Source organism: Physcomitrium patens, chromosome 14, assembly GCF_059467195.1.
Source record: "Physcomitrium patens ecotype Gransden chromosome 14, ASM5946719v1, whole genome shotgun sequence".
NCBI classification, from domain to species: Eukaryota; Viridiplantae; Streptophyta; class Bryopsida; order Funariales; family Funariaceae; genus Physcomitrium; species Physcomitrium patens.
Genome location: NC_143423.1, coordinates 11,368,533 through 11,438,565, shown reverse-complemented (window position 1 = coordinate 11,438,565; position 70,033 = coordinate 11,368,533). Strand labels below are relative to the sequence as shown.

General features: G+C 36.5%; 8 protein-coding genes across 21 annotated transcripts; 4 read left to right on the top strand and 4 right to left on the bottom strand.

The window, feature by feature from the left end:
- The first annotated feature begins 12,135 nt into the window (after positions 1-12,135).
- LOC112290933 (uncharacterized) lies at positions 12,136-13,625 on the top strand. The gene is made up of 3 exons (XM_073538655.2): positions 12,136-12,333; positions 12,634-12,877; positions 13,017-13,625. The coding sequence occupies exons 1-3, from the start codon at positions 12,272-12,274 to the stop codon at positions 13,479-13,481; spliced, it is 771 nt and encodes a 256-aa protein (XP_073394756.1). The 5' UTR covers positions 12,136-12,271; the 3' UTR covers positions 13,482-13,625.
- A 421-nt stretch (positions 13,626-14,046) lies between these two features.
- Positions 14,047-18,184, bottom strand: LOC112290932 (uncharacterized). The gene is made up of 8 exons (XM_024537776.3): positions 17,768-18,184; positions 16,882-16,966; positions 16,659-16,727; positions 16,390-16,502; positions 16,007-16,118; positions 15,740-15,883; positions 15,315-15,489; positions 14,047-15,166 (listed from the first exon to the last, which is right to left on the bottom strand). The coding sequence occupies exons 1-8, from the start codon at positions 17,814-17,816 to the stop codon at positions 15,041-15,043; spliced, it is 873 nt and encodes a 290-aa protein (XP_024393544.1). The 5' UTR covers positions 17,817-18,184; the 3' UTR covers positions 14,047-15,040.
- Positions 18,185-19,226: 1,042 nt separating this feature from the next.
- On the bottom strand, positions 19,227-21,697 carry LOC112290934 (uncharacterized). 2 transcript variants are annotated; one of them, XM_073538656.2, is made up of 8 exons: positions 21,484-21,697; positions 20,972-21,084; positions 20,570-20,641; positions 20,242-20,277; positions 20,013-20,058; positions 19,790-19,877; positions 19,603-19,660; positions 19,227-19,385 (listed from the first exon to the last, which is right to left on the bottom strand). In XM_073538656.2, the coding sequence occupies exons 1-8, from the start codon at positions 21,521-21,523 to the stop codon at positions 19,335-19,337; spliced, it is 504 nt and encodes a 167-aa protein (XP_073394757.1). In that variant the 5' UTR covers positions 21,524-21,697; the 3' UTR covers positions 19,227-19,334. The 2 variants fall into 2 exon arrangements, with proteins under 2 accessions (XP_073394757.1, XP_024393547.1); XM_024537779.3 differs by having other exon boundaries at positions 21,555-21,697.
- A 1,484-nt stretch (positions 21,698-23,181) lies between these two features.
- Positions 23,182-25,830, top strand: LOC112291692 (uncharacterized). Of its 4 annotated transcripts, none has more exons than XM_073538921.2 (4): positions 23,182-24,323; positions 24,728-25,045; positions 25,322-25,462; positions 25,585-25,830. In XM_073538921.2, the coding sequence occupies exons 2-3, from the start codon at positions 24,761-24,763 to the stop codon at positions 25,427-25,429; spliced, it is 393 nt and encodes a 130-aa protein (XP_073395022.1). In that variant the 5' UTR covers positions 23,182-24,323; positions 24,728-24,760; the 3' UTR covers positions 25,430-25,462; positions 25,585-25,830. The 4 variants fall into 4 exon arrangements, with proteins under 4 accessions (XP_073395022.1, XP_073395021.1, XP_073395023.1 ...); XM_073538920.2 differs by having other exon boundaries at positions 23,332-23,629; XM_073538923.2 differs by having other exon boundaries at positions 23,500-23,629; positions 24,835-25,045.
- A 109-nt stretch (positions 25,831-25,939) lies between these two features.
- Positions 25,940-30,299, bottom strand: LOC112291691 (putative arabinosyltransferase ARAD1). Of its 2 annotated transcripts, XM_090255884.1 has the most exons (4): positions 29,902-30,146; positions 29,675-29,708; positions 27,303-29,091; positions 25,940-26,924 (listed from the first exon to the last, which is right to left on the bottom strand). In XM_090255884.1, exons 3-4 carry the CDS (start codon positions 28,419-28,421, stop codon positions 26,415-26,417), a joined length of 1,629 nt encoding a protein of 542 aa, XP_090112010.1. In that variant the 5' UTR covers positions 28,422-29,091; positions 29,675-29,708; positions 29,902-30,146; the 3' UTR covers positions 25,940-26,414. The 2 variants fall into 2 exon arrangements, with proteins under 2 accessions (XP_090112010.1, XP_024395256.1); XM_024539488.3 differs by lacking the exon at positions 29,675-29,708 and having other exon boundaries at positions 29,902-30,299.
- Positions 30,300-54,372: 24,073 nt separating this feature from the next.
- LOC141044433 (protein FLOWERING LOCUS D-like) lies at positions 54,373-60,434 on the top strand. Of its 9 annotated transcripts, none has more exons than XR_016506376.1 (5): positions 54,428-55,006; positions 55,807-58,230; positions 58,446-58,777; positions 59,816-59,906; positions 60,296-60,434. XR_016506376.1 is itself a non-coding variant. In XM_024538708.3 (4 exons), the coding sequence occupies exons 3-4, from the start codon at positions 56,088-56,090 to the stop codon at positions 59,144-59,146; spliced, it is 2,844 nt and encodes a 947-aa protein (XP_024394476.3). In that variant the 5' UTR covers positions 54,417-54,689; positions 54,927-55,006; positions 55,920-56,087; the 3' UTR covers positions 59,147-59,532. The 9 variants fall into 9 exon arrangements, 5 of the variants coding, with proteins under 5 accessions (XP_090112008.1, XP_090112009.1, XP_024394476.3 ...); XR_016506375.1 differs by having other exon boundaries at positions 59,813-59,906; XR_016506374.1 differs by having other exon boundaries at positions 58,446-58,840.
- Positions 60,435-63,073: 2,639 nt separating this feature from the next.
- Positions 63,074-66,123, top strand: LOC112291382 (hydroxyproline O-arabinosyltransferase NOD3). Its single transcript, XM_024538711.3, has 8 exons — positions 63,074-63,751; positions 64,109-64,176; positions 64,490-64,691; positions 64,825-64,922; positions 65,043-65,112; positions 65,290-65,361; positions 65,465-65,578; positions 65,717-66,123. The coding sequence occupies exons 1-8, from the start codon at positions 63,344-63,346 to the stop codon at positions 65,780-65,782; spliced, it is 1,098 nt and encodes a 365-aa protein (XP_024394479.1). The 5' UTR covers positions 63,074-63,343; the 3' UTR covers positions 65,783-66,123.
- A 263-nt stretch (positions 66,124-66,386) lies between these two features.
- On the bottom strand, positions 66,387-69,705 carry LOC112291381 (brassinosteroid LRR receptor kinase BRL1). The gene is made up of 2 exons (XM_024538710.3): positions 67,196-69,705; positions 66,387-67,107 (listed from the first exon to the last, which is right to left on the bottom strand). Exons 1-2 carry the CDS (start codon positions 69,124-69,126, stop codon positions 66,687-66,689), a joined length of 2,352 nt encoding a protein of 783 aa, XP_024394478.1. The 5' UTR covers positions 69,127-69,705; the 3' UTR covers positions 66,387-66,686.
- Positions 69,706-70,033: the final 328 nt, after the last annotated feature.

Here is a 70,033-nt window from a genome sequence, read left to right as displayed (position 1 = left end):
AGTTAACTCTTTACACCTCTACATCAAGTGAAGAAGAAAGACAATCTACAACCAAAGACTTATTTGTAGGAACGACCGTTATAAAGAAATAAATATAACATGAATAATTGATATATATACATATATATATATATATGGTAGGAAAGACATGGAAAGGAATAGAACAAGTAAATAAATTCATATGAGAATATCATGATGTCTTTCCAATTGACCTATCTAATAGCGTGTCTCTTGATCAAGGTGCCCTCTTCCAAATAAAATTATTGTCTGAAGCCAAACTAGCATGTCGACTAATTTATTGCCTAACACTAAAAGAACTTGAAGAGTTGCAGAAGACATTGGACAAACTCTTTGAGTAAGGCCTCATTTGAAAAGCACATCACTATGGAAAGCACTTGTACTCTTTGCACGCAAGAGAGATGGTAGACTTTATCTTTGTATTGACAATCGAGGCCTTAATTAGCAGATTATTAAAAATACATATCTACTTTTACATATAGATGATTTTCTTGACCAACTTTGAGGTGCGATAATCTTTAATAAATTAGACTTTTAGAGTGGCTATTAGCAAGCACCTATTGTAAGAAATGATGTAAAAAAGATCGCATTTTGTATGCGCTATAGACATTTTAAATGGCTTATTTTATCTCTTCACCTCACCAACGCTCTAGCCTCTTTCATGGATCACATAAATAGATTGTTTTAGAACCATTTTGACAAGTATGTAGTTTTTTTCATTAATGATATCCTTATATATAATAAAATTCTTAAAGAGCATGAATAATACCTATAAGAAGTGCTCTATCAACTACAAGATAGTTGCTTTTATTACAAGTAATCAGAATGCAAACTTTGGAAGTCAAAAGTTACCTTTTTGAAGCATGTGGTATCCTCTAAAGACGTGCATATGGAACAAGATAAGGTCAAAGCAATAGAAGATTGGCCAACCTTTAAAGATGCTTCTGAAGTTTGCTCATTTTTAGGCCTTGTTGGATATTATCATTGTTTTATTTGGCAATTTGCTCATATTGCTGTTTCATTGACAAATCTACTTGAGAAGGATGTCCTATTTGAATAGAAATTGGAATAGTAAAACGCCTTTATTAAGTTGAAAGAGACACTCATTATTGCTCCAATTTACAACCATATATTCCTAATCTTCCTTGTATACTTGACATTGATGCTTTTGCTATTGCTATTGGAGCGGTCCTTTAACAAGACTTTGGTAGGGGCCTTCAATTTGTGACATATGAATCATGCAAGCTAAGAAGGATGGAGTGCAATTACTTTGCAGGTGATTGAGAGCAATTAGCAATTGTATATGCTACAAAAATATGGTGACACTACCCATTGGAGAAGTCAGTAGTTGTTCAAACTAACCATTGATCATTGCCACAAAATTTACATTTGAAAAATATGAAATCATAACATTATTGTTGAAAAGAAAAATTGTAGCTTTTTGATATTCAGCTTAAGTATAAGCAAGGATGACAACATATTGTGTCAAACAACTTATTTTAAAGACCAAATTTGAAGGACGAATTAAGAGATAAGGCAAAAGTTGCTACAATTAGTAGTGTCATTTTAAATCTAACCAAAGAGGTAGAATGGAAGAAAGCTACGCATTGAGATACTTATTTTAAGATGGTTAGTAATTGACTAAAGATAGATGATATATAATATCAAGATTACATTTTTAAAAATAGCTTACTCTATTTTATGAAAAAAATTTATGTACTTGATAATGCTATACTTTAGATATGCATACTTTAAGAAGGACATGACATCCCAATATTTAGACATCTGAGATAAGAGAAGATTTCAAAATGGATCTAAAGGATATGATTTGGGATAAGTTTGGATCATGATGTTCGAGCCTTTATATACTCTTGCAAGTCATATTAACATAATAAAGTATATAATACAACATCTCATAGACTATTGCAACCAATTCTACTACCTACGACATATTGAGAGCAAGTGACTATGAATTTATTACATATTTATCACAGATGCTTCATAATCATACCACGATTGTCATCTTTGTAGATTGATTGTCAAAGAAACTCTACTTGGCAATAATGCGCTTAGATATTGATGCCCTAGTTCTTACATGAGTCTTCATTGATACTATCTTTTGTCACCATGGATTACCTCGTGTCATCGTTTTAGATCACGATCCACGCTTCATAGGAAGTTTTTGGCAAGCTTTGTTCAAGCTATTAGATATATGTCTTGCCATGTTTACAACCTTCTATTTCCAAACAAATAAGAAAATAAAGCCTACAAATTGGACCTTAGAAGATATGCTGGAGGTATTTGTAGTGGTTCATCATAATGATTGGGATGAATACTTAATGTCCTTGGAGTTTGCTTATGATGATAGTATTCAAGGAAGTACAAGTCATTTACCATATTTCTTTAATATTGATTAGCATCCAATTATGCCAACAATTCTCCATTGTTCCATCAATACCAACAACCCGATAATAGAAGAAATTATATAATGGCTTACAATGGCCTTACAAGAGTTACATCACTACCTTTTATTGTACAAAATTGATAGAAGCAGTGTGCAAATAACCATCAATAATACAAGACCTTTGAGGAAGGTGATTAGGTATTACTTTTCAATGCCAACTTCCCACTTACTATATCAATCCAAATCCGTAAACTGGTACCTGGATAGCTTAAAACTTTTTGCATTTTTGCACTGATTTTTAATGTTACATATTGTCTTGAGCTTTTGTCACATATTTGGGTCTATCTAGTCTTCTATGTTTTACAATTGAAGGAATTCCATACCGAGCCAAAGTACTTTCCGAATCAACACCAACCACCACCACTACCACTTATAATTAATGACCAACAAAAATATGAAGTAGACAACATTTTGGAGTATTGCTATCTTTGTTGTGGTAGTAGATGTCTACTACTTTAATACAAAGTTCTTTAGAAAGGTTATTCTATTCACGATACAATGTAGAAACCTACACAAAATCTCATCCATTGCCATGAGACAATTCGGAAATACCATTAGGAGCAAAAGAAGGACGTTCCGCATTAGTAGAAGAGGATTAACTATAATATGGTATAGATAAGATATTTATATAGGAATAAATAGTTAGAACTATAGAAGTTTTTAGAATTGGAGTTAAGTTAGTGGATCATATAGGACCCATTGTAGAATATTTTAAAAAGAATTTGGGGTGATTATTTAAGTGAAGTCCATTATAAAATCTTTTAAAAATAATTTAGGGTGATTATCTAGGTGGAACCTACCATAGAACCTTCTAGAAGGAATTTAAGGTCGTTATCTAATTGGGATCCATAACTTAAGAATATTTTAGAAAGTCCAAGGTGATAGAACAAAGTATAAATAAAATTGGCTAGGATCTTTTGGAACATGTAGTTAGGTATGACTTTGTACCTTTTCTCTTAATAAAAATGGATTTTATATCTTCTTATTTTGATCTATTTTTTCTTAATTCCAATCGCTCAATTTTATCTTCCCTGTCCCATTTTATTTAGTTTTGTTCATTATTGTTTTGGTCCAGTTTGTTCTATCTTGTGATGAAGTTTTATATTGCTATAGATTAGAAGGATCTTAGACACCTGAGATAGACTAGTCCTATTTGATTTAGTAATTTGTCAATTAGATTGAAGTAATTATTTTTGTATAAATACTAGACTTCTTTTGAAACATTTTAGGTGAAATTTAGGAGCAATTTAATAGTTCAAGAAAGAGATATTGGCATTGGAAGTTCACCATTTAGATTCGAGTAAGAAGTTACCTAACATCCAATTGGATTATCTTGTATTTTTTTCAATTAGTAAGTGTGATTGATTTCATCTATCTTATACTTATTTTTAACTAAAATATCAAGAAGTGTGTAAATTTTTAATTGATATCAATAATTTGATTATTAGTTCTTGAAGTTTCAATTTGCTATAGGATTTGGTTTAGAATTTGTCTATAGTTTGATTAGGGCTTAAGATTTGATTTAAGATTTGATTAATATTAGAATTTGCTTAGAATTTGGTTTAAAATTTGATTAAAATTTAATTAGAATTTATTTAGGATTTATCTAGGATATAAGATTTTATTTGGATTTCATTAAAATTTGACCTAAGATTTGATTAAGATTTAATCATGATTTCAATTAGGATTTGATATATAATTTGAATAAGATTTAATTAGGATTATAATTAAGATTATATTAAAATTTTTATTTTTATTATTTTTAAAAGATTATTGTTATTTCTTTAAATTTTTATTTTTATATTTGTTTAATATTTCTTGTTATTTTTCTTTGAGATTAGTTTGAAACTTCTTTGTATTTCTTTTCTAATTTCTTTTAAATTTATTTTTAATCGGTCAAATTTCAATGAAGATTATTAAGGTTTATTTAAGGTTATTTAAGGTTATTTAAGATTTTATTAGAATTGATAGGATTGTTCTTGTATTTCTACTTATCTTCTATAAATAGGCTTCTAATGCATTTTCAAGTAAGAATACATGTAATATAATAGCATTATTGGTTTGGTAGAGGATGAGCCTTATTAAGATGCATGTATATCAAATGCCAAGAAATTAAGAGATGGACCTTAAGTTGATTGTGAAAAATATTCTATTGACGTAGTGTTTGAATTTGGCTATGAAATGATACAAATTTGTAATAATTATTAGATAATTGACATATAAAGGTAAGATTTCAATATTGTAGTAATTATATCAATATTTTATGTTATAATTTATGATAGACTTGTGCTTGTATTGGCTACAAAAATATTAATCTATATAAGTGTAGCAAGCTCATAAACTTTATTTGAGCTCATAGAAGATTTGATGAAGGCAAAAAAACTTGTATTCTTAATTAAATAAAAAACAAATTCTTAGATTATTCAAAATAGATTTTTTTATTTAAAATTCTATTTTAAAAAGCTTTTTAGATATTTATTTGATGAATTTTCTACTTCTTGTATATTACAATGCTATTGATAATGCAAATTGATTTTACTTCAATCACAAGTGCAAAAAACTCATGATAATCTATATTGTATTTTTGCTAGAAGCTATATGCAATCAATTAACCCTTTTATTATATTGATTCACTATTTATTTCTGGTTTTAATTTTAATATCTAGTAGAAAGTGTTTAAAGTTTTTTATTGAGGTAGATTGACCAACATCTAAGTATAATTTTATTAAATAGAAAAATATTTTGATTCTAGTGCAATAAGCCAATATGATTTGTGAATAACTTCTTGAAATATCAAATTCTTACTACTTTTAATAAGAGCAACAAAGATTTTAGAAAAAATATTGTAATCAATGAAGTAAAGTAGAGATCATCAAATGATTGTAAGTAAGAAAATAGAGATAGAAGAAGTTGAGTTGAAGATATAATAAGTGGCATGAACAAGAAAAGATTAGATAATAAGTAAGCAAGGAGCAAGTTTGGTAACTTTGTCATACTGTAAATGCTTATAATATATAAAAATTAGTTAGAACATATAATATGTTCATAAGTCTTGGTGCATGTTAGAATCGTTAATAGATTAATTTAAAGAAAGTGGATTTAAGAAACTTAATTTTGAGTTTTGTCTTTTTAATTATAACATTTCAAAAAAATTATAGAACTTAAATGTTAGTATGAAACTTTGAGAGGAGATTAGAGCCTAAAGAAGAAATTCTTAAGTAATAGGAGGCTTATTGGGAGGGATGAAAGCAAGGCATGGTTGGATGAAGGCAAGGAATGGAGATCTTCATTCCTACTGGTCGAAAATCATACCCAACGGACTTCAAGGAGGCTATGCGAGGCCTTATTAGGAATTAGGGTTTTACTTTTGGAGGCATTTGAGCTTTGGAGGCTAGGATTAATAAATTTAAGATTTTGGATATAATTTGGATGAATAGTTTGTGTGATTTCGAATTTTTGTGAAGGAGATATAGGTGTTCAAAATTAAGGTGTCAAATTTGTACCTACTGACACTCTTTGAAGTATAACATATGCATACAGAGAAAAATGAAAGATCAGCAACTAGATTTAAAGAGAAAAATTTCTCGGCTATACTTTATATATATTATTTGATGAATTCCAAGTCTAGATCAAACAGTTATAAGGCATTGAAGACAACACATGTAATTCAAAGGTAGTAAGTGAGTCATTTTATTGATAGTAATGGTTGGAGCCATATCTTGAGTTTTTAGACGAATTTTTAGCTCAAAATTTCCATAAGTGTGAATTATTAATTTTAAAAGTTATAGATCAAAGTTTCATGGTATTTGAGTGTTTATTGTGTGAGATATAAAGAAATTAGCACATAGATGTATCTAAGCTAGGGTTTAAAGCTACTATTAGGGTTTTGGTGATATCTCAAGTTCTGTAATGAATTTGTAGTTGAATTTTTTTGTGATAGTATTTGAAAGTATATCAGTACTTTATGTAAAATTTAAGATTATTTGGGAAGTCCAATTGTGAGATATGAGCTGTTGAAGTTTAGATAACATTTCTCATAAGGATATATAAGGTTTAAAGATACTTTATCATACATTTGGCTGTTTTCTTGGTACTTGGCTTATGTTTTGATGTAATTGCCTTAAAAGAGAATATATTATATATATAAACTTGGTACTTTTATATCTTAGACTTGATTGAGCATTTAGTAGCAACCAGAAGCCTAGTGCTTTCTTGAACAAACTCTCTCTATCACGACACCATTGTCATATTACAGGGTTTTTTATGTAGAAATATACTAAATATCTAGCTGTAGAAAGTTTAGTTTTAATTTATTAGCTAAGCTCTAATAAGTTATTTAACCTTTAAAGTAGTAGATAAATAAATATTATAATATAAAAAAGATATTATACTAATAAAACCTTTTATATTTAAGAAGTTTTATATATAAGGCTTTCTAAAATATCTATAAATTTTTTAACATTCTTGATTATGTCAAATCATAACTAACCATTTGCTGATAAATTAGATTTTCGATAATTCCAAAGAAAATCCATAATCTCCTCTCAAAAGCTCATCTTTATATCAAAATTTCACCATAGCTCTATATATCCATCTTTAACATATATGTAAAGTCTTAACTTCCAAAAAAACCCCTTTACTTTGTATAAAATACTCAAATTATAATAAAATTCCTTCAAAATATATTTTTTCTACAAAGGATTTTTTCTTTCCAAACTTTAGAAATTTATATCTCTTGATCCAGCAGTTCAATTTTTATCAAATTTATAGATAATATAGAATTTATTTTTAAGCATTACTACAAAAAAAATTCAATTGTAAATGTGCTACCAATCATTTGGCATCTTAAAAACCCTAGAAGGTGCTTCAAACCCTAATTCACAAGCATCTAAGTACTATTTTTTTTATATCTCATAAATACAAAATATAAATGCCAAAAAAATTATGTATAAAATTTAGTAACATAATAATATACATTCTTAGAAATTAATAAATAAAGTATTGTCAAATTTCACAAGATATAACTCAAAATACAACTACTAGTAATTTGGGTCACTTACTACTCCTTAAATTGCAAGCGCTGACTTCAACTTCTAATATCTCCTTCATCCTAGCTTAAAATTCATAAAGAAATATAAGTAAAGTATAGCCAAAAAAGTACTTTCTCCAACCTTAGTTGCCGATTCTTAATTTCTTTATGTAAGCATGCGTTATATCCGAAAGAGTGATAGTAGGTACAAAACCAACACCTTGACTTTGAGCACCTATATCTCTTTCATAAAAACTCCAAATGATTCAAAATTTGTACCAAAACTATAGCTAAAAACGTGAACTTAGTAATCTTAGCCTCCAATGTTCAAATTCTTCCAAAAAACTAACCATAATCCCTAATATGGCCTCGAACAGCCTCTTTGAAGTTCATTGGTCATGATTTTTGACCAATAGAAATAGAGATTTATATCATCCATCTCCATTCATTCATATGAATATCCTAACTACCTTTTTTGCTACCAAAATCCTTCTTCAATTACTTTTCACTTAAGATTTACATATTATATGCCTTAAACACCAAATTAAAGAACGAAAATAAAACTTTAAGGGTCACCAATGTCTTACAAAGGTGACTCTAGATGTATAAAGTTACTACCAATAAAACCAACTTCAAAAGTCACTATCAAAAGAAAATAAAGTTATACAAATTCTAATAGTAATCCTTTTAAACAACTCCCTTTTAAAGTAGTAATTTAACCACACTCCACAACCAACTAAAATCCAATAACATGGCTCTTATCATGTTGCTAAGTAAATTATACATTAAATATATAAACACATTATTTTCATATGGTAGCCGAACCACAACACAACACTGTATGATCCCAACCTTCGATGTACACTTGACATTGATGCTTTTGACTTTGCTATTGGAGTGGTCTTTCAATAAGACTTTGGTAGGGACCTTCAATTTGTAGCATATGAATTACACAAGCTCAAAAGACTAAAGTACAATGACTTTATATGTGATCAAGAGTAGTTAGCAATTCTACATGCTACAAAAGTGTAGTGACACTATGTAGTGGAGAAGCCCATGATTGTTTGGACTAACCATCAATCCTTTCTATATAATTCATATTTAAAAAAAATAAAATCATGATATCATCTTTAGAAAGAATAATTATAATTTTTTGATATTTAGCTTAAGTACAAGCAAGAACAACAATATAGTGTGCTAGACAACTTATTACAAAGATCAGACTTAAAGATCAAATTAAGAAACAAAGCAAAAGTTGTTATCATTAGTAGTATCATCTCAAACCTAATCAAAGATAGAATAGAAGGAATCTTTGCATTAAAATGCTTATTTCAAGATAATTAGTAATTAACTGAAGATGGAAAATATATAGTATCAAGATTACAATCTTAGTGATGGCTTGTTCTATTTCAAGAAGCAAAATTATGTACTTGACAATGCTATTAATGAAATATACATACTTCAAGAGGAATATGACATTCCAATATCTGGACACCTAGGGCGAGAAAAGACTCCAGAACAGATTTCAAGGATATGATTTTGTATGGGTTTGGATTATGATATTTGAACTTTTGTGCACTCTTGCAAGTCATGCCAATATAATAAGGCATACAATGCATCATTTCTTACACTATTAAAACGAATTCCACTACCTATGATATGTATATAGAGCAGGTGACTATGGATCTTATTACATATTTATTATAAACGCCTCATAATTACACTACGGTTGCTATCTTTATAGATTGATTCTTAAAGTAACTTCACTTAATTACAGTGTGCTCTAATATTGATGTCTCAATACTTCCATGAGTCTTCTTCAACTCTGTCTTTTGTCACCATGGATTATCTCATATCATCATTTTAGATTGGAATCTACGCTTCATGGAGAATTTTTGGCAAGCCTTATTTAAGCTACTAGACATACAATTTGTTATATCTACAACCTTCTATCTTCAAATAGATAGACAAATGGAGTGTACAAATGAGACCCTAGAGGATATGTTATGAACATTTGTAGTAGTTCATCATAACAACTTGCATGAATATTTCACTATTCTTCCTTAATATCAATCAGCATCTGATTATGCCACCAATCTTTCATTGTCCCATCAACATCAACAATTTGATAATGAATGAATTTTTACAATGGCTTACAACGGCCTTGCAGAAAGCACAATATTATTTTCTTACTACATAAAATTAACAAAAGAAATATGTGGATAACGATTGAGAACACAAGACCTTCCAAGAAGGTGAAAAAGTATTACTCTCCAACACCAACTTTCTACTTGCTACATCAACTCAAGTCCATAAACTAGCACTTCAATGACTTCAATCTTTTTACATTTCTGTAGTAATTTTTGATGTTGCATACTGCCTTGAGCTTCTGCCATACATTTGGGTCTGTCTAAACTTCTATGTTTTGCAGTTCAAGGAGTTTTATATTGAACCAAGGTGCTTTGCAGACCAATACCAACCACCATTGCTACCACCGATTGAAATTGATGACCAATAAAAGTATGAAGTGGACAATATTTTGGAGCATCGCTACTTTCGTCGTGGCAATGGACATCCGCAATTTCAGTAGAAACTTCTCTTGAAAGGTTATTCCATCTACAATGCAATGTAGGAACATGTACAAAACTTCATTTATTGTTAAGAAACAATTTGGAAATACCATCGTGAATGAAACAAGGACGTTTTGCAATAGTAGAGAAAAATTAGGTGTAACAAGGCATGGATAGGATGGTTGTATTATTTACACATAAATTGTTTTGTTGAAGTTGGAGTTGTTTTGAGAAAGCTTCTATAATTGAGGTTAGAATAGTGGTTCATGTAGGATCCACCATAGAATCTTCTAAAAAAACTTAAGATAATTATCATGGTGGAGTCTATCTTTAGAAGGATGATTATCTTAGTACGACCCACTATTAGAAATATTCTAGAATGTTCTAAGATAATTAAACAAAGTATAAATAGGACTCACTAAAGCTATTTGAGAAATTTAGTTAGATATGGCTTCAAACTCTTTTTCTCAATAAAATTAAGTTTTCTTGTTCCATTTTGTTTGGTTCTATTTGCTTTTATTCTCTTCTACTTAGTCATATCTTTCAAATTCCATTCTGTTTACTTACTTTTAGTTTTATTTTAGTTCATTTGGTCTTATGTTGTGTTGAGATCCTTGTTGTTATGGATTTGATAAGGTTTTAGATATTAAAAGATCTGGTCTTGTTTCATATCCCAAAGGGCTTAAGACGAGCATCATTTGTTATGTGGAGTATGAATGAAGCGGCTTCAAACTGTAGAAGTCCGAAGAACTTGTCGATATGATTTTTTTATAACATTAATGCAAGATCCTTCATCTATAAGTATAACTTATTATAAGGAAATAATACCTATTACTTATAGTTGTAACCTTACAAATGCATTGTAATTCTTTTGTATTTATAAGTAAAATTTTAAGTAATGAAATTGTGTGAATGTCCAACAAAGTCTTTGATGGTTTTATCACTGGATAATTTTTTCATATCTACATTTTAGATATTATACTAGAAATTTAAAAAATATTTTCAAAATATTAATTCCTATTCAATTTATCTCAAAAAAAGCTAAATTTTTTACAAAAAAAATTAATCTCATTTAAATCAAGGTATATGATAAGAGCAATATCTCAATAAATCAATATGTAAAGTATAATTGAAGTTTATTATTAAAAACCACTCATTAGTGTATGTATGTATATAAATATATATATATATATATATATATATATATGATATCATTTTATTTATTAATTCTTTTTTTATTGATCAAATTTATTAAAACTCAACATAAAAAATAATGTAAATTTTAAAAATTTTAAAGTATTACAAAAAAAAACTCTAAATTGCTATCTATCATATTAGACTTTATTTCATAAAATTTACAAATAAATCTACCATTGGTGCTTCAAGACATCTTTATTAATATATGTGTATATGTGCACATATATATATATATATATATATAAGCTCATTATTATCTAAAATTAACAAAGATGCCAATATGCCTCCTCTTATGCAAAAATGCACATGTTACTTTTTAAAGGGAAGACCTTCACAGCAAAACAAATGTGGATCAAGGATGGGTGAAGACAGAAATGAATGATACATCGAAAGCACATTCATCCATGAGCCTTTTGGGTAATTACAGCACATGCAGATCAGGGAAACCTTCGTCGTCTGCGTGGCCTCCGTCGTCGTCGTCGTCGAGGCATGAGCGAGAAAGGTTGAGATCCACCACCGTCGAATGGCGACGACGTGGAATCCATCGTTGTCAGAGAAGTGGACGAAGCTGTGGTTGGCGGCAACCTCAAACTCCACCGCATACTAAACACGCGGGCAAACGAGCCGACGTGGACGCCACGCCGGATCGTCATGTGTCGAACAGGCGGCCAAGTCGCTCCGCGGCCACGCCCTTCAAGGTGGCAGTTGCTGCATCGCAGCGCACCCTTGTTACAGATTGGCTTGCCGTGCCCATTTGCAAGCACGCCGCCTTCTGAATCCAGTCAGGACCCTCCCCTCTGCTCTGTGCCTGTGTCTCTGTGTTGTCTGTGTGCGTGTTTCGCCACCACGGAGGAGGACCAGGACGCCACGCTGTAGCTCGCTCTCTCTCTTCTCCCCCCTCCCTTTGCATTGGGTGTGCACGTTTTGTGCTTTACCTGCCTTGGGGTCTGAAGGGGAGAGTGTCGATTGCGTCCCGATTTGTTGTTGCCTGTCATGGTTCATGCAGTGACCTGGAACCCTCTTAGCAACAGCTCTGCTCCTTGCTGCTGCACCGGGTATGTCATGCTTGCTTTGTTTCTTGTTGTGGAAGCGGGGTAGGTTGGCTGTGAGCTGCTGTGTTGTGGGTGTTTTGTGTTATGTAGCTCGGAATTGGAGGTGAGGATGGTGGGTTGGGGATTGGCTATTGGGAGGCAAGTGTGAGAGCAGATTGAGGAGTGTGTGCAGTGGTGTTTTGAATTTGGTAATTGAATGCCTCTGAGTTCGGACCTGAAGGGTGTCCTTGGTTCTGCCACTGGGATTAGAAGTAACTAGCGATGTTTAAGACTCATTGGACGATTTGTGCACTTTTCCTCCAGAACAAGCGATGTATCGCTCTTTAAGCAGAATTTCCTGGTAAGTAAGGGTAAACCAAGCCTGAATAAGTTGGTACCCATGAGAAGGCTGCCTGCGACCAATGCCGCAATCAGGAATTCTTCGGAGGCTTCAACTGACTTTCAAGGAAGAGATACCACTGCATCTTGTGGCATGCCTTGTGCAATTAACTGTCCCATAAACAGAGACACGAATATTCAACTCTGGGTGGAAGAATTCATACCAGAGGTTCCCCCCTTATTTCACCTCTTTCTATCACATCTCCAACATCCTTGATTGCAATTTTCAGATGGCATGACCGCTCAAATTACAGGTGCTGACCTGATCACACTTAGATCTCCACTGAATTGAATTGTTCATTTAGCAGATTGTAAAGAACATCCAGGAAGCTCCCTTCCTGCAGTACGTTTTCGACTCCAAGGGCAGACCTGGCAGATCACAGCGGCAAAAAATTCCTCGGGATTTAGGGAAGAATCCCGACTTCTGGCCTCCCATCCGCGAGTTCTTGTCCAGGGCTGCTCCGGATGGGGTTCTTCTTGTTCAGAAGATGGAACCTGGGTGCTCCCCTGCTTTCTGTCTTGCAAGGGAATTCCAGTCGGGTAATCATGAAGAGATCGTTTGTCCTTTCTCACCATCTCAGGGTGGAGCAGACACAAGTGTGTGGGGAGTTCTCGTGCAAGCGAGAGGCGTCCATGCAAACGCTTGTTACCTGTTGAAGACCACACAAGTGCCTTCATCCGCCGGGATCTGCACCAGGTACTGCCTAACGAGAGCGAAATGTTTTGGACCCTCGCATGTTGAGCAGATTGAGAATGCTTGGTTGCAAAATTAGCCTCGGACCTGTGAAAAAACCACTACAGAACCGGAGAATTAGGACTTAAGAAAGCACAAATTTGTCGTCTGAAGGTGTTGCTTGTGCAGCGCAACACGGCGCCTTCACTTGTCCAAATCATTCCTGCCAAATTGGCGATCACATTGTTGGGCACAACACTCAGCTCGGTGTACTATAATGTACATTTAGAATCTGTTCGTATCATTCTCCATTAGTATAGTTAGAACTCTCAGCGTTGTAAACTTGCAGTCATCAGAAGTCGGAAGAACTTGCACAGCGAGGGATGCTTTTACTATACTTTTATAAATACTTACTTGATATTTAACCCAGTTGTATAATTAGGGGTTAGCAGGTTTTTGAGCTGTTATAATGCAGTAGTAGGTGCTGTACAACTCTTTTCACAGCATTCGTTGTTTGGCATTGATAGAATTTGCTTGAGAGGGAGAGAACAAAAGCAAATCATAGAGAACATCAGAATCGAATTACTAAATGTTAACAAATTTACTTGCATTGGTCTGCTCACAAGCAATGACTTCACAAACCCAAGTCTGTGCACGGAGACTTATTACTTAAATTAGCATGATGTTATGAATATTGCAATCATATCTAATACATTTACGCATATATTTTGATGGACAAGACTTTGGCACTGAGTGGTGTTGACTGCACCTCTGAATGATGCTTTCAAAGTTGCTATGTCAAATCCAACAACATAATACCACCTAGCCTAGCCACCCATAGTAGGATTGGGTGTCCACATAGGTGGGGTTGGATAGAATCTCAAAGCCCTCAACCCCAAATAAATGGGTGTGCATGGAACACCCCCAAGACAAAAGCACAGATTGTCTTATCTGTCCAATCTGTGAAGATATAGATGGTTGTACTTCCAATAAATACTTCGAAGCGGCAGAAGACTAGAAATTAACTTCTGAAGAGCTTGTGGCACACATAATTTTCGGATAGTACTAACAAATTGTTTATGTGCAACAGAGTTGTTCGGTCTCGAGGGTAATTATGCCCACGTCTTGATTTCCGGTACATGTGTTGTGAGAGCATTTGATTGGCAACAATCGCAGCACTGCGTGCTCCAGGAGTGTATCTGGCATGTATCTCGAGAAAAGAGTAGCTCATACCATTGACGATGAAAATGGCAGGAGCACCACTTGAGCACTGCATTACAGCCTCCCTTATCTTCAGAGCCTCCCAGGTGTTGAGCCACTTCTTCAATCCTTTCGGTACGAATGACAAGATATTAAAACTTAATAGGGAGAACAATGTGTTAGAAGCGGAGGTACCGGCACCCGAAGACAGTCAATTGCGAGAAACAGGACGTCAGTTCACAGGGACGACAACTGGATCAGACAAATGTGACTAATGAAGACCTAATCCCAAATGGAGTCGAGTTTTGCACTTAGTCGCATCGGACGTCACTATCTAAATGTTAGTTCGCAATTTTCTGGTCCACATGTCATCTGTTCCTAACACCGGATCTCCATATAAGCTAGAACAATGAAAGACCCAACCTCCAAGGTCCTTCCGAAAGATTTGGGATACTTTTGTCATGTCAAAGCAGTAACCACAGCAGATGCATAGCTGACACTACTGTCGCGCATGTTTTTACATTGACTTGATTGTTCGTACTGCAAAAACTTGATGCGCATCCTTGTGGCACAGTGCCTCAAAATCTGTAAAACAAGACAGCGCTGCCTTGTATAAGATCTCACAAACAAGAAACATGCACAAACAAAATTCAGTAATTGAAAGAAATATCATCAAATCAGAGTTGAGCAAGCCAAGAAAATCATTTTAATGGTATTGAAAGAGAAATATGACATGAAAGAAAACTCCAATGGGGTGCCGTCCACAGATTGTGTTCTTAAACTCGCTTAGATACTCCTGAAAAGCATCTGGATCACCAGACTCAATGATGTCCATGCCACGCTGATCCAGGGCTTCAATCGACTTGTAAATGGGACCCCGTTTCTTCTCATAATACTGGTAACCAAACCTGTATCATGACCAAAATTGCCATTGTAAGAAATCGACAGTAGACATCTTGACCTACGAAAACTTGACGTGATCTCAAGTCACAGAATGAAGATTGTCAATTTAAAACACAGCTTGGGGCTTCATAATTATGCACGACAGTTCGACTTCAAAAGGGTATGAGGCTAAAAGATTTTAGTGCTCTAAAAACTGAGAAAAACTGCAGTTTTGAATGGGACTTAAGAGGTTACTGTAGAGCAGCAAAGGCTCACCGTGAACCCCAGTGACAAAAATCTGAAGATATTGAAAAGAAGTTGTTTGGGTCATCAATATACTTCGCCAATAAACGCCCATACGTCGCCTCAGTTTCAGGAGGGCAAGCACCTATCATTATGGGCACGATTTTCACATTAGTCCTGCAAGTGCACCCACAGAAGAAAATCAGCAATGTCTCTCCAAATGCATTTCATAAAGCAATTGAAACCAAAAGCATAAAATCCTCGCACCATGTTACATGTGCAAATTGACATTTCACATACCCTTGGAAGACCTTCGCGAGAAAAGGTAAATGCATCTCCATGCTATGCTCGGCCTCATCAACGCTCATGGACATATCCTCAAACCTGCCGCTGGCTCGGAGTTCATCGTAAACTGTGAACAAAAATTTGTATTAGTGCATAAACAGTAGTTGTACAAAACAATTTGGAAAATATAAACTGCATTTTCCTAGAAGTTCATTTTCTGTAAAAAGATTAAACAAAATCTATGACTCGCTCAATTCCTGTCGCACATGTGTATTCATCCGCGACCTCTTCTTCAAGAATCTGACAGCGATGGAGTCCAACCCAAACCCCACAGCATTGCTACAATGAGGATTTGATGAGTGGTGGAAGAATACTGCAATAAGGTTGGCAGTTTATACCCTCGTGATCAATTGGAAGGTCTCCAAGAGGAGTCTTGTAAACAGAGGCTGTTGACAACGCACATTTCCTTGTGAAGTGATGATGTGATGGCCCCAAGAGAAATACCCGCTGTCTGAGGAGCCATACCACAATACATACCCCACAGGAATCAATGTTTGTGAGTCTTGCAAACATTGAGTTCAAGGTTCAATGCCAATTGACAACATTGGCCCACATCACACTCGGAATCACAGATTAGTGCTTTAACATGGGCTTGCAGAAAACTTACACACGTTGTGAATCAATATTAGCAAAAGCGTAAGCTGCGCAACGCCCTGAATACCAGTAGCCAGCATGCCTGCCAACACCCACAAATAATCAAGCCATTCAACGCCATGTGAATTTACTGGCGTCACTAGGAATCACCAATAACCCAAGAGACCTGGAAACATATGTCAATTTTCATGCAATGAAGTTTTCAGGAAAGCATATTTTCCAAAAAAAGAACTTACGGAGCTATAATAGCACGGGCATCAGTAAGTTTGGGCAGCCCTGATGAACGCAACCAGTAGTCCAGCTCCTGAACTAGCTCCTCAGCTACAAAGACAATAGCAATGTGACGTGCAAATGTCAGATCATGGTATTGAAGCTGATAAGTAGATAATCGGTGCTTGTAATGTTGAGATCATGTGGAAACCTCAACCTTGACGGAAGGCAGGAATGAATGGTTTATAAAAGGTTACCCTAGTTCTAACCCTGTAAACTTAACTTCGAGAGGAGTGATATTTATATCACAAGTCCTGAAGACATGCCACTTTTAGTAGTCATAAAGGTCTTAAAAATGATTGCACAAAAGGCATGAAGTATCTACAGGTATCTTGAAGACTGGGAAAATTTCGATTAGTCGCTCTGAATACGTTGACATAAACACCGTAAATGATAGCTAATTCTCACCCACATACATCATGATAGAACTGAAATTCTCTTAAAAGAAATTCAACTGCAGCGTACTCGTGATTTCCACGAATAGAGATTGACACAGTCAGGTTGTAACTAATTTCCCTACCTCTCGCCATCCACATCGCAGTCATTACAGCTCCATAATATGCAACCCACAAACTTGCATATTATGGAACTAAGAAAATCCTGATAAATCATAGCGACTATCCAACCTCACAAACCACGACGCTGATAAAATTAAAAACCGATTCAACTCTGTTCTACGAGGAGGTCGTTCATAAAAATCCCGGGTCATATTGTGAGGGTTCCCAGGAACCTGATCCTTTCGCCAGTTCTGGTCCCTCAGAGGTTTCCGGCTATCTACATAACTCCGGCATAAACAACCCAGATCATTTCCATCGCAAATGTGGCAGCACAAGAAAGGACGACCAAACTTACCATCGTCTGAATACCAGGAGCCTGCATGAGTTGCTTCCCTGCACGCCATCCTAGTGTTCCTCCTGGACGTTTACTGAAGAGGACTCTGTGTCCAATAACCCATAAACCTCAATTCCTCCGAGGTTTCTCACCGCCGGCAAACAAAGCCTCAAATACTGACACCAGCCTCTTTCGCAGCTCTACTCAACATCTAAGACTTCAGGTTTGTGCAATTGCCCAGGTTGTAAATCATCACGTAATGGAGCATCTGGGGAACTGACTTCTAAGCTCTGGCCATCATCATCATCATTGTGTGAATCAATTGCAACTGATTCACGTTGAGGATCCCTGCTTTGAATATACGAGAAGGGGTAACCGTCGCAGACATGGAAGAAAGAATCAAGCATCTTGATAATCGGAATTTCATCTCTACTGCATGACACATCCTGTCATACGCGTAAGGGAAATCCAGTTGGCTTTAAAACGGGAAATAAAGAGAGCGTTGATGTCATTCTCGCTTCCCAAACTCGGATCGAAAGGAATTTGTTCCAAATCAAGATAAACGATGCCTTCCTTAGTGATACTATCAGCACCACGGTTTTACTGTACATGTACCTATTTAAAATTAAGTGTTTGGTGGTGTTTTGACGAATATACAGTTTCGAAGTCACTGACTTGGGCATTTTGCTCCGCTGACTTTACACCGACTGCCGGTCCTCCCTGTTTGTTGAGCGGTGATTGAGTAAGATTTTAAAGCCAGGTCATCCACATGTGACCTTAGCTTATAACCCGCATAATTTTGCTTGATTTGCCTCAGTGAAAATTACGCAATGTGTAAAGCTGAACAGAATGTCCGTGCAAAAGATTGTCCCCAATCTATGTCAATGCTTGGTTATAAGAGAATAGTAACTTTAGTCTGATAATGGCTAGGGTGGACTGCTTTTGGAGGTGCAGACGCTTCTTGAGAAGAGCTGAGGTACATTAATATTCTTTGAATGTCAATTTTTTCACGTAAGTACGAAATGGCAATATTACGAATATGAAAAGGTAGCGATTGTTTCAGAATCCTTGGGAAAAACACCACCATTTTCCAGAAGCTGCAAATGACCAGCTACAGTATTTTGGTTCCATTGGTTTCTTGATGGAATTATGGATAAGAGCCTCGTCCACCCAGTAGTTTGTAGATGTAACGAATCCTGTAGTAATCATGCCTAAAAGCGATGAGTTAGAGAGGAGATTCAAAATCTATCAAATTACGGCCACAGGTCAGCAAACATCTATGTCACCGAGTTGTTAATGTCAACAAGTACGGCGATTCAGGACAAACAGCTGATGAAAACAAATGAGTTGTGTAGATTGCAGGAAAGCTCCGCATCACACTTCTAGAGGTCAATGAGTTGAAAAATTCGTGCATTTTACACCCGCCTCAACTACGACTCACAAAGATATCTTCAAGATGTTCACTGGCTCAACAAAGTCATTGCTCAAAAGAGAGTTACTTCAGATCTTGACAGATATTAATGTGGAAACAACTGTGTCAGACAATGTAGAGCTCTCATGTCTCCTAAAAACCAAAGAAAAAATAACACTAGTCTTTTGAAGTGATTACTAACAAGCCTAGAACTCCAATCAAAAAGTACTGCACACACAGCAACAATTGTAGCGTTAGCTGATAAAAAAAAAATTAAAGTTCAGTTCCAAAGAAAGAACAATATTGATGCATGGGCCCATGCCCACCAAGGGTCGGGCTCCACCACACGCACTCTTGTGTCGTGGAAACTTTTGAAATTCAAGCTCGGTGAAATAAATATATTTTTCAATTGAAATGGCAAGAGCAGGAAGCAACAGAAACCAACCTTGATGTAGGGCTTCTCTGTCATAATGATGGTAACCCATCCCACATATGGTAAAAACCTGTGGAAAAAGGGTCCAAATCAAGTCCTTCAATAAACATTTCAGAAACGCCATAAAAAACTCATAACAATGTAAACCCTGCTTATGACAAAGTATCCAAACGACAAAATGAATAGTTCGATCACCCACCCAACTGCTCGTCCCATAATATGTTGGCGTTGTAGCCATAACTGGTTTGCAGCGTAAAGAAGACGATCATCACCAGTATTATTGTCTCCTGTGGTTTTCACATAATTTACTTGCAAATTTAAGTCCCCGTATTACCTGAATAAAAACCAAATAGACCCCAAGTGCATCATACTCAAACCTGCAAGAATGAAAAGCAGACTTCGAACAAAGTATAACATCGTACCTTTTGTAAGAACCTCGTAATCCCCCTTTTCAATATTTTCATGAACCTGCAACAAGATTGCAGAACTACTTTATTAAAAATTCCAATAAACTGTTGGCTTCAATGGAGTTACAAAAAACACACATTTCAACATACTACCAATTGAGGCTAGGTGAAGTACAAGTTCTACATGCAGTAACAATATGACAGGACACTTGAGTGGAAATAAATACATCCAACACATACACACCTTAATCACTCTGTGTACAATAGGTATGTCCCGCCCCTGCAAAATTGAACAAACCAAAATGTGCACAACAGACGTTACATAAAGCTTCCAATGGCATGACCATCTGGCTAACCCATGTTACAGTGGTCAACATTAACACTGTAGCATCAATAAGACGGTTCAAACGAACTTATATTCATTGTCAAGCTTCGTGAAGCTGCACTTGGTCCAAAAGCAATTGCCAGGTCTTGAATTCAACCACAGAAGAACAACCAATCGAACTTATACACTGTTTCGAACCCAAAGTACTTGTTTCATCATGTAAAAAGGTCTTCTGTTGTGAACTTACGTCGACGTGGAATACAACGATTTCTCCAGCTCGGATTGGAGCTTTGCCCATGTGAAGGAAGAGGATATCTCCCTACCAACACAAACACAAAGATGCATGTTAAACGTACAAAGACGATTCCAAGATTTAATATTACAGAAAACGATATGAAGAGAACTTTATTCGTGATTCTTGCCGAAGCCGATTAGAGGACTAGATTTAATAGCGTTTCTCAACGTGCTTAAACGTCTCTACATATTCGTTCAACAGAAACTCAAAGGCTTGGTGCACTCTGCCAGCTACAACTATTACGTCAAGCTGAGACACACAATCAATAGAATCCACCTTTCTCACTAATGGCAAAATACGGCTGATCATCAACAAATTCCAATCCAGTGAACTAAGGATAGACTTTGTGCGTACCCTTCTAAAACCAGGCTCCATGCTACCTGAGAGAACAACAACGACAGGGGATTCACTCCCCGTGAAGCACATTAACCCTTTCCATATGATCAAAGCTGACGTCACGATCATTCCTGAAAGTCGGCGCCCCAAATCAAGAGAATTAATACGAATAATTCATCAAGTCCAATTCTCAAGTTTCAGATCATCAGTAGTATGTCAAACACGATTTAAAAAAACAAAAAAACACAATCAAAATCTGAGTAGCAACATGATCACATTTACTTCAACACCAAAAAAACGCCTCAAAAAATAAAAAATAAAAACACGCACACACGCAACTAACCAGAACCCCACAACATGCTCAACCTGCTCATAATTGATTCATCCACCCTAAAAGATCACTCAATCACATCCAGCTACCCTAAAATGCACTTCGGACACCAAATTGCACATCAGCCCAGAGAATGCGGCACAAAACCCACATTCTCATACTGCAACACTGACCGAAACGCACAGACAGCTTCACGAACCTAGGTATGCGCAAGTAAACAATTCAACCCAGCAAATCATCCTAAACACAGAGGCTTGGCTATGGCTCTACCAAGGCTAATTGTCTGCAATGCGACATGTCTGAAGTTCGTTGCCTTGATCGAAGCTACTAAGTCTCCATAGGCACCCATTCCGTCAAGCTTGATGCTCCACTGTATTGTCCTCTCTTCCTCCACGGGTGGCTTCAAACGCCAAGAAATAGAGCAGAACCCAACAGATTGCGAGACGGGCCCAAAAACACGAGCGGAATGATCAGAACCCACAGTCTTCGTCTGTTCTTCGTCCTTGCGTCGACGAAGGCGTCGGTCAACGTCGACGAGAGGTGCTATCGACGAACAAGGGGAACTTCTCGTCTTTGTCCACGTCAGCTTCGTCGGTACATCGATTGATTCGCGATCGGACCAATAAAATTTCGTTGCTTCGTCCGTCCCTCCTCTTATTGGTCAATCTCCTCGAGTAATCCACGGTCCAGATTTAAACTTTTTCTTTGTGTGATTTTAATGTTGTGAAGAAAATATTAAAAAATGATAATAATAAATTAAGCATGAAGACAGCATTTTTATTTTAAATTAAAATGTAAAGAAGTAATATTTTATTTCCTAATGAATGAAATCACAATGATTAAAATTCACATTTATTTATGACAGATATTGGAGAATCAGGTGATCTTCTTGGAGTTCTATCACAATAATCTGTATGTTGCATTTTTCCATGTTGATCAAATGAGACATAAAACATTGTCTATGTGAGGATATCTGTAAATATCTTAAAAACCAAACAGTTAAACCTCTTTCTAAGTGTGTGTTTATTTCTTTATCTATTTCATCATACTAGAAAGTAACATATGTTAGTAAAAGTGATTTAAATAAGTTATCTGAAATGCAGAAGTTCTCTAAAAACGACTTAAACATGATCTTTTAATAAAATGGAAATCAAATCAATTTATTTCAAAAAAAAATCAGGTAACAAGTAGTATATTCAAAATACTTGATTCAAGTTACAAAAATGTCGTATAAGGTATATATATATGTATATATATGTATATATGTATATATGTATATGTGTATATATACAGTTGATAAACATGAAAAACCTAAACATAGAATAACAATATTTAAAACCACAAATATCGTTGTACCAAACGGATGTAAAATACTGAATAGATGGACACAATCCACACATAAGTACACAAACAAGTTTCAAATTCAAAATAAAAATTGGTCGCTCTACAAATCTGTACAGAAATTGTGCAGAGAATATTCCAACGAGCATAATTTCATATAAGCTTTTTTCAGTTCTCAACTTAACACACGTATAAGCATTGCTCACAGTTTCCGTGCCACGTTGTCACTAATTGGAGCCCCAAATTAGTGAGTGAGGCTAATACACTCACTAATCACATTTTGAACGCGACAGCTCCCGGACGAGGAAGAGCGGAGATACCGAGGCGGCGAGGCGAAGCTCGATTTGCGAGTTTGCAAACGTGTTTTTTGTGTTGGGATTAGAGGCGCGAAGCTGTCTGCGAGGTTTTAAGCAGAAATCGTGTTTTGAGATCACTGACGTCGACCTAATCACGTTGAGTCGTGACAAAGGAGGGCGAAATTTGGGCGTCTGTGAGGCTAAAACCGCAACCGAGCAAAGAATGAATCGTGAGATGGGGGCAACAGGGATTCTTCCTCCCACAAAGCTCGTTGGATGTTTTTTCACGGTTCGAAGAATGTCGCGGACTCGCCACGTGTCGTGGAAGTCTTCGAGTCTCATTTCATGACTGGGTGTGTTGTTGGTCTCTCGCCTTTCAAAGTGGACTTACTGGATTTGAATCATCGTGCCATCTCATATGGAGGAAGGGTTGATGGATGTTGCGAAGGATTTCGTGCGCAGCTCAATTGTGGGGTAACTTTTTTTTTTAGTTTATTCGCAAAGGAATCTTAACCCACTAGCCTCTAGCCTCCACCTCTCTGAGAAAACAGTACGCCCACACATCCCTTGGATTTGCTTGCACATTTGTCCAAACTGTACACATACGCTTTCCATATCTTGGCCTCCTGGTCACTGCTTCACTCTAGACTTCTCTTGGTGTTACAACAGCCTGGTGCTGTCCCGTGGGGTTTATGACTTGATGTTGCGGTGAGTTTCACATGACTTTGTTTTGTGGGTGTTAATGTATCTATTTTTCTTTTCTTTTCCGACTTTTTTTCTATTTTTTTGTTGTCGTGTTTTTTCCTTGGAATTTTTGGGCTCACGAGGTTTTCTTTTGAGGCTTGTGAGTGCATCAAGTAGGTGGTTGTCAGATGAAATTCAACTGCGTTTGATTTGCAAAATTAGTTTATCATCTTGCATAATTGACATGTGGATGTCGTTTTTGGGATCTGGTAAGTTTAACAAGCAGCTTTCCGATTCTTGACGGTACTCATTTTAGATAGGTGATCTGCATCATCAACTGTGGTCGCGTAATTGGCAATGAGTATCTTTGGTGGCTTGTGAATCGCCATTTTTAGAATCACGAAGTTCAGAGCTGCAGATCGTGGCCTTTGCCAAATTCTAACATATTCGGGTTTCGAAGTGTGTTACTTTGGACTCGTTTTGCCTGAGAATTAGTAGCCAATGAAAAGGTGTAGGGGGTTGCAAAATTAATCAGCTCCATTGCTACGAGGGAAGCTGTGAATGGAATTTATTAAGGTTGCGAACTTCGTGACGCTTTCGAAGGATTACTATTTGGTAATTACGAACTACTGTTGATGGTGGAGTGCAAGAATGTCATGAGCCAGCACTTCGAATCTCGCTAGTATTTCATTGCTCCTAAAGTGGGGTGCTCGTACTGGTAAAGCACTATAGTCTAGATCTCGATGAGCATTTCGCTACCTAAGTTTGATTATTAATTCAAAGCAGAGCACTGATATGAAAATTAGATTTTACGGTTGATCCGTGCTGTATGGTTGAGAGGCGTTAAACATTGCACCAATCTTCTTATTTTTTAGGTGTATCTCTAGTCTACTCTGCTCTCAGAGGTCCAATACCAGGCACCTCAAACGGCTGGCTCTGTTTACAGGTGACAATTTCATCGGAATGAAACCAAAATTGTCGAGGATTGTAATCGCCGCTAGAATCAATTTAGTTAGTCGCAGGTCAGAGTACACTTTCAGAAGTAATCTCTGCATGGTTCTGGTACCGACAGGGCAGGGATGAGCAAATTATGAATTAAAGCTTATGGTTTTTGTATGGCAGGTGCTCCATTTATTCGAAGGAGTGAAAGAACAGATGGCAACCTCCTCATCTGTTCCTTCGAAATTCTTTATCGCTTCTTACAGGCCTGATGTTTTTGGCGATTGCAGCATTGAAGAACTCAGAAGGTCTGCAAAAAACAATGTATCACTTTCAAATGCTTTTTTGGGAACAGGGAGGTTATATCGACACAGCCATGTGTTGAGTTTGCAAAATCAGGGAGGAAAAAAAGGACTCCTTCGATGCCAGGCTCTCTTTGGAAGGAATGCTCCTAAGGATGAGAATGATCCGGAGGATGACTCAACCAGGAGCATAAACAATGTAATTTCCTGTTTTCTATTATTATAATTTACGTTGGTTCAGCATATATGTGCTGTTAATTGATGGATACTAACTTGTAAGTTCCGGCTTTTATTCTCTAGCGATAACAATGATCAATTAGGATAATTATACAAAACTTCTTGTCAATGCATCGGAGTCGTGGTCTGCTCTTATTCAAATATGATTGTTGTTTCTTTGGATTGACTTAGTGAAAAGGGCTGTGTCATCTGTGTACATAAACTCAGAATTTAGACGTGGTGCTTATGTCTCATTCAGATAAGCTCTGAGGCTTTCCGGCAACGCATTGAACGAATAGTAAACAGTGACAATGCTGATGTTTCTTTTCGAGGGATAGATTTGGCTACACTTATAAGGAAGAAATAGGGGCGATCGTATGATGTACAATTTATTAAGAAAGTAAGTGCTTACCTTTTAATACGGACGATGAAATGTTGGGCTTTACATTGGACCAGTCTGTTAAGATGGGTTGCCCCCCAAATCTGTTTTTTGAACTGATTTGATACTTGGTCTCTGATCAGGATGCAGGAATTTATGGGACGCCAGCTCTTAGCTATGAATGTTATGTGGAAGTATCGTGAGCAGGTAACCATCATCTATTAAATACTTCTCTTTTAAACTTACACTCTCTAGAGCATGAGTTGTAGAATCTTGGCTTTGTGCATTGGGTCGGTCCAACATAGGTTTCACCGTTAGTGAAAATATGAATTGGCATTTTGAACACTATATCAGCTGAAGATAAATACAACTGTTTTAAATTAACCGTTCACCTAAGTTGCATTTTTAACCACATGCTCTAAAAAGACTGGACATGATTCAACTCATCATTAATTATTGAGATAACATGCTTCTCATTCTAGAGTTTCAACTGTTGAGTGCAGTTTAAAAATATACTTCACAAATTCTATTATTGAATACACATCTTATTGTGAAACTTAAGTTTCAAACATAACGTTTATAACAGGTCTTCGAAACTGTCAAAACACCTTGAACACTTATAGGTTAGCATACACTACGGTAGAATTACAAATTAACTCTGCCAGGAGATATACCAAAGTAAATATAGGTAATGACTTGAGAAATAGATGTGTTTAACATTTCTAAAAAAATAAAAAAATAAAAAAAAATCATTAACTAAAAATAAGCTGCATTCACACACACAGAGCAAAACTAGTTTCTTCAGCCCCAAACGACCACGCTGAATCATCAAATTGTACTACTTTTGAATGGTCCTATGAGTAACCAATAGCAATAATTGTTGCTGATTTTAAAAGTCAACAAGAAAGAATGCGCTGCCGATCACACATCAAGGTACTTGTGTTACTATATCCGGACTTTTGCTTTCCTGCTTTCAGTTTTGGAGGGATCTTAAGAAATGCCTTTTCTTGTGAAGTAACAACTTCACAGAGGGTGCCCTACGAGCAATTGCTCTCCATACCATATTTACAGCATCATAAGGCTTGGTGGGGTGCTGATACTCAAAGTGACGAGCCACAGCTTTCAGCCTCTTCCATAGAAATGTCCATTGAACTCTAGTAATGCTTCTCAAGAGATTAATGACATATTTTTCTTTGAGGGCATCTTCTGACTTGATGAAGACACAAAATTCGGAATAATCCAATTCATCCTCGAATGGCAACTCAATATCATCACTGATGATAACAGGAACACAATGGCTTGCAATAGAATCGAATAGGCGGTTAGAGGAAGGAGTATCTCCAGCAATATTGAGGCAGAACTTCGATCCCCTCATGCCCGAAGTTGCACTATGAACGCCTTCACTACCACTAGATCCTTCTTCAAAATGTACCCCTTCCTCATCTTTCAACATTTCGTAGAGCTGCTGTCGGATGACACCACCCTACATAAATTCATGAAATGAAGGTCAATAGATTACAATCAAAAGCACAAAACATTCTCCATTCCCTTCCGCATGCTATTCTGAAGTAGTTGGAGGTTGACATCCCAACAAAATAAGTACAATATCTTAACTAACATAACTGTCTTCTTCACTGTCATAATGGCAATATTAATTCAGTCATAATCCATCAGTCAACAAACTAAAAGCCTTCTGCAATAAATACTCGCTACGCGTGTATATAAATGTTTTCCCAGTAGATTGTGAAAAACGCATAGCCTCAACGATCCACCCTTCACTAGAGTTAAAAAATTGTAACATTCGAAAGTATGCAACGTAAAGATGCAAAAAACACAATCGGCAAAGAAGACAGCAACCAACCTGTTTCCTGACAATTGTTCCTTGAAAAAACAGAAGAGTTTCGCGGTCTTCAAACGAACTAGAGTCATTATCAAAAGAAGGAATTATATGTTTGTATGGAGCAACAACATCCTTCTCCACATTAGCTACATCAGGGGGATAGCGGCCAAAATCTGCGAGCACAAACAACACATTGCGGAAAGAATCTCTCATCGCGTGCATGCTGTTTGGATGATGCATGACAAGGATGTGGTCACACCCGTCAGAAGCTTGCCACGCTGGCTGCTGCTTCAGGTATTCAAGTAACTTCTCCTGTAGCTTCTGATTCTTATCACCAACTAAATCGAGCTCTCCACCCGCATGGTGTTCAGTTTTAGTATATTTGTTGTAGGCCACCGACGCAAAAAAAGGTACAAACATATAATCTGCTGCTTTCCAGTCACTTACTCGGAATGCTGTACAAGCGGATTGTCGACCAGCCATATTGGACGTGAGTAGGTCAGTGGTGAGCCAGTATTCGGGACTGTGCTGCTTGTAGAGACCCCCAAGGTATGGGGGTATATCTGTCACATTTTTTGGCCATGTTTGTTTACGAGAGTCAGTCTGCGCCACAAGCATTCCATAATGGAATTCGGGAGGAAGATCGTACATGAAAAGCTTCAGAGTTGCACTTTTGTCGTTGCATCCAAAGGGTACCTTCCCATCACCTCCAACAGGATGCGCGACACCATCACTGTCCGAACCACCCACTTCTTCACTTAGTAATCCAGACCTTTTCAAAGAATTTTCGGTTGCCCACGAATTCTGATCGGGAAGGCTAAGCTTCGGGAGTGAGTGAGTATCGATTTCTTCAATTATTTCAGTGGACCTCCTCATTGAATCAGCGAACATAAAGGTGCATGACAGGGCGAATATGGCAAGAAGAGAGAAGATTGCCAAAATGTGGTTTCTTGCTGCCCATTCTTCGTATCCGCGCAAGAGCCGAAAACGGGGTTGACAGGTGGATTTTGCCTCAACTGAACACGCTGGGAAGGAGATGCAATTAGGACCACAATTTTGGTGTTCCAGCACATTGCTCGGCAGTAATCCCCGTTTCATCATCTTCTCAGTCCTAAACGTTTGCTCCCCCACTGTGGCCATTACGATGAAGTTGGAGCACGTGAATCCTCGCAAAACATTTTACCGTGGGTTTGCGAGGTTGTTACCATTCAGTATCATAGAAGTCCCTCATACTGACTATTGCCTCTTATAGAGAGAATCGTGTAAAATCCGTACACACCATGTAGATTCACTAGGTGGCATAAAGTTGCCACTTAGGACCAACACCCTATTCAGCCATCATCTTCATCTCCAAATAGCTACAATCCAATGTTTTAGACCATCAGAATGCCCAAGGAGTCAAATCTAGATCGTTCCTTAGATTACTTTCTTGCTGCAGTATCGACAAGAAATCAAGTTTCCGAACACGCTTCGCAGTCCATATGGTTGAGCGCCACTATATCGTCGAAAATATCCAAGGAATCATGGCTTTTCGTGGCAGTTGATACACGAGCTGTAGGAATAAATACCACCTTACTGCGTGTACTGTCTGCAAGGATCGAAATCGAGCTCAATCATCTTCCACCACTGCAACAGTAGAATCGAGTGTGTTGATGTCATGCCAAAAGAAAGGAACCCTACTTTTGAAACTTCATAGTCCAACGTCCTTGTACGACCGTCGAAGAGCCTCCAAAGCCTCCACTGCGTAAAACTCAACAGCTTATAATAGCTCCTTGAATTCCGGTATGGCACAATTGAGCCTAACCAATGCCTGCGATAATGGAATGAAGAGAATACGTTGTCAGATAATAAAAATATTCGATGGAGGAAATGTTCTATTGAACATTACACATACGCAAATTTTAGGTTCCTATTGCTATACTAGCTGTTCAAGTATCTACGTCCAAGGTAACAGACATAAGATATGTATCGCCATAACTTCACCAGATCTGATACGCTAGTATTCACGATCGACCCAAGTATCAGCTTCTAAAGCTGCATTGCATAACTCGGAGATTTTGTAAACAGGAATAGGTGACACTACGAACCTTGAATCTAGACTCACAACTTGGAGGAAAAATCACTTCAAGGAGAGCACAAAAAAGTCCCAAATACTGACAGCAATTTCGACGCGCAATCAACGAATAAAATCGAATAACTCTGTAAAAATGAAAAATGCACCGGCACAAGCTGTCACCACAAAACCGACTCCAAACGCATCAACGGCAGCCCTCTTACAACAAGTCTTCCGGCAGGACTAACTTTCAAAGGCACTAAACTCCCCCTTCCACTTTCAACCATAATTTTGGGGAGCAAAAACCAATCACTGAGAGTCTGTCGGTCGTGACAGATACCTCTAAATCCTCCACGCCAAAGCTCCACACGGCGCTGCGAATGCAAGTGAACAACAAACCACGGCTGAAGGCTACAAAAGCATCAAATCCAAACCAACCGACTGCACAAGTAGAAACGAACAAAGGCGCTCCAAACACATCGGGATTGCAAAACCCGAAGCTAAAACAGGAAACAAAAAACAGGGGATGATAGGGGGCAGAAGATAAGAGGAATGAACAGTATCAACCTCGGCACAACCATCGTCGTTCATCCTCAAAACGAGGTATCGAACAAAGCCCAGAATAGACATCGCCAACGCGGCCCGCAGCGCCATTGCTATTCGGGAAATTGGAGGGCGATACGGTCCATTTGGCTCGTTTCAGCCTAACGCTTTTTTGTATGATTGACGAGCACAGGCGCTATTCGATTCCAGCCCATACTTCAGGCTTTTGCTCGAAGATAGTCCTCCCCACCATCGCCATCGCCGCAACGACTCCGCATCTCCACATCCTCTTTCGTTGCGGCGCAGCATGTGCATGCAGAGCTCACACATAATTTTTAAATATTCGAAATGGTATCGTTTATACTGCTCCCCATTAGATTCTGTGGAGGTGGTCTGTCACTAATCGAAATTGTCGAGGGATCAAATCCTCATGCCTGTGTTCTGATGAGCAAGCCGACTTCTGTCGTTGTAAACTCTTCTTCGGTGATAGAAACCATCAACGTGTGTCTGCAGATGTCGACATCCAGCTCGCACTCTGACCTGTTTACTTCATCATTATGTATGTCATCTATCTTCCCGTCATCCATCCATGCGTGTCTACTGAATCATTTTGTGTGTGATTTTGAGCAATTAGACAGGGTTAAGGGTTTAAGGCTTATTAAAATGGTTTGGTGCAAGTAGCCATTTGGAATTTCTGTTCATTGGGTACCAGGTACCAATTGAAGTAAGTATTCCGCTATGGCCTGCAAATGTAGGGACATGCATTGACTTACATGATTTATCGAGTAGAATTTGAAGAGGTGTTTTGCTTACAATATCATGTCAACCAGATTCTCAATGGAGGTGTTGTTGGATTTTTTTTTTTTTTTTTTTTTTTTGTTCAAATGGACAAGAGGGTCTTTGTATGTGTTAGTAAAGTTATGTTATCGAATTTTGACAAAGGTCCCTATTTGGTGAGAAAAAGTTATATTTTTGAAAATCGTGGCTTTTGAAGATAACATAAAGTGAGAAGAAGCCATGTGATGGAGCAAACTGTTATTATTTATTACTCGTAAGATTGTTAATTCATATCTCCATTCTGGCAATTAGTTATTTATACATATATAATTACTTTTCCTTTTTTATTCAAATAAAAAATAAATTATTTAGCACTTATTTGTATTTCTTGTCAACTTTTATTTTTAAAAAGAACAATTTTTTGTGGTGCATATAGTGCAAATCCCACAAGAAAAAGAAAAAAACATTGTTCATGTATTATCACTTAGGAAAAAAAGAAAAAAGAAAAAAGAAAAAAGAAGTAAGCGCTATTTTTTATTTTATTTTATTTTTTACAATCTTTTGAGATGATTTTTTCAAACATACAGCCAAGTAAGTGAGGCTTCTTAAATTCTGCAAATCGAAAGATTTAAAAGTTTTGACCTCTTATGTTCTCCCCCAAAGTCTCACAAAGTTAAGTTGTAGAAAATATCTACATCATACATTATTGCATTTGATTTAGTAATATTATGGATGCAATTAGATACTAAAACAAACAAATAAATAAATAAAAGTGGCATAAACACAAGTGTGTTTCAATGTGTTTAAAATTATTTCAGTCTTCAACAGCTAAAATGATGTGAGTAATTGCAATCATAATTTTGATTCATCATACCTCTCTGTTCTTAATCATTTTAGTATTTTCCTTAAAAATAAAGTAACGATAATTGTTAGTTAAGGCAAGAATACTACTAGACGACCTATGTTATACCTAATTTTAGGGATACAAACTTCAATAAATAAATAAACACATATTAAAAAAATGTAATATATGTATATATATATATATATATATATACGAGGAGAGAGAGTCTAAACTCAACAAGTTTCATTTGCAGCAAGCTTATTACAATATTTAAGGTTAAAGTTAAAATATAGTTTCATCTTTTTTATGCAGATGTACATTTTCTGTACTATGAATACTAAAGAGTTTACAGATCTTTTCAAATAAAAACACTCAATTGATACACTATATTATTTTATATAAATATATAAATATATTGGAAATTGAACTCACATCAGTAAATCTTCAATAAAACAACATCACCTAATGATGCCAAAACGTTATTGGATATGATTCAATGTTTTCAAGAATAATATTGTTGAACAGAATAGCTTGAATATTTTTGACAGGGATCAAACTGAAAATAATAACTAAAATTTAATACAATTTGTATCAATTAATAATGAAACACTGGTATTGTTTGGTAGCATTGTTAGATGTAGATGGTTATATTTTGTTTCACAATAAAAATAAAGTAGTTATTATTACATATATTGGTGACTTTTAAAAAATGTTAAACAAATAAAATCAGAACTACACATCATGGTATCAAAACATGCCAACCAACTAAAAAATCTTAATTTTGATTTATATTACATTATTATGTTACTCACAACAAATTTATATATTTATCAAACAAAATAATTTTCATGTGTTTGATTTATATAAATAATGTAAAAATATAACCCAATATTATATTTTTTTCAAAGGTCAATTAATATTATATTTGATTATCATCTTATTATATTTGTATATTCTTTTGTGAGCTATTGAGCAATATTTCTATTGTCATTAGAATATTTTTAATCATGAAAGACTTTATTTTATTAAGCCATCAAATATATGTTTCAACAAAGAATAGAATTGTTACTTTATGAAATTATGTGTATATATTAGCATAGGGTGTTTTTGTTTCAAATATATGTTTCAACAAAGAGTGGAATTGTTACTTTATGAAATTATGTGTACATATTAGTATAGGGTGCTTTTGTTTCAAGATGTTAGTGTGGAATAATATATAATATAAGAATGATTTACAATACAAACAACATAACCAAGGATCATACAAGCATGTTTCATTAACAAAAACAAACAAACAAACAAATAATAACTAATAAAGAAATAAAAAGTATAAATAAAAAATATATTCACAAAACTAAATAATATGAATAACTAAAATGAATGCATATGGCTAAAAAAATGCAACAAAAAATAAAAAATAAAAAATAAAATCTAACTATGTAAATCTAATAAGTGGAAATCCATGCTATTGGCAAAAAAAAAGTTATAAAAGTTTAACAAGTTATGATTGCTAAATAAAAAATTGTCCATTCTTAAAGAAAATTTGATAATATAATAAAAAATAATAAAATAAAATATATGCATTATAATGGAGTTATTTATATATTTTAAAATAATTAGAAAATGTAATTTTTATTCACTATGATAACTTAAATAGCTAAGTTAAAAGAACTTTGAAATAAATTACAGTGGTGTTTTGGTATTCATTATTTTTATGACACATGATCTTGCACATATTCAACAAAGTGCATTGTGAAAAGATAACATATAATTGTTCATATGCAAATATGTGGATTTTAGAATCTATTGCTATGTTCTTCAAAAATTGTCATTGAGATTTATTAATGGTCATTGAAAATTCTACATTTATTTTTAACTGTCTTTTATACAACTTAAACAATATCTTTATAGATGATGGATATAACAAGATATAGATAAGATATTTGTATTATTAACACATAAGGATAGATAGTTGGAACCATGTTTGAGAAGTTATGGAAGTTTCTAAAATTGGTGCTAAGTTAGTGGACCATGTAGGATCCATTGTGGAACATTCAAAAAAGAATTTAGGGCGATTATCTAAGTGGGCGTACTATAGAACCTTCTAGAAAGAATTTAAGGCAGTTACCTAAGTAGGGTCTATCATCTAGGAACATTTTAGAAAGTCTAGGATGATAGAACAAAGTATAAATAGAACTAGCCAAGACCTTCTAGGCATCTGATCAGGTATGACTTTGGACCTTCTTTCTTAGGAAAATTTTGTTTTGCATCTTCTTATTCACTTTTATTTTGCTCTATTTCTATTTGTATAGTTTTGTCTTTCATGCCTTATTTTGTTTAGTTTTGTTCAATATTATTCTAGACTATTTTGTTCTACTTTATGATGAAGTTTTATATGGTTGTGGATTAGAAGAGTCTTAGACTCTCAAGATAGACTGGTCCTATTTCAATGGATATGATATGATTTCAAGAAAAAAAATCCAACTCTCTTTTGTAGTCTCAAAGTAAAAATCTTCCATCTAAAATTTAATTAATCAGTTGTATAATGGCCAAGTATAATCCATTGCAAAGTTCTTGATACAAAATAATGTTTTGCATTAATATAATATAATATATGATATTTATCTTGAAATTAAATGATAACAATCCAAATGAATTTAAGCCATTCAATTAATTGGTTGGATAATAATTACCATTATTAATACTATTTTTTATAACTACTATGTATGTATTTAATTAAATACATGAAACTTCAAAAAACTCTCTATAGCACATTAATATCATAATTTTGTATAAAATAAAATAAATATGTTGGTGAAATATTTATCTCAAAGTATTTGAATTCTATATAAATTAATTATATCAAATCATTTGACATTGGACCAACTATCATTTATTTTCAAAAAATTATTATACTTCTAAATGATTATACAATTGTTAATTCATTATTTCAGACATATATATTCATATGAATAAGAATTTTTAAATAAAAAATAAATATAAATAGATTTGATATTATCTTATAGAAAAGCTTTTTAAAATTTTTATAGACATGTATTTGGCTTTATACATGTTTGTAGTTGATTGGTAGGTTAGAAACTTGGCCAACAATGTAGCCATGAGTTGCATGTATTGGTAGCTTGTAATAAAAGCTCATGATATGGCATACATATAAGAAACTTGCCTTCCAAGTTAAAACATGTGTCTTGTAAAGTCAACACATGTTGGAGGTCCTATAAAACATTGCAACATAGCTCCTACTTAGATAGTAAACATTAGTACAAGTAAAGCCTTCTTTACTTTTATCAATATCTTTCTAGTCTTTAGTCTTATTTTAAGACTTTCTAGTCTTCTTGTCTTTCGCAATAGCCATTTTGGTTCGATATATTACTATCTTTGACTGACTTTCTAATCATTTTGAGTGACACAAGAGTATATTGAATTTTCTTTCTTTAAGATTCATGTGCTTGATATTTATTTAATTTGTAAATGGATTTTATTTTTAAATATATTAAATATTAATATTATATTATAAAATAGTATTTTAATATAATAATCTTTTATAATATCTATTTTTAAAAGCTCTTTAATAAATAATCAATTTTTTTTTATCAAATACGTCTTTTTAATATATATTTTTCTATATTTGATTGAAGAGCAAATGTTTTTGCAAAAATCAAAGATTTGGACTCATATTAAAGTATGGACGTTGATTTGGTTTCATATTAAAGTATGGACGTTCAATAAGGATTTGGTCTCATATTAAAGTATGGAATTTTTTTTTCTACTTCTTGTTAGTTCTTTCAAAATATATAATTATTTAAGATTATTATCTATTAAATTAAGGATATCCAAATATATGATATATTATTTATCATTCTACTTTAATACATATTCTTCTATTAGTTACTTTAGCTCATTACTAGCTCTTGTCAAATATTCCATAAACATTCAATTTCTAGCATTTTTATTTCAATTTATTTTCCACAATAACATCAATAGAATATCAATAAGTATTTTACTTGATTTTGCAGAATTTCATTAAAAATAAATAGTCTATATTCTAATATTTGTCTTTTATTGGCCTCTCAATTCCATGATTTTGAATTAATTAATAATCCACATCATGACAAAAAAAAAAAATTAATTTTTTTTATATCTCCTATAGATGTAGAAGTAAATATTAAAGAAGAACAACAACAAACAATGTTCTTACTTTCTTTTCTATTTTCATTACAAAGGCTTCTTCCAAGCATTGATTCCACTCTTTGTTATCCTATCAAGCACATGAATTATAAGAGGATGCATAAACCTGTGAAATCCTTATCTAAAGAAAAGTGACAAAATAGAAATAAAAAAGTATGTATATTAAAAAGAAACTGGAATGGCTTGTTGAAGATGAGCAAGTTCTTACATAGTAACCACCACATGAAGATTAATCATAATAAGTTGTTAATAGTCAAAAGGCACTAAAGGATTAAAAGAAGTTACTATGGTGGTGGCTAGGTTAAGATGAATCTAGATCTAGATCTAGATTGAAAGGATGAACGTGACTCTAGATGAAGTCTATGTACTTGGGATATAAACTCCACCTATAAGTAAAGAGTGTTGGAAGTAAGAGACATCTTTCTCCACACTTCTCTTAGACTACAATCCTTGTTGATGCTAAGTGTTTGTAGCTTTTAGACTTCTTTTCTTTAATATGGCTATTATTAAAAGACAATGAATTTAGAGACTCTTGAATTTAGACTAAAAGCAAGAAAAGAATTGATAATAGTGAAGAAGGCTTCACTCTTACTTCTATATACACTATTTACATAAGATCTATGTGGCAATGTTCTATAAGACCTCCAAAAACATATTGACTTTGTATGATACATATTTTGACTTATAAGGCAAGTTTTCTATATGGATGCCATATAGTTAGCTTATTTCATAAGCTATCAATACATGTAATATGTAGTTAGCTTATTTCATAAGCTATCAATACATGTAATATGTAGTTAGCTTATTGACTAATTTTCTAATCTATCAATCAACTACAAACACATATAAAGTCAAAATAATATCTAGCAAGCTTTTAAAAAGCTTCTTTAGAAGTTATTATGGAATTAATTAATTTTTATCTATTTTTATTTATTCATATTACTTAAATAATAATCATAATAGATATATATCTATAATATTATCATTCTTTCTAAGGATGAATTTTACAAGGAACAATGATCATATGTTGAAGAAGTGTAAAATGTGACAAATTTTATTTTCCACATACTTTAATCTTTCTTTCCTTCAAAGATAATTGATAGCTCTTCTCAGCCATTGATAATGTTCCATTCTAAAGTAAGAAGATCACCCTGTGATTTGATTATTAATGAAATCTTTGTAACTTCTTTCGAACTAAATATTTATAATACTATCATGAATTATGTCTACTTCTAGTAAAATCACCAAACATCGAGAGTCTTTTCTTAAGTCGTGATAGTAAATGGGTTGTATCTCTCTATTTATTTGAGGAAGAATATGTTGTTCTTGAAGGTCTTCATCCTTATTATATTATCTTAAAGGCTGTGATAATCACAATGTCTCATTCAATAAATTAGTAAATGATGGTTTTTGAATAGAATCCATCAATTATTGATTCTCCACATTTTTAATGCCACAATTATTTAAAAACTACAAAAAATGATAGAAGATAGTATACAACTTTCTTAAACTGTGTTTCTTTTATAGCAAAGATTTGTTATCCTTTATTTTTTTTTGATGGATGTTGTTGATGAAAAGCTTTGATCTTTTCTGCTTCATTTATAAGATTTTTTTATTAGCTCCCATGTATGTTCATTAATATTATATCCATGCCAAAAGATAAGATATTCCAACTTATTTTGGCACCATCTTAAGTCTAAAACTTCTTCCACTTTAAATTCTTCATTATTATCTACTTCTATAAAGAAAAAGAGATAAAACTTGTCTTCTTTTTTATATATTCACAGTCTTTTATACTTCAAGAAGAGACACATGGAATACATGATGGATCTTTATTAACTTTGGTAGATGTAATCAATAAGCAATTGGATTGTTTTGTTCATAAATAGAAAAATATCAAGACTTATGGTAGTCTAACTTATCACAATGACAAGTAGTCTTGATATTACAATGAAGTAATCATACCTTGTTACTTATATTGAATTATGGTTGTTCTTTTTGATAGGCATCTATATTGATCTTTTGTTGTTGCTGAGCTTCTTTTAAATATGCCTTCATTGTTACACTTAGCTCTAATAAATAATTTACCAAATCTTTTGCTATAAAATTATCAACTTTTAAAAAATCAAAAATATAAAGTCATGGATAATAATCATAGTTGGCAAAGAAAAATGTTTGTTGTATAGAAAAATGCATCATATTATTATAAAAAAACTTTACCAATGGCAAGAAGGTTTTTCAATTATCTTGTTGATAATTGATTGTATACCTTAAGTATTCTTCTAAAACTTGGTTAAGACACTCTGTTTGTCTACTAGTTTGAGGATGAAAGGCCAAAAAAAGCTCTATATTTATCTTTAGAATCTTAAAAAGAATTTTTCAAAATCTTGATACAAATTGAGTCCCTCTATTTGATATAATATCTTTTGGCAATCCATAATATCAATAGATATTATTAAAGAAAATCTTGGCAGTTTCTTCACTTATGATAGATTTTGTGCATGGTATAAAATGAGCCATTTTGATAAAACAATCTACTATCACAAATATAAAATCACACAAATCTAAGATTAAAAGATCTATAATAAAATCTATAGAAACAAAAGACCATAGTTGTTTTGAAATAAGTAGTGGTTGAAGAAGTCTATAAGGTCAATGACAAGGAATTTTTTATCTTAAATAAATGTCTCATGATTGAAAAAAGTCTTTTATAGCCTTTCAAATTTGTAACCACTAATTTTTTTTGGATATTAACTCTTAAGTCTTGTTGTATCTAAAATGTCCTACTGCTGAAAAATTGTGATGTGCTTGAAGAATACGTAAACATACTTCTCTTTCTAGAACATATAGGCATCTTTCAAAATAATGTAAGTGCTCTTGAACTTAAACTTGAAGGTATTAAGAGACTTAAAAGAAGTATATTTGATATTATCAATAAGAAGATCAAAAGACATACTTAATTGAATTTGCTTGAAAAAAATTGAATCAATAGTAAATAATAATTCCATTGCTTGAAGATAAAATTATTTTAGTTTCATTAAATTATCTATTATTAATCAAAAGTTGTATCTCTTTTTTTTGTACAAAATAACAACATCCAAAGAATACATCAAATAAATCTTATTGTTTATTTGGCCAATAAGTGATATTAAATTTAAATCTAAAAAAAACATGCTCTAACAAGCCTAGTGACGATTCAAAACATGTATTGACATGAAATACTCAAGATTCTTGTGATTTGTATATACAATGACTACACTGGAAGCGCCTTTTAGATAATGACACCATTCTTGAAAAGAATCAATGATTATATGAAGATCTTTGTCATTAATGAGTGGAACTTATCATATTTTTTTATTTGTGATAAAACAACAGTCATAGTAAAAATCTGATGTAATTTTTTCGATAAATAATGCCTTAGAAAAGTCAACTTTGTTGGAATGGAGAGAATTTGCCTTAAGAAAGTGTTGGACTTTTGGCTACTACTAAATGCTCAATTAAATCTAAGATATTAAAGTTTTAAGTTTATATATATAATACTTTCTTTTTTAGATTAATTATATCAAAACATAAGCCTAAGTACAAAAAAAAACATCCAAATATATGATAAAGTATCTTAAAACCTTATATATCCTTATGAAATTTTTTTCTCAAACTTTAACAATTCATATCTCACCGTCTAACTATTCAAACAAACTAAAATTTTCTATAAATTATTGACATACTTTCAACAACTATTCAAACAAATTTCAACTACAAATTCATTACAAATCTTGAGATATTGCCAAAATCCTAATAGTAGCTTCAAACCCTTTCTTATATACACCTATGTGCAATTTTCTTTATATCTCACAAACTAAATAATCAAATGCCATGAAACTTTGATATTCAGCTGTTTAATCTAATAACACACACTTACAAAAATTTTGAGCCAAAAAATCATCTAGAAACTCAAGATATGGCTCCAACCATTACTATCAACAAAACAACTCACTTGTTGACTTTGAATTACATGTGTTGTCTTCAACACTCTATAATTCTTTTATTCAAACTTAAAATTCAATAAACAATATATCAAAAATATAGTCAAGAAAGTGCTCTCTTCAATCTTAGTTGCCAATCCTTTGATGCTCTATGTAAGCATATGTTATTCTCCAAAGAATGACAGTAGGTATGAAATTGACACCTTAACTTTGAGTACCTATAATTTCTTCATAAAAACTCTAAATTACACAAAATTTGCAATCAAACAGTATCCAAAAACCTAAACTTATTGATTTTGGCCTCTAAAGCTCAAATGACTTCAAAAAAAGTCATAATCTCTAATAAGGCCTTAGGCAGCTTCATTGAAGCCTTTTGGGCATGACATTTGACCAATAGGGATGAAGATCTTTACCTCGTGCCTTCATCCACCATACCTTGCTTTCATCTTTTCTAGTAAGCCTCCTAATATTTTAGATTTTTATCTTTAGATTCCAATCTTCTCTTAAGCTTTATACTAAATATCTAAATCCTACATAATATAAATATTATAATCAAAATAAATAAACCTCTAAATAATTTTTTTTATATCAATTTTTTTTAAATTTAATAACCACTCTAATCCACATCAAGACTTATAAATATAATATATGTTTTAATTAATTTTTACATACTTAAGCAACTATAATATAACAACATGATGTAAAATTGGTGCAAAAATAAATGTTGATTTCATTGCTTCAAAAGATGCCTCAACTTCTTTGTTCCAATCAAGTTTATCTTTACATGTAAGATGAGTAAGAAGAGCTGCAACTTGAAAAAAATTCTTGATAAAGATCTAATAGTAATTGACACAATCCAAAAAGCATGACATATTTCTTACTATTCTTGAAAACTTTCAATTTATAATAGTTAAAATTTCTTTGGATCCATCATAAGTCTTTCATTAGAAATGATATATCCTAAGAAGTCAACTTAAGTAGTTTAAAATATACTTTTTTTCAATTTGGCATATAATTCTACATCTCTAAGTTTTTGTAATATACAACAAACATAAATTTTATATTATTTTATGTTCTTAGAATAGATTAAAATGTCATCTAAGTAATAGACAAAAAAATCATCTACAAGCTTACAAAAAATATCATTCATAAGATGTTGAAAAGCAGTTGGTACATTTGTAAATTCAAAAGGCATGACATTATATTCATAGTATCCATACCTTATTTGAAATATAGTCTTTAATTCATCCCTTTCTTTAATACGATCAAGTTGTACACTCCTCATAGTTATATTTTTTTGAAGATCTTAGCTTGATTTAGTTAACCAAGAAGTGCAAATATCAAAGATAAAGGATACATATTCTTGATAGTAATCTTATTGAATCTTTGATAATCTACATACATTTACAATGACTTATATTTTTTCTTGACAAATAAGATAAGAGCTTCTATAGGAGATTTTGAATCGCATATGAAATTCTTTGCTAAATTCTCATCAATATATTTTTGAGTTTAGCCAATTCATTTTGTAATAAATTATAGATTGGACCAAATGGTGGTTGACTTCTTTTTTTAAGGTCAAATGAGCAATTATATGGATAATACTCCAAAAAAATATTTGCATTATTTTTTTCAAAAATATCTTAAAAATCTTGATATTGACTTGGAATGCCACTTGAAGTATTTTTATCATTAAAAATGGATGTGACATAAATAATAAAAGAAAATCCTTTTTTTGGAACATACAAAAAAGCTTTTACTCATATGAATATGAGTTTGAGTAAACTAAACTTATAGCTTTCCACAAAACTCTTAATAATCCTCTAAAAAAAATCAAAATTTTAAGAAATTCAATCTATTAGAGGATTATATTTTTTTAGTCATAATAAATCTAAAATGATTAGATTAAAAAAAAACATAATTAGATTAAAAATTAAGCAACTATTATGACCATTTATTGATATATCTATAGAAAGTATTTTATGAATAATATCTTTAGAAGAAATGGAGGGCCATCTATGATTTCTACATGTATAGGTTTAGTTTTTTGTACTAGTAATATTTTGTGGCTTTTAAATCACTGTGCATCTAAGAAACAAGCTGAGACTCTTAAATCTATCAAGATAAAGGCTTTGTGATTAAAAGATCCTAAATGCACATCAATCGTAAAATAAGGAGAGGATTCTAGGGAGAAGATAGGACCTTCATTAATATAAGATTCTAACTATACGATCTCTATTACAGTTGAATAAATTTATTTTTTAACATTTTTTCATCTTTGATAATCGTAATGCTCATTTTGTAGTTGTGTCATTTCTTTGGACAATGTTGAGTAGTATACTTAGCTTCTCTGTAATATAAACACAGTCTTTTTGAATAGTAACAAGTATTTTTTTATTTAATAAGGGATTTAAAATGTACCACATTAATTTTTATATCTTTTACTTCTAAATACCATTGTTGTTGTCATTGAATTATAATAACATAGAGGTTTTCTTGTACAATTCTTATATTGAAACTCAAAAAGTTGATTATTACATTTCATAGTAAAATCACTTGCTTGATTCAATGTTTGACGATCAAGTAAGTTGAGCATTAATTATTTTACCTCATACCATAATTCGTAGAAAAATTGGCTGAGAAAGGCAACATCATCTTACTTAGAATTTACTGCTAGTTGTCAAAATTATGAAGTGTATGATGTCTTTAACCAAATGTCTTGTTGCAAGATACAAATGTTATTGGTTGTAATATGAATCATATCATAATTTTTATAAATAGATTAGAAATCTATCAAAAAAACCTCTAGATTATCCAATATTAGATCTAGTTATTCAAAAAAAGAAGAAAATCATGATAATACCAATCCAAAAGAAGTGTATCAATGAATCTAACTTACGATCCTAATATTAGACAACTTAAAAATTGAAGTTCAATCATAAATTAAATTTCAATGATAAATCTTCAAAACTTGGATTAAGTATCATCAAATTTTTCAAATAAGACAACTCTAGCTTTTTCAACACTAAAAAATTGTTCTAATATAAGAAAATTGATATGATTTGGTGTAGATATTGAAGTAGCTTCAATCTCATCTATATCTTCACATCGTACCATTTATATTGCTCATAGTAGTAATAAACTAAGTCCATATATTGTAAGCATCAATTCTATTAATTGATCTTAAATTAGTGCCATTGTACTCTTCATACCAAGAAATCCAATCATGATAACTGTAACTGGTTAAAGATAAGATATTTGTATAAATAATTAGAACCACTAAGGTTTTGAAAATTAGAATATGGTTAGTGGATTAGATAGGACCCATCATAGAACATTCAAGAAAGAATTTAGGATGGATATTTAGGTGGAGCCTATCATAAAACCTTTTAAAAAAGGCTTAAGATATTTATCTAGATAGGATCCACCACCTAAGAAAATTTTAAGAAATTCTAAGGTGGTAGGACAAGGTATAAATATGACTAGCCAAGGCCTTTTAGAACATCTGGCGACATCAAGTTCAAAGCTATGGAACTCCAAGTGGATTTTGTGATTAAGAGGAATTTGAGACCGAGTTTAGGAATCAATTTTGGCACATCAATGCGAAGAAGATAGCACGCAATCAATTGATAAATCTTACACAAGCTAGATTGGTGTAAGATTCTGTCGCTTGATTTAAGCCCCTATGTCTCGAAATTGATAATATTTTGGACATAGAGATGATGGATCAATTCCTATAAGATTTGAAACTTCGGGTCCAGTAAGAGTTGGAGCTAAAGGATCCACAAACATTTGAAGAGGCAATTTGGATTGCAAAGAAGTTTGATGCTATAGATTTTAGAAATTGTAGAGCACAACCTATAGTACAAAGTCTTATGCCGCTATTTAATACTATGGCACAACAACCAATGCCAATGGAGATTGATGTCCTACAAAGATCATTGAGACCATAAAGATGACAAATATGGGTACAAAAGGAATTATATTTTTATTGTCAAGAGCTAAGCGATCAGATTAGAGGTTGTCTAAAATGTCAAAATTCAAGCACTAATAAGACAAGGCAGATTCATAGTCTCAAATCTCACTAAATCAATCATGAATCATAGCAAGAAAATAGAGCTTCATACTAGAGGTGCTAAAGGTTAGTACTAGGGATAGCTACGTCTCTCAAAGACAAATGGTGTGGCCTCGGACAACTATAAAAAGAATCAACTGGTGCATCTAATGGGACTACTAAGAAGACAACCATGTCAAATGCTTATAGATTGTGGCTCTATAGAAAATTATATTTCAACTAAAATTTCTAGTTAGTTTGGAATTAAAATTAAGAAAATCAAAGGAGGAAGTATATACTTTACAGATGATCGAAAGAATATATTGAGTGAGACATGTGAAGAAGAAATCTTAAGATTGATAGACAACTTCTTTTAAAGATGGAAGATGCAAGGTGATTCTTTGCACCTCCATATCAAGTGAAGAAGAAAGATAATTTGCAATCAAAGACTTAATCGTAGAGACAAACTTTATGAAGAAGCAAATATAACATGAGCAACCGGTATATATAATAGTTTCAAATCTTATGTCAATGGTGGGAAAGACATCCAAATGGATAGAATGGGTAGAATAATTCATATGAGAATATCAAAATGTCTTTCCAACCAACCTACCTAGTGGCATACTTCATGATTGACGTGCCTCCTTTCAAATAGAACTATTGTTTGGAACCAAATCAATAAGTCGACTAATTTATTGCCTAACATCAAAAGAACTTGAAGAGCTACAAAAGACATTAGACAAACTCTTGGAGAAAGGCCTCATTTGAGAAAGCACATCACTATGGAGAACACCTATATTCTTTGTACACAAGAAAGATGGTGGACTTTATCTTTGTATTGACTATTAAGGCCTCTATTAAAAATGCATATCTATTTTCATACGTGGATGATCTTTTTGATCAACTTTAAGGTGCAACTATCTTTAATAAATTGGATCTTTGGATTGACTATTAAAAAACACCTATTGCAAGGGAGGATGTAGAAAAGACCATATTTTGTATATATTATGGATATTTTGAATGGCTGATTTTATCCTTTGGCCTTACCAATGTTCCAACCTCTTTCACGAGTCAAATAAAAAAATTGTTTCAAGACTTTCTAGCTAAGTATGTAATTATCTTCATTGATGATATCCTTATATGTAGTAAAATCTTTGAATAGCATGAGCAATACCTATGAGAAGTATTGCACTAGCTACAAGACAATCGCTTCTATTGCAAGCAATCAAAATGTCAACTTTAGAAGTTGAAAGTCACCTTTTTGAGGCATGTAGTGTCCTCCAAAGACATGAATATGGAGCAAGATAAGATAAAAGTAGTGAGGGATTGGCCAACCCTCAAGGATGTTTCTAAAATTTGATCATTTTTAGGCCTTAATGCATTCTATTGCCATTTTGTTTGGTGATTTGTTCACATTACTGCCTCATTGACAAACCTATTAGAGAAGGGTGCCTCATTTGAATGAAAATTGGAGTAGCAAAATGCCTTTGATAAGTTAAAGGAGGTACTCATTACTATTCTAATATTGCAACTATATGATCTATATCTATATTATACTATACTATATTATATATTTATATATATATATATATATTATATATCTATATTTATATATAATATATTTTTATATAATATATATAATATATATACATTATATATAAATATTTATTATATGTAAGTATATAAATATAATATATATCTATATATTATATTATATTATATTCTATATTTGTCATTATACCTCATAATCATATTGTAGTTTCTATTTTTTGTTCAATATAAAATTTCATGACCTTGGATAAATAGATGCTTAAATTTACCAAGGAATTTTACTTAGAAATTTATCTAGAAAATTTTCCTAAAAAATTTACTTAAGAAATTTATCTTTTAATATCTTAGGCTAACGTATTTAGATGTTAATTTTTATTAAAAAAAAATGCTGAATGTTGCCATCTTTGATTGACAAAGATGGAAACTACATTATGATTATGAGGTGTCTATGACAAATATATAATGAGATCCATAGTCATTTGCTTCTAATATGTAATAGTTAGCAAAATTAGCTACAATAGTTGAAGAAATTCTGCTTTACATGCTTTATTATGTTGACATGACTTGCAGGAGCATAGAAAGGCTTAATCATCTGATCCAAAGCTTTCCAAAACCATTTCCTTTAGACTCTTTTTAAAGTCTTCTCTCATTTCAAGTATCTTGATATTAAGATGTCATGTCTCTTGTAAATTATGTGCGTCCGGAGTTTAGCATTGTTGAGTACATAAATTTGCTTCTTGAAATAGAACAAGCCATTACTAAGAGTGTAATCTTGATATTGTATATTGTCCACCTTCAATCAATTATTAGTCATCTTAAAATAAGCATGTAGATGTGTAGCTTCTTTCCATTCTGCTTCTTTGGTTAGATTTGAAATAATACTACTAATGGTAGTGACTTTTGCCCTGTCTCCTAATTCGATCTTCAAATCTAGTCTCCACAATAAGTTGTCTACTATAGTATGTTTTTTTTTTTTTTTTCTCCGAGTAGATTTTAGTGACAAGTAGTGCTACAATTTTCTCCAAGAGACTTAGCAATTTCTTCTTCTCTCAAAATTTTAATCCATCTATTCTCTAAATATGGAAGTAGACCAGGTCATAGACAGTGCATCTCCACAAGTAGACAATAGAGTGGCAACTCTTGCAGATCTTCAAGCTCTTATGAATAGTGTACGAAAGAAGATTGCATTTCTTCGAAATCCAAGTAAAGAACCTCAAATTGATCTAGTGACCGAAGAAGCTAGACGCGAAATTCATAGCCTACAACAAGAGATTATTCGACTGAGAGAAGCAAGACATGTGTCACATATGACCCCTATGGATACTTCAAGGATTAGTACGAAAGAACCAAAAGCGAGTATGCCAGACAAGTTTGACGGAACAAGAGTCAACTTCCGAGGTTTTGTGCAACAAGTACGGCTTTACCTACGCCTATACCCTTTTCATTATCCGAATGGATTTACCCAGGTTACTTTCATAGGTACTCTTCTATCAGGAAATGCTCGCTCTTAGTTTGCTCTACTATTGGAGAAGGATTCTCCAATATTGTACGACCTAGAGGCTTTCATAGAGAGACTTACTGCTGCGTTTGGAGATAGCGATCGAGAAAGAGTGGCTGAAAGAAAGATACAAAATCTGCGACAAGGATCACGTTCTGCTACAGTCTATGCTGCAGAATTTCAACAGCTTACATGTGATCTTGATTGGAATGATAAGGCATTCATGACACGATTTCGATATGGACTGAGAGATGATGTCAAGAACTTATTGATCACTATGCCTAGGGCGGATACTTTAGAAGAACTTATATCTCAGGCAATTATTTGTGACAACCGCCTCTTTGAATTACGACAAGAAAGACGATCAAGCTGGAGAAATGATGGAGCATTTGCTACATTTTCAAAAGGTCCAGAGAATCACTCCACAGATCCTGAACCCATGCAAATTGATGCGGTACGTTTCAAACCCCTCACAGCTGAGGAAAGGAAGCGACGGTTTGAACAAAACTTGTGTTTATATTGCGGAGAAGCGGGCCATAAAGCTGTAGATTGTCGGAAGAAACAGAAGCCTCAAACAACAAGACTCAGGAGTACAAGCATGCAGGAAAACAAGAACGCCCAGCCACAATAGGGACCGTGCGGCTGGACATCTCAACATCCAAAATTAATCAAGGTCCCTTTCTCTCAGCTCAACCTTCAGATTGTTTTATGGTACCTTTACATCTGGGTATTCAAGAACTACAAGTCGATGCTTTATTAGACTCGGGTGCATCCGCTTGCTTTATAGATGAAGAGTTTGCCAAGCTTCAAAATATTTTTCTTGTAAAGAAACTTAAGCATGTCCATGTAGAAGTCATAGATGGACGACCATTGTCTTCGGGCAATATTATCCATGAAACTAAACCATTGAAGGTACGTCTTGAAAACCATGAGAGCAATATTGTATTTAATGTTATCAAGACCCCTTCATGTCCTATCATTTTGGGACTATCTTGGCTTGATAGATATAATCCATTGATAGATTGGAAGTTGCGGAAAGTGATATTTCCAACAAACTCCTTGAAGGTGGAATCTGCCAAGACAATGTCTAGAAACAAATCCTTGTTTATAGGTGCAAGGGCTTTAATGAAGGAAGCCAAGCAAAATACACCTCTTGTCATCTTCGCAACTCCGACTCGAGAAGATGCAACTCCGACTTTGGTTATTCCAAAGCAGTATGAAGAATTCAAAGATGTCTTTGAAAAGAAGAATGCTGATATGCTGCCAGAGCATCGACCCTATGACTGTGCCATTGAATTGCAAGAAGGAGCACAACCACCTTTTGGACCAATCTACAATTTGTCGCAGACGGAGTTGACTGAGTTGCGGAAGTGCATTGACGAGAATCTAGCCAAGAACTTCATCCGTCATTCGAAGTCGCCAACTGGGGCACCAATCTTATTTGTGAAGAAGAAGGATGGCTCACTACGGATGTGCGTGGACTATCGAGGTCTCAAAAAGGTGACAAAAAAGAATCGCTACCCACTGCCTTTGATCTCTGGTCTTCTAGAACAACTTGGGCGTGCAAGGATCTTTACAAAGATTGACCTAAGGGGAGCTTACAACCTTGTGCGAATTACGAAAGGAGATGAATGGAAGACAGCGTTCCGAACAAGGTATGGCCATTTTGAATACAATGTCATGCCATTTGGTCTTACTAATGCTCCAGCGGTCTTTCAACACATAATGAATGACATCTTTCGAGAGCATCTAGACGATTTTGTTGTCATCTATCTAGATGATATTTTGATATTTTCTAAGAACGAGGAAGAACATGAGAAGCACGTTCATCTGGTACTCAAAAAACTACGGGAGCGAGGACTCTATGCCAAATTGGAGAAGTGCTTATTTCACCAAACTGAGATGGAGTTTTTGGGATTCATCGCGACTACGGAAGGCTTGAAGATGGATCCAAAGAAGGTGGAAGCAATCATGTCTTGGGAAGTTCCGAAGACGGTTAGGGACGTACAATGTTTTCTTGGATTTGCTATCTACTATCGGATCTTCATCAAGAATTATTCTCAAGTTGCTGCCCCCCTCACTCGGTTAACGTGTAAGGACAAGCTCGAATGGGGACCTATCGCAGAAAAAGCATTTCAAGATTTGAAGATGGTATTTACTACAGCTCCAATCTTGGTACATCCGGACTTTACAAAGGCCTTTTATTTGGAGACAGATGCTTCGGATTTTGCTTTGGGAGCTGTACTTTCACAGATGGGCGTAGATGAGAAGCTCCATCCAGTTGCGTTCTATTCTCAAAAATTCTCTGCTGCTGAGATCAACTATGAGATCCACGATAAGGAATTCCTTGCTATAGTAGATTCTTTCCAAGAGTGGCGCCACTTTCTCGAAGGAACTGCACATCCAGTGATCGTATATACGGATCACAAGAATTTGGAGTATTTTATGTCGGCTCGGGTTTTAAATCAGCGTCAAGCTCGGTGGAGTATATCGCTATGCAGGTTCGACTTTGTTATTACTTATCGGCCTGGGAAGCAACAAGGGTTGTCCGATGCATTATCAAGGAGATCATATCTCGCTCCAAAGGCTGGAGATGCAGCATTTGATCAACAGTGCACGACATTGTTGAAGCCAGAGAAATTTCGGCTCAACGCAGCTATTGTACCAATTGATGCTGACTTCCTCGACCAGGTACGGGCCGCAACCATTGAAGATTCTCTAGCCCTTGATATCAAGCAACATGCTAGTGATGATAAATTCAAGATGGAAGGAGATCTAGTATATTTCAAAGAGCGGTTGTATATCCCAAAAGGGCCAACACGACTCCAAGTTCTTCAATCTCGTCATGACTTTCCAGCTGCGGGATATTTTGGATTCAATAAGACCTTGGAACTTATTTCCCGCGATTTTTGGTGGCCTCAAATGTGGAAGGATGTGAAAGATTTTGTTGTATCTTGTGACATTTGTTCAAGATCCAAAAACCCTCGACATCGGCCTTATGGACTTCTACAGCCATTGCCTATTCCGCACCGACCATGGTCTTCGGTTTCCATGGACTTTATTACGGATCTACCACCATCGAATTCATTTGACAGCATTTTTGTTGTCGTAGATCGGCTTACAAAGATGGCACATTTTGTCCCTTGCAAGAAGACATCGTCAAGCGAAGACACAGCAAGATTCTTTCTTGATAATGTGTATCGATATCATGGTCTACGAGATGATATCGTATCGGATCGAGGAACCCAGTTTGTGTCAAAGTTTTGGAAATCTCTTTTTGAAATATTGAAGGTGGATATCAAGCTTTCTTCGCCATTTCATCCTCAAACGGACGGCCAAACAGAACGGGTGAATCAAGTTTTAGAGCAATATTTATGTTGCACCATCAACTATCAACAAGATGATTGGGTCGCATATCTACCGCTAGTCGAGTTTGCATATAACAACACCCTTCATGCGTCAACTCAACAAACGCCATTCTTTTCCAATTATGGACACCATCCAAAGCTTGACTTATGGAGTTCGTCAACGATTAACAATCCGGCAGCTGAAGGATTGGTGAAGGAGCTTTCGCAGCTTCAAACTACATTGAAGCTTCAATTGCAAACTGCCCAAGAATCTTACAAGGCATCCGCGGACAAATTTCAAAATGAGGCACCTAAATTCACGATTGGAGACAAAGTTTGGCTGCTTCGACGAAATATTAAGACCAAGCGGCCATGTGACAAATTGGACTATCGGAGATTGGGACCATTTGATATCTAGAAGCAGATCAATCTTGTAGTGTATCGTCTGGAGTTACCAGCTACTATGAAGGTACATCCTGTCTTTCATGTTTCTTTGTTGGAGCCTTATCGAGAATCGTCTTTTCCTGGAAGAGTACAATGTCCACCACCTAGCATAGAAATAGAGAACCACGAAGAATACGATGTGAAAAAGGTCCTGGATTCACAGCAAAGACGGGGTAAATTAGAATACTTTGTGCATTGGAGCGGTTACGATGTTAATGAACAAACATGGGAGCCGACCGAAAATCTCGCGAATGCGCCGTAAAAGGTACAGGAGTTTCATCGACGATATCGTGAGAAATCCAAGCCGGTTCGACGATAGCTTCTTACTGAAGCTTGCTCATCTAAAAAACAGAAAAGAGGAGAGAGCACCACCAAAATCCATAGTTGATATAGTCATTCTCTCCAAGATAGCGTAGAACTTTGTTAGTAGCCCAAGTTTGTTCTTATTGTTTTAGCCTTTGAATATGGATAGCCAAGATACTACACTTGTCATGTCATCTCAAGCAACTAGCTCACGAAGACGATCGCGAGATGAAGAACCGCTTGCACCACGACGACGTCGAAGGATTCTAAGCAACAGATCGCTGGTGATTGTATTTGAGGTCGAGCCTGCCTACAATGGTCAGCCAGAAGGAGTGTTTGCAAGACAATTTCACAATGAAGACACGGAGGTTCATGCTTGGTCAGAAGTTGAAGGCGTGGGCCACTACCATTGGCTTCAAGGACCATTGAATCACTTGCGTCGTGAACAACAATTGGAGTTCATAGCAGAGGTTATGCGACAGATCTTCATTTTCTTGCGTTGGTATTGACTGACGATAATATTGCTTCTCGGAGACCTCGAAGCTAAAGTAGGAGGTGATGTTAGGGACATAGTCCTTAGACCTTTCTAGAGACAAGTTTCTAGAACCTTCTAGAAAAAAGTCTCTAGAAACTTTCAGAAGATTCCTTGAATATTCTCTTAGAATATTCTTCAAAGATTCTCTAAAGATTCTCTGAAGATTCCTTAAAGATTCCCTTAGAAGGCTTTAGAAGATTCTTAGAATATTTTAGTAGATTCTAGGAAGTTATTTGAGAAGCTTCCTAGCTCTTGGGTAGTTGCTTGAGAAGCTTCATAGTTCTTGGGAAGCTTCTTGATGCGCTTCCTTAGAACCATAGGCCAGTAGTATATATAGGAGTCGAGGCTGAAGAGTTCTTCAGTCTTGACAATACATCTCTTGAAGCTCTAGCTCAATTCTCTTGGCGTTGCTCTTGTACTCATCTGATAATCTAGTTCTTGTCATTTCTTCTTGAACTTCTTGTTTAGATTTCTTGTTTGTATTTTTGGTCCGTGACACTTTGATAGTTGGAAGTATTGTTGCATATTAAAGAGCCATTGATATACATCTTCTTGTCTTGAAGTCCCAAAGTATGTATTAGGCTTGTTTTATTTCAACCTTGCAAATATTGACTGTCTTGTCCTTGAGGTTTCTATTTTTCCTTGCAAATTAGCTATTTGGCCTAAGAGGTTTCGTATTTGAGCCTCTATTTGGAATTGCTCTGCCATATCTTTTATATTGTAATTTCTCCACTAGACTCCTCTATTATAATGTCTTTTCATCTTCTACTAGACTTTTTAAGAGTAGCTTGTAGTAGCCCCAATACAGTACTTAGTGTAACCACAACAACTGACATTGGATTAGATGATGACTATTGACACGCTACCAAAAGTAAACAATCTAACACTTGCTCTGATACTAATGAAATATGACTAGACTATTTAAAAAATCCAAAATCCTTCCAATCCATAGTAATACAAAGCTTTATCACAAAATAAAACAAAATAGACCAAAATAAAACTGAATGGAATTAAACAAAATAGCATATGAAAAACAAAACTGAATTGAAGAAAAAGATGCAAAACCAAATTTTACTAAGAGAAAGGATCCAAAGCCATACTTGACCAGATGTTCTAAAAGGCCTTGGTTAGTCATATTTATATCTTATCCTACCACCTTGGAATTTTTAGAATATTCCTAGGTGGTGGATCCTATCTAGATAACTACTTTAATCCTTTTTTAGAAGGTTTTATAGTAGTCTCTACCTAAATAACCACCCTAAATTCTTTCTTGAATGTTTTACGATGGATCCTATCTAGTCCACTAACCATATTCTAATTCTCAAAACCTTAGTGGTTCTAATTATTTATACAATTATCTTATCTTTAGCTCATTACAGTCCATTTATGACCATTAGAAGTAGCGTGTATAAAAATAAAATGAAATACAACTATTTAACTCTTATGATATTGGTTTATAGTATATTTTAAACTTTGAACACACACACACATACACACACACACACACACACACACACACACACACATATATATATATATACAAAATTTTGCAAGCTTTTGAAAAATAATATATTAAATATTCATGTCATTAAAAATGCTCAACAAATATCCAAATTTTTATTTTCTCCGCACTACCATCAGGTTTATTAAATGATATTGTAATAAAAAACATCATGTTTAAAAAACCATGTGTTAAAAAGATTTGCTTCAAGTTAGTTTGAATAGATTTTATTTTTTATTAATTTATAGGTATTTACATGTTATATGTAAATCAAATCCTAATTCATTTTTTTGGCATTTTATAAGAATGAACATCAAATTTTAATTTTCGAATTTTATTGATAAACATAAAAAAAAAAATCAATTGAATAATTATTTTATTTTGTTGCATTCATGAATTGAATAAATCTTTCTTTAAACTACATGACATTTGTATCTTAATAATTAAAATCTCTGAATTATTAAAAGAATAAAATAGTAAATGTAACATTATTTGATGATTAGACACCAAAAAATATTTGCTGATAATTCAATCTATCTTTCATACATCTTATACATTAAAGTAGTAATTTAGATACCTTTATTTTGATTTAAATTTTAGTTCCTTATGAGTTAGGATTTGAGTTACAAAAATGTCCACTCATAGGTAGCAATAATTCTTTGTTTGTTTTATTTATTTTTGGTAGAAGTTGAAAGAAGTCATATAAAACATATTTGTGGAATAGAAGATAGAATTGGAACTTGTGAAATTGTTGCATATAAAATAGATACATAAAATAAAATAAAATAAAATAGATACACATGTATGTATATATGTATATATATATATATATATATATGTGTGTGTGTGTGTTTTGTTTTTGAGGATATAGAATTAGGAAAAAACCCTCTACTATCGTCCTGTCAACATACAATGTGATAACAAATCACTTCCACTCCATTTATTTATTTATTTTTATTGTTAAAAATACACAGATTCTGGAAATAAAATCTGAAAAAATTAACGAAGTAAATGGAAAGAACTGCATTGTGATGCGGCTAGAGGATAATCTGCATCTTTGAGTAATCAAAATTCCATGATAATCACAAATATTATCTTTTCAAATTAAAACTTTGATTACTTAAAGATGCAGGTTATCCTTTAACCGCAAAGAGTTCCACAGAAATTGCATCTACTGGAAATTTTTGATGTATACTCTTAAAAACTTGTAATCTTAGTTGCCAAATAATAGGCGAGGAGGTTTTGTGGAAAATCAGAAGCATGTTCCCGTGGTGTTCCGATTGTTGTTCCCACGATGTGTGAGTAGATCCATGGGAATAATAAACATAACGACGATATTAATTTTGGGAGAAGGCAGAGCGAATGGCGCGACGGTTTTTTCAGGGAACTCGGGGAGACAGATTCCGAGTAGAAACTGTCATCCTCTCCGCTAGCGTTTCTTCCTCCCGCCATGCCTTGGCTCTCGCGGTGGGGCAGAGAGAGGCTGAAGTTCACCTGCTCATGTCTCCTCGGCCTTGTATTCCTCGCTCTCAAACAAATAGCAAAACTAAGCCGGCCTGCCTGTGTTTTTCTGTTTCTCTTCGGTTTATTGCCTTTTCTGTGTCACACTTCCCGATTCCATTTCACTCACGACGCCCTACACTGGCAGAGCTTTCTCAGTGTATCAATTTTTATCGAGTATAGGGTCTTGCTTGGGGAGCTATCTCGATTCGCTGGAGTGCAGGCTTCTGCGGTGGATGCGTCGTCTGTTTTTAAGGACTTATTTTCAGGTGCCGTGATTTCTTTATTTGAAATTATTTTAATTCATGGACGCTGTATTCATCTACGGTTATTTCATAATTTATTTCTATGATACTTCTAGGGTTGAGGAAATCTTTGATTCTGGATGTTTGTCGACATGTATGCGAATGTGCACATAATGTACTGTTTTATTTTTTTAATAAGTATTGTCAAAAATAATCACGCACATGCTATGAGTTTTGGCGTGTATTTTGTGGATTGTTTAGGGGTTGTAACACAGATAATGCGTCGAATGGAATGGGACTGTTGAGCTACTGCAAGGATTGGGGTTTGTTTTCATGAAAAGGTGAAGTTGGGAAGGATCTTTTTTTCTTGAGCGCTTTGACGCTTCGGTTTGGCACCTTTTACGGACACCAAACATTTTTCATGAATTTCGAATGCAGTGTAGTGAAGCTCGCAGCAGCCTTTACATAATGCTTGGAAAACATGTGAACGCAATACTAATTTTCCATTCTTTTGCTCTCGCTCATCACGAACCTTCTTGATCGAAGAAGTCCTCCGAATGATTTGGACGTTTGTGATTTCTTATTAGAAAGTCAATGTGTGCGTTATTCACGCATACCGTATTATGTTAATCAGCATTTCATATTCTCTTTGAACTGGAACATAAAATGTTTAGTGGAACTCGATACTTCGATCTTTGATACTCCTGCATTACGAATTATGATTCTAGTCTTTAGCTTGGAAATAAACCATGGCAATGTACAGAAGGTTAGAAGAATGCCTTATGTTCTTGCTGTTAGCCAAGCGGGCGAGAAGACATGTCAGGTTCTTTAATGATAAAAGTCTAGTTTTGAAAAAAGTGTGTAGGCGTTGTCGAGTTTGTAGTCAGCGGAAAGGTCTTGATACAATTTTTATAACTTGAGCTTTGCCTCGTTCCATGTTTATGCTCTAGTTGGATCAAGCTTTTCGTGTTTGGAATGTCCACTGGAAATATTTATGTTCATGTTTCAGGCCGTTGATTGCTCTGTACAAATTAGGTTGAAGTTGTTGTCATTTGAGTAGCTCGTAGGTCCTTGATTCCATAGAAAGGGTTGATCTTTTCTATTAATGGCTAAGTAATCCGCACTCGTGGTATGTCAGCAGGTGATGTTGTAGCAAATGTTTTTGAGATTACGACACAGGCTAGAAGTCAATGGTCATCAAAAATTTCATGATACTGAATCCGTGACGGTGCTAATCGATGTTCACTACATTAGGAATGGCTCTTCGGGATTGCTGGACGGCGTGGTAGTCGGAGAATGTATTCCACGCCAGACGCCTTTCTACTATTCAAATGGATTGTAGCAGCCTGATCTGTGAGAGTTGGTAGTTCGCTCTTACAATGTCCATTTTCGTGATTACACCAGTAAATATCAAGGTTAACTATGGCATCTGAAGATTTGGGTCCTGAATCCGAGGAGGGTGCACCCGGAGACCAAACCCAGAAGCCTGACGCTGAGCTCGCCAACGTTTTGGTTCTCTCAAAATCAAGGCTCACAAATGAGGATCATCATGTTGAAATCGATGCGTCACCTGCGTTGTACAAGAAAGATATGGTACCAGGCTTTTGTGCCCAGAATGGCCCAGAATCCACTTACGAATGGAGCGGAAAGGAGGATCTGAAATCCAAGACCATGGATAATGAAGAGGAGCATGTAGTCACTCCGGAGCCGGAGTCGGTGGTAGCGAGTGAGAAAACTGAAGTTGGACTAGCTACTGTTGTTGTCAGTGTAAGCACGAAACACATCGAGATTGCCCTCCAAGAGCCTAAGTGTGTGGAGGCAGCGGAGGCACCTGATGTTGGACAAGTTGCGGCTAGTGACACCGTGAGTGAAATTACTAAAGAGACAGAATTGCCTGAATCGGCTCTGTTGCATGATGTTGGGCAAAAATCTGTACGTGTCATCGTGCAGCAAACCAAAACGGTCGATGTTGAGGTACCAGAGAAGCAGAAGCGGAAGCGTCGACAGAAAGCGACAGCGAACTTCGAGTTGGAAGAGCAGGAAGCAGGTAGGAGGAACAAGAGACCCTCTAGGCAGCACTCTAAAGTGTCGACGTATGATGAATCCGCCATGGACAAAGTAATGGAAGAGCAAATCGAGGGATCATCTTCAAGGAAAGGTGCCAAAAGAAAACATAACAGCGTAATTAGAGGAATCGAAACGGAAGCTATGGTTGCTGCTGCTCTAGGTTTCCCACGGGACTCACTTACGGAGGAGGAAATTGCTGCAAATGTAGTCAGCGTAGTGGGTGGAAAAGAGCAGGAAAATTATATTGTCGTACGCAATCACATTTTGGCTGCTTGGAGGGAGAATGTAAATGTATGGCTGGAGCAGGAGACTGTGATGGAAAATATACGAAGTACGCACAGTAAATTAGTTGCCTCGGCTTATAAATTTCTATTGTTCCATGGTTACATTAACTTTGGAGTTGCTCCTACCATCAAAGCAAGGTTTCCAGCAGAAAGAAACAAAGCTAAGGTGATTATCGTTGGAGCTGGACTTGCAGGCCTCGGTGCTGCCAGACATTTGATGGCTTTAGGGCACCAGGTGATTGTGCTGGAAGGTAGGCAGCGGCCTGGAGGTAGAGTATATACAAAGAGGATGGAGGTGGATAGCATACATGCTGCAGCTGATTTAGGGGGTAGTGTTGTCACTGGGATGCATGGGAACCCCTTAGGTGTTTTTGCTCGTCAAATGAACTGGGCAATGCATAAGATAAAGGATTTGTGTCCAATTTATCAACCCAACGGTCAACCTGCTGTTGATGAAGTTGATAAGAAGGTGGAAGCACAATTCAATCAGTTGTTGGACACATGCAGCAAATGGCGAGAGGAGAATGAGTCGAAGTCTTCATATATTTCGCTAGGCAATATCATGGAGTTTTTACGCCACAACTGTGGAATGGGTACTATTCCTGCTGAGAGACAACTTTTTGATTGGCACTTTGCAAATCTTGAGTATGCCAATGCACAGTTACTCACCAACCTCTCGCTTTCTGATTGGGATCAGGATGATCCTTATGAAATGGGAGGGGACCACTGCTTTCTACCTGGAGGGAATGTGCAGTTGATAGAAGTTCTGTGCGAAAATGTGCCAATCCTATACGGTAAAACTGTGAAGAGAATACGTTATAGAGATGGTGGGGTGAAAGTTGAAACTGCAGATGAAACTTTTGAGGGTGAAATGGTTCTGTGTACTGTGCCATTGGGTGTTTTGAAAAGGAACCTGATCAGTTTTGAGCCCCCACTTCCTCAATACAAGGTAGATGCCATTCAGAGGTTGGGCTTTGGCCTTCTAAACAAGGTGGTGATGCTTTTCCCAAAAGTGTTTTGGGATGGTCATCTGGATACATTTGGGCACCTTGAGGAAGATCCACATAAACGCGGCGAATACTTCATGTTTTACAGCTACGCGGCAGTGGCTGGGGGGCCGCTGTTGGTGGCTCTAGTGGCAGGAGAAGCCGCCATTGCGTTCGAGTCCACTACCCCAGTTGAAGCTGTAACGCGTGTTATGACCATCCTGAGAGGTACGTCAATTTGCTGAACTTTGTACGCTCTAGGTACGAAGAGATTTCAGAATCCGCGGTTTTGCAATCCATGGGGTACTTTGCACTATTATCGAATTAGTATATTGGGGCTATTTACTAGGGTCAATCAGCCAAGTCTTCTTTACATAGTTTTAATCTCAGCTTGCTCATCAACTCATGTATTACTTTTAAAAGACTTGGAATCTATATTTCAGGTATTTTCGAACCAAAGGGGATAAAAGTGCCGAACCCCGTGCAGACTGTATGCACACGATGGGGAAGCGATCATCTTTGTTTTGGTTCATACTCGAACGTGGCAGTGGGAGCATCAGGCCAAGACTACGACATAATGGCAGAGTCAGTAAATCATAGGCTCTTTTTCGCAGGCGAGGCAACGATTCGCAAGTATCCTGCAACCATGCATGGTGCACTTTTAAGTGGCTATCGTGAAGCAGCTAATATGGCAAGAGCTGCGTTAGCCAGATTGGAACCATCTAAACCAGAAAGAATTCAATCAAGAGACTTACATTCATATTCAACAATTCTGGTAGATCTTTTCAAAGAACCCGATCTCGTGTTTGGAAATTTTTCCGTCATTTTTAATCAGCAGGTATTGGACCCGTCTTCGCTGGCGATTTTGCGAGTGCATATGATCTCTCCTGACAAGAGTGCCAATGCATCTGTAGATGGCACAACTGAAATCTTTGTTCCAGAGCAATTGTTTTTGTATACTACCGTAACTCGTCAACAGGCTTTGGATTTGAGTAGATTGGATAATGATAATGAAAGGCTACAGCACCTTTGTCTCAATTTTGGGGTGAAGTTGGTCGGACGGAAAGGTCTTGGTCCAGAAGGAGATACGTTAGTTTTCACGATTAAGTCGGATCGTGCTGCAAAGAAGGCTTCTCCCCATTAGTTATACTGTTTCAAGTGCTGTAAGATGAGCTTCTCAGGAAGCAACAGATGAGATGAAACTTTTGTAGCTAGGGTTTGACACGTCACGATTCCTCTCCCAACAATATTAAAGTAGTCTTCAGTACATTTCTGATCACACAAGACAATACTAGGCGTCTTAAGTAATGTGCTCCTGTTCTCAAAGCCTGCTGAAGACCTTTGATACATCCCCTATACTCTCAATGCCTGCTGAAGGCTCTTGTTTAATCATGACGTAGCAGCGATGCATTCATTCAGCATCTCCGTAGGGATGGAAGTGTAGATCCACTATTTTATGATGCACTCTCCTTTGTCTGGTTTACTTTGGGACAGTGCTAATTTGATTCATTCAGTCGCATTTCTCGCGAATGGGATGGCTCATTTTTGTCGGTGATTTGAATTTGGCAGCTCTTGCGGCAAGTGTCATTATTTTTACGTCTAGCATGTGTAGCAGTAATTACTTGCTTATTTAACTAAAAAAAACTGGCATGTGGGCAAAGCAAGGAATTATACAGTAGGTTTACCTTTAAAGCAGATTGTATATTTCATAGATGAGGGTTGCTGATTGTGTTATTTGCGCATTCTTCCTTTGTCCTCGGTAAACGTAGTAGGTTTTCTTATAATTCCTGATGACTTTTTTCTTCCCTAGAAGTGATACTCGTCGATATTCACCGTTGCGAAAGGATGAAGGTGGGAGCTACTCGTCATTGAATGGGAGTTGTGACGGGCTACTTAATCATCAGGTGGGCTCAATATGGCATGGTACAACTATGGAAATGATTTTCTGTGCATGACATTAGCACGTCCAAGTGTTCTTATGAAATTGTCCTGCTACTTCAGTTCCAAGCGAGTCGTGATAGTAGAGTCACTTTTCATGGAATTTTAATGCTAAGAAGAAACTAACCCCCGAAAGAAGTAAAAAATAAAAATGTAGATGCTTTGTGTTGCATCACGTTATGGGGTTAGTTAGACTTTCGGATTTGCTGGCCACAAGAAGAGGTCGAGAAGAATTTGATTTGGATTGGATTTGCAAACAATACCTCATATGTTTTTCTCACACGATTCTCTCCATGTTAGTGTGTGTTTATTCTCTTATCCTAATCAGGAAATTTACACAAATTTTGTTTTACAGAATTCCGCGTTTCATCCGGTCAATGGACTATCATTTATTGAAAACCTCGATTTTCACTGTTAGTCTGTGAGTGTGGTTTGTGTGATGGTGGACACACAATTGGCTGTAGCTATGGTATAAAACTCAAAGTTGTTTGGGTTCACTGGGTGATTCGTGCCCGTACGACTCTTACTGTTTCAGGGGTTGGAAAAACATCCCTCGTCTATAGCTGTACTTTTATGTACCATATAGAGAAATTGTTATGAACGAATGTAAGTCGATTATAGGAAGCTGTCCATAGCTCTGAAGCTCAAATGAATTCCCAAGTATCCCAAGTGTCGAAACTTTTGACCTTTGCAAGCCGTTTACGCTGCATTTCATGAGTGGCAATAAAGGAAAGAACTTCATCAGCTGGAACGCTTGCTCTTGATAGCCTCATTCCAATTTAGCTGCATAATTATTTTTTTTAACACTTTCAATGTTTTTAAACCAAATGCAAAAATAAGCAGCTGTAAAATAAATAAATAAAGAAAACCAAAGCAATGGAACTTTGACGATTTCATGTGATTTGCAACATGGGGGTGTTCTCAAGCGTTAATCTTACATAGTGGTATTGCCTTTACCATTGGCTCCCCACAACATCTTCTCACGTAAGTAAATATTAGTAGTGGCCGTGATGGAAAGCAAGGATGAATATATGGCTGGAAGTTGGGAGTCCTGTGAAGGCTTGTAAACTTCATTCCAAGGAGTTGGTTTAGCAAGGGGCTTGGCTTGGCTTTGCTTGGCTTAAGTACTCCATGAAAAGATCTCTCCAATGTTGGAGTGCAATTGCAGGACAAATTCATGAGTGGTATAAATGCTGGTGAAACAACGATGTAGTAGATATGCGATGTGCTATATTTTCGAGTGTGTGTGACCCAACCTGCATGTGTCAAGGTATTGCTTCTGAAACACGAAACAGTACAGTAATGCTCACACTGCATCACACTTGATGAAGGAAATTTATTAGAATATTGCCAAGAAGAGACTGGGTTCATCCTATAATCTAGTGCGTTTCAAATCATTAAATTCCAGCCGATTTGGCAAGTTTTTTGCTATAAACGAAAACACTAGCATGATCCTTTTTGGCGTAGATCATGGAGAATTCTACCCACATTCAAGCCGGGTGATGTATCCATCCATGTAGTTTACCTGGATTGGCAAACTCATTTCACCAATGGGTTTCCGGTTGCCAATGGACATTTATGGCCCACACGACCCCAACTTTGTTGTCCCAGTATTCTCAAACTTTGCATCATTATGAGAATTGTTCACAATCAATCTGCTACACTTTCCTCCTTTGACTGATCTTATTTTCTTTTTGTTGTTTTTTGTTTCTTTCATTGGATGACAGAGACTTCAACCCCAACAAAAACAGTCCACGTATTCTTTATTCCTTGCATATTTCGATCTCGTAGCACTGTCGTTGATAGCGAAGAAATGAACATCCGAAAACAGACTAGAGAGATTCCACAAAATAATGGTAGCGCCGTTAGTGATTGGGGCAATTTTGTGGTTCCTCATTTGAATGATGAGACGCAGTGTGTCTGGGTGGAGGATCTTACACGTATTGCTGGTTGGAATCAAGGTAGCGAGTTATGAGATGGTGGTTGTGATGAGGAGGTTGTGAAGCAGCTTGAGAGGTGAGAGAGAGCTCCGGCAGTCCCTATCCAGAACCTCTTTTCTCTCGTCTGGCCTGGAGCAAACAATGTTAACGTTGAAGTTGAAGTCTTTTGTCACTTGAGGTTGGCAAGTGGGTGTTGGTGCTTTACAAGTGGAAGTGGTAGTACCCAGCTTCAAACTGTAGAAAAGGACGTACCATGGACCGTCGAAGTGTAGCTTTCAGTAAGTTTTAACGACAAGAAAGTTTCTAATCCAAGACATCATTGAGTCTTAGACATCCCACCTTCGAAGTTTCTGAAGAGCTTCAACAATCGGCTCTCCAATCCCTTCAAAACGTTCGGAGATGATGCTTCAAATGTGGTCGACACGGAATTAGTTAACCAAACAATTACACAAAAAGCTGTATTGTTATCAACAGTAATAAAAGAAAAGATATCTCACATTTCTACAAGGTAACATTGCGATGGGTCGGAGACACTGGCCGTTGTAACATTGTCACCGTGATATTAACGCAGTTTTAGAACAGAGACTTGCAGTGCTGAAAACTATCATGATTTTGACGAACTGAATCCAAGCAGTGCACCACATTTGATTACCATCCCTGTTTTGACGCATCAGTTCACGGAAAGATCTGTCTGAGCGGATTTATTGTACTGACCACCGGCGAGGCAACCTGGTGGCCCCAGGAAAACTACCCTGGCCAAGGCTCCATTGCGCCAGTCAAACCAGAGTCAGGAACTACATTATTCCGTCTTTCTCTGAACAGATCTTCCTTCTCGTGGTCTGCTGCCGTGCTGCTCATTTCGGAGCAGGTAGCAAAGATCTGGAGCCCAACGCGAACGCTTTGGCTTGTCCAGACGCTTTTCCCCAGCGCCGAGAATTCCATCGACCTCAGCAGCTTGAATAGATCAGTTGTGCACAGTACGTCGGACTGGCACTGAACTCGCCGCCACATATGTCTCTGAGGAAAGACAGTGCAGGAGTGTTGCAGCTTGTGTCCTTTGCAAGCTAAGGCCACGGGCGCCTATCATGTTGTGGCGGGAATGCGGGTTGCAGAGTGAATGCGGTGTAAGTTTAGCGGCTCTGGAGTGTCAGGTGCTGGACTGGCGGTAGCGGGTGAGGAGGGTTGCTTGATTGGTTGCTGACGCTAGGGTCGAGAAGGTGCAATTTGGAGTGAGGGGATGGAGAATTTTGTACTGGACAGGGTTGTGAGGTGAGGTGGGTGTAGAGCTAGGGCTTTAGTTGGGTTTTGAGATGGGGAGAGTGGATTGAGTGGAGCTTGGATATGGAAGTTTGGGGAAGTGAAGGAGTGAGGACGGCAATGATGATGGTGGAGATCTTTGGAAGCAAGTAGGGCTTGTGGCACTGCTAACGAAGTCTTCAATTAGCGGCGAAATTCGACAAGAGATGACGCGGATTAAATTTCCAGTGCTGGTGTTTCTGGCCTTGGCGGCAATGGTGGCGACGTACAATACGATCACTATGATTAACAGCTATCATAACCGGAGTGGTCACGTAGGTCCCGGGGCTGGTGAAGATGACAACAAGTTCTCATTCGAATCACTAATCAAGCCGTCGGAGGAAACAAAACGGAGTAGCCCCACGCGTTTGTTTCACGTTGCGGTGACGGCCAATGACTTCCCCTACAATCGTTGGCAGTGCCAGATCATGTACTACTGGTACAAGAAGTTCAAAGATGCGCCCGGATCAGAGATGGGCGGCTTCACTCGCGTCTTGCATTCCGGAAAGCCTGACAATTTCATGGAGGAAATTCCGACAGTTGTTGTAGACCCTCTGCCGGACGGCGAGGATCGGGTATGATTCGCCACTTTGGTCTTCTCTGTTCTTAGGTTACAAAGTAGGTGACATTGTTATGATGAGAGCCAATTGGCGGAATCTTCAGCTCAAGAGTTGAAAACAATGCCTGCACTGATTGCCATAGATGAATATCGTTTGGGAGTTCAGGGTGTCGTAGTCGGTAAGATCTCGTGAGAGAGTTGATCCGTAATGCTTTGTGAAGTGTATTTTGCTCAAGTGTTTTATTTTCAACCATCAAAACTGTGAAACCTTTGATGACTGCGATATCATTTTCCCTGGTAAAGCTTTCTGAATATTTTTGTAGACTTGGTAGGATCATCAAGAGACTAAAGTGTTTGTTTGTTTGGTTTCCAGGGGTACATTGTGCTGAATCGACCATGGGCGTTCGTGCAGTGGTTGCGAAAGACAGACATCCCAGAAGAGTACGCATCCTGCTCAAAGATGTCTGCCTGCATTGACTGTATCGTAGAGAGTGAGGATTGATTGCAGTTTAGCCGTCCGATTACTGCCTCAGTTACGAGTTTGTGTCACTTTCGCTTGGTTATTTTTTATCCTTTGAGTGTTCCTTTTGACTTCGTATGCTGCGGTGAGTGCGGCCATTTGCTTGTGAATCTTGCGAGTTCTGGAATTATACCTGGTTTTGTAATGTTTCTATACTGTGTCTGAACAAGTCGAGGTTTAGTAATGTTCCTGATTTAAAACCTCACAATTTATCGGGGCATGATCGGGTGTTAGTTACATCCTGATGGCAGAACCGGACCATATATTCATACGGCCGCTTCCCAACTTAGCTACGGAGGATATTCCAGCTGCCTTCAAGTTCTTCTACATTGTTCCTACGAAAAATGAAAAAGTTTTGAGAAAATTCTTTCCAAAAGAGAAAGGGCCGATTTCCAACATCGACCCCATCGGCAATTCTCCAGTCATTATTAAGAAGGTGCCACATTTCTGTGTCAAGGAAACTCTATGTCGTCTATTGAATAATTTAGATCTTTATTTCTGTCACTTTTGAATGTCGAGGAATGGTCCTCCATTCGACGTGAATGCTGACACTGTGGTTACGATTGCAGAGTCAATTAGAGAAGGTAGCCCCAACATGGTCAGACGTGTCCATCAAGATGAAGGATGACCCAGAAACTGACAAAGCATTTGGTTGGGTTTTAGAAATGTGCGTGAAATTCTAACCCTGTTTGCTTGCACTAGTTTTATTACTTATTTAGTCTGATACATTGTTCAGCATCTTTGTACTGTGATTTAACTGACGTTGGGAATGCTTATTGTATGGTAGGTATGGATATGCGACAGCTGCAGCTTTGCATGGGATTAGACATACGTTGGTCAAAGATTTTATGTTACAGGTGCATGCATTTTCATATGTTGTCCTCCTTTTTTGCCTTGTGATCTTCACTTCCGAGACAGGATTTATCTGGTTGTGTCAACAGCTCCCTGTTTCTGCAAGGTAAGACACGCTTGTCAACTTATACGTCAGTAACAGGAGCCAGCAGATACTTACTTTTTTTTTTTGTCTCTTGCAGCCACCGTGGGATACCGACCGTGGAAACAATTATATTATTCATTATACGTATGGATGTGATTACAGCATGAAGGTTGGAATTACTGTCACTTCGACACTCAGCACCCTCTAATACCCAAGGTTGCCTTCTCTTTTATGCTTATATCAAGTTGTGACCGACGCTAATATATGCGCAGGGTCAGTTGACGTATGGCACCATTGGAGAATGGCGATTTGACAAACGTTCTTACTCCACAGGAGCTCCGCCCAAGAACTTAACCTTGCCTCCTCCAGGTGTACCAGAGACAGTGGTAAATTTAACTTGAGTTAGCTGCGTACGTTTTTTTTAATGTGGGCAGCAACATATGTTTAGCCTCTTCACAGTTTCTTTTCTACCGAATATTAAAAATACGAAATTCCGAATGTGAACTTGCAATCGCTGAGTGCAGGTCACATTGGTCAAAATGGTGAATGAAGCCACTGCTAATATTCCAGGATGGAAAGAAGGGGAGTAGTGCGGAAGCCTTTGTCTCCTGGATTACTTTCGAAAGTTTCACTCTGTACATGCCTTCTTCAATGGTTCTACCCAATGGAATTGGGGAGCATTGTAAAACCTCTTAGCAAGCGTCTGCAAGTTTTCCAGCTGCGACACGACATAAGGACAGGCAAATAATAAGGGCCTGAAATGTGGGTAGTTGGTCTACTGTATGATCACGAGTTTTAGGTTACATCTTGTATCCAAAACGTTTGTTGAAGCTCTACACATGTTAGCAGCATGTAGACTCTTGCTAAACACATAGCCTTGTAGATGAGGTATTTTTTCTAAAATTTGATTATTAAAACAGTCGTTCAGTCAGCTCAAAGAGCCATTTTTGGAGCGGAGGTTAACGCCCGAATGCTTCTGCACACTTCAGACATCGAATAAATTCATTGTATGTAGTTTGTTGTGCGCAACCATTCAGGGATTAGGGCCTTGATTTGACTAAAAGCGCAATCGTAATTAATCAAAAACAGTTGTTGGAAAGAATCGTTTCTATCATTTCGAAACAGCGTTACTGAACAGGTCATGCAGCTGCATGCCCAGCATAATGCCACTCCAACATGGACTGGCTGCAAAAATACCCCCAAACTTTCCTATTGCCGTCAGCATATAGGTTAACATTCCATTTTCTATGTCGCAATGAAAAAAGAACAAAAAGTGAGATTGCAACACAGTACAAGTGACCTTCTGCTGCAGAAGTATAGAGGAAAGCCTAGTTATAGGACGTTTCATACACTTAAGGAAAGAGCTTAAAACCTAATTTCGCACCTAGCTACGTCTAACTCAAGGAAAAATGTGTCTTACACAAGGTTACGTCTTATGTGACATCCTAATAGATAAACTTCACAGGCTATCCAAATATTCATTGATGTGAGCGATCAGTAACTGCTGGTCATGGACACTGTTTCAGATTCCGACAACCTTGACGGACGACCTGATCGAAATGTCGCGGTGTCGTCGACACTGTCCGCACTTAAGTTGTCCACAACGGAAACAGTGTCAGGGTTTCGGATCTGTCTGAGCATTTTCAGCACGTCTGAGCTCTTTGGGCGTTGTTGGGGGTCTAGGTTTGTGCAGAAAACAGCAATTTTCATGGCTAGAAGAATCTCAGCCTCGTACCCTGAATCCCGCAAGGCAGGGTCCATTGCTTCGATTCCGTTGCTCGAATGCAGACACCCGTGAAGCCATTGTCCAATACTACCGCCATTTTCCACGACGAAGTGGTCGGTTGGGTTACGGGCTGTCACCAGCTGAGCGATCACAACGCCGAAGCTGTACACATCGCTCTTTTGAGAGTACCTGGGGATGGACAGGAAGTACCGGGTCAAACAATGTGGTCATGTAGTGTAATTGAACTGAAAATTTGCAGCGCAGGATATTAACTCACCTCAATGTTTGATGATATTCTGGTGCAATGAAGCCGATAGTGCCAGCAAGAACTTCAGTGGTAGCATGCGTGGCCTTGAGGGGAACGATGGCAGCCAGGCCGAAGTCACCAAGCTTGGCTTCGTATCCGTCGTCCAGCAAGATATTTGCAGGTTTCAAGTCCCGGTGCACGATGGAGCTGGTGCCGAAGGACTCATTATGGAGATATGCGAGCCCATTGGCGACACCGCATAGGATCCGGTGGCGTTCGGGCCATGAGAGTGTCAAGTTCCCGCGAGCCATTTCCTGCAGGGCGTCTTGCAGACTCCCTTTTGGCATATATTCGTACACCAACAAGTGCACGTCGGACTTGAAGGTGTAAGCCAACAACTGCACCAAGTTGCGGTGGCGGATGAAGCCCAAGGTTTCGAGCTCCGCGCGAATCTGCTTAGCGTCACGGTTGGGTTCTTCACTGTCAACAGCATCATCCGTTACGTTGCGAACGTACTTTATCGCAACGACAATATCATCCTGGAGAGACACTTGGTACACCTTCCCATTTCCTCCTTCACCAAGGAGACGGCAGTCAGCTAAGGCATCCTCATTGTCAAGGAAAGCCAGCATGTGAGGGGTAATTTTCTTGTTGAAGATGATAGGCTTCTTGATATCCTGAGTGTCGGAACCACATGTCAAGAAAAAACGTGTGAGCAATGCTAGAATGACGGCTGCTATCGCCCCAGTAACTAGACCCACTGCAATTCCGAGGCCCCAACGGACGCCTTTGCTGCGGCGGCGACTAGATGTCACTTTCAATGACCTTCGCACCCCAGCTATCGTCCTTGGCTGAGAGGAGTCATCAGAAAAACTTCTGACACCGCTTTGGACGAAATCCGTTCCGCGGGGGAAAAGGCTGTTAACATATACTTTGAACTCCTGAAAGACAACTTCCTCTTTGCAAGGCGGTAGTGGCGAACCGCACAAGCCATCGTTCCCTCGAAATTTAGGGGCTTCCCGAAGCCACCTACCTTGGGGGATACGCCCAGACAAACGATTCCTAGCCACATCAAAATTCCAGAGCTGTCGAAGCTCTACAAAGGAAGGAGGGATCTCCCCCTCAATAAAATTGTCGGCCACATTCAAAGTCCGCAGCTTCGTGCAGGTCTTCAACTCTTCAGGGAGCTGTCTGTCCAAAATATTGTTCTGCACCTCCAATATTTCAAGGTTGACAAGCTTCATGTACTCATCCGGGATGCCACCGCTGAGGTAGTTGGAACTAAGGTGGACTTCGATCAGCTCGGTGCACTCGCACAACCTCCTCGGCAGGACGCCCGTAAGTTGATTGTGCGACAAATCCAGAAACTTCATATGATAACATGCTGCACTATCCGGAGCTAAATGATCCTCCATCAGCCGGTCGAGATTTCCCGTAAGCTTGTTTCCGGAGAGGGATAACTCGACCAAATTGGGCAAGAGGGTCAGTATACCGGGAGGGAGGGACCCATCCAATAAATTCTTCCGCAGGTCTACAAACATTAGCCGCCTGCAATTGCATAGCTCCTCCGGGAAGGCGCCCTCGAGCTCGTTGTCCATCAAATTCAGCACCTCCAACTCGGAGAGATCACCGAGTTTGGACGAAATGGGTCCCTTCAGTTCAGCCCCCTCGAGTTCCAACCCTACCACTCGAGTTCCAAAACTACCTCCCACGTGAGCGCACTCCACACCCGTCCATGAACATGGACTCTGAAGATAGTTCCAATTTTTCAACACCCCTCTAGGATCCTGCAACTCTTCCTTGAACAGAATCAGCGCGTCTGCATCGGCCCTCAAGCCCACGTCCACATACCACGGGGAGCTGTCGGCATCCGCGCCGGACACAATCAAGGAGCAAAATATCATCGCCAAAACAACACTCACAAACCAAAACCTGCCAGTCACCGCGCACGTACTCGCCATCGCCACAACAACAAACCCCAAAAATCCACGCCTCCACAGACCAGTACTCGCCACCAGCTCCTCTTCTTTGACAGCCAGGCACAAAAACGAGCTTAAAATCTCATGTCGTCACCCTCCCAACCACGCCCTCGCAACCTCTACCTCAACCTCGTGCTGGAAAACCAGAACATCTTCAAAAATTCTGGCCCAGCTCGCCACCAGTGCAAGTACCAAACAAAAAAGCAATACAGACGAGTCGCGGCTGTCTGCAACACACTCGCCTACTGCGTGGAAAGAGATTGAATCTCCAACCTCCCTCTCACAAATCCTTCACTGATCACTCAACCTCATCCCAAGAACAAAAAGAGAAGAAAAAAAGGGGAAAATGACGGGGTATTCTTCATCCGCTCAGCGTCACAGTCCACTTCGATTCGAACCATCACGAACCCAGCCGAATCTAGATACCACGATACCTTCGTGTCCCCGAACTCAGCCCCGCTACACACACCCGCCTAGCCAACCCGTGAGCAATAATACTAAATGCGACGTATACTAGACGCTGCAACTCGAAGGCGCCACTGCAGATTCAGGCTGCTGTCCGATGCAGAAAGCTAACCCCATCATAATATCGTCCGGAATATTAAGAACCAAAAACAAAAAAATTACACAAACTCACACTCGAGGCGCAAACCTTTACACGTCAAGTGGGTCACTGGGGTCCAGTCAAATCCCGTATGCGATGATGAATGTCCTCCCATGCTCATGGAGTGCCTTCACCCACTTCTCCGAAGCTCCCCGGAAGTGTACTTCATTAGTTCTGTTCTCGTCGCATTTCGCAAATCATCGCATCATCCCCTCTGCTTCTTCTTCCTCCATCTTCCCCCCTCATCCTACTCACCTGAAGTCGTCATTTGTCCGCTCTAGATTC

Excerpts from the sequence above, each read along its gene's own strand:
- LOC112291692 (XM_073538921.2), top strand. The coding sequence starts at position 24,761 with ATGGCAACCTCCTCATCTGTTCCTTCGAAATTCTTTATCGCTTCTTAC. Across the intron at positions 25,046-25,321 it reads CAACCAGGAGCATAAACAAT|ATAAGCTCTGAGGCTTTCCG; the intron begins GTAATTTCCTGT and ends TGTCTCATTCAG.
- LOC112291381 (XM_024538710.3), bottom strand. The coding sequence starts at position 69,126 with ATGGCGAGTACGTGCGCGGTGACTGGCAGGTTTTGGTTTGTGAGTGTT. Across the intron at positions 67,108-67,195 it reads GAATATCATCAAACATTGAG|GTACTCTCAAAAGAGCGATG; the intron begins GTGAGTTAATAT and ends GTCCATCCCCAG.
- LOC112290932 (XM_024537776.3), bottom strand. The coding sequence starts at position 17,816 with ATGGCGTGCAGGGAAGCAACTCATGCAGGCTCCTGGTATTCAGACGAT. Across the intron at positions 16,119-16,389 it reads CCTTCCAATTGATCACGAGG|TTTACGATGAACTCCGAGCC; the intron begins GTATAAACTGCC and ends TTTTGTTCACAG. Across the intron at positions 15,884-16,006 it reads CTCGCGAAGGTCTTCCAAGG|GACTAATGTGAAAATCGTGC; the intron begins GTATGTGAAATG and ends GTGCACTTGCAG.
- LOC112291691 (XM_024539488.3), bottom strand. The coding sequence starts at position 28,421 with ATGGCCACAGTGGGGGAGCAAACGTTTAGGACTGAGAAGATGATGAAA. Across the intron at positions 26,925-27,302 it reads GAACAATTGTCAGGAAACAG|GGTGGTGTCATCCGACAGCA; the intron begins GTTGGTTGCTGT and ends GAATTTATGTAG.
- LOC112291382 (XM_024538711.3), top strand. The coding sequence starts at position 63,344 with ATGACGCGGATTAAATTTCCAGTGCTGGTGTTTCTGGCCTTGGCGGCA. Across the intron at positions 64,923-65,042 it reads TTTGGTTGGGTTTTAGAAAT|GTATGGATATGCGACAGCTG; the intron begins GTGCGTGAAATT and ends ATTGTATGGTAG. Across the intron at positions 65,113-65,289 it reads TCAAAGATTTTATGTTACAG|CCACCGTGGGATACCGACCG; the intron begins GTGCATGCATTT and ends TGTCTCTTGCAG.
- LOC112290933 (XM_073538655.2), top strand. The coding sequence starts at position 12,272 with ATGGTTCATGCAGTGACCTGGAACCCTCTTAGCAACAGCTCTGCTCCT. Across the intron at positions 12,334-12,633 it reads GCTCCTTGCTGCTGCACCGG|AACAAGCGATGTATCGCTCT; the intron begins GTATGTCATGCT and ends CTTTTCCTCCAG. Across the intron at positions 12,878-13,016 it reads TGGAAGAATTCATACCAGAG|ATTGTAAAGAACATCCAGGA; the intron begins GTTCCCCCCTTA and ends TTCATTTAGCAG.
- LOC141044433 (XM_090255882.1), top strand. The coding sequence starts at position 56,088 with ATGGCATCTGAAGATTTGGGTCCTGAATCCGAGGAGGGTGCACCCGGA. Across the intron at positions 58,231-58,445 it reads TGTTATGACCATCCTGAGAG|GTATTTTCGAACCAAAGGGG; the intron begins GTACGTCAATTT and ends TCTATATTTCAG.
- LOC112290934 (XM_024537779.3), bottom strand. The coding sequence starts at position 21,633 with ATGGGTGCCTATGGAGACTTAGTAGCTTCGATCAAGGCAACGAACTTC. Across the intron at positions 21,085-21,554 it reads ATTGCAGACAATTAGCCTTG|GAATGATCGTGACGTCAGCT; the intron begins GTAGAGCCATAG and ends GCCGACTTTCAG. Across the intron at positions 19,386-19,602 it reads CAGAGAAGCCCTACATCAAG|TACTTTTTGATTGGAGTTCT; the intron begins GTTGGTTTCTGT and ends CTGTGTGTGCAG.